Below are 71,845 nucleotides of genomic sequence, written 5' to 3'. Positions count from 1 at the left end.
AATCTTGATACACAGGACAGAGTTTCTTGATTGGACTTGAGGGGCAGGCTTTGGACAACCCACAGATTCCTTGAAATTGTACACACCATCCGCAGTGTGTGAGCACATGTACATTTTTCTAGAATTTTAAGATCTCACAACGTCTCTTGGACTAGGACCTGCCTGAGGGCAGAGAATGTGTGTCTGATACAGAAACCTGAGCATGTTGTCTGTACCCATAGAGTTTTGCCAAATAAAGTGTTTTAAAGTAACTTTTTTCATCCAACAGATCACTATATGTCAGCTCTTCTTTCCACATTTACCTCATTCTTGTAAGGTCTTAACATTTCTGCTTTCCTTAAATGTCCCTTGTCACCTTCCTCCCCCATCAGGCTACGCTCTGAAATAGGAACGGCGAAGAAGACCTCCCAACACAGTTGAAGTTCAGAACAGAGAGAACAGAGCGTCAGAGCGTCTGCTGGGGAGGCGGTAAAGAGCGATGCTGACAAGTGAGGATAGTTCTGGAGGCTGGTCAGAGGTTGCTGGGTCAGTAGCAGGAGATATTGTTTACCCTTGACCTCCAGGGGAAGTGCACACATGGAAACCACATGTGTGGCAGTTACGTACATATTTGAATCTTTTAACTCGTTGTCTGGTTGGAATGGCCGATGACATCAGAGGCTTCCAACCTCCCTGACTGGAAGGATCAAACTCAGTGGTGCTTGGCAGTGGAGGGGGACGATAGCCTTTTTTAGAGGTTTTCTCCATCCTACCTTCATCTAAGCTTGGAGAAGGGATAATGGTCAGCGTTCGCCCAGAATTCAGAAAGAAACTTTAAAAGATCAGAGTCTAGGTTTCCTGAAAGGAAAGCATTTGGAAGATTCTTGGCCATTGGTGAACCAAGTTTCCAGCCTGAGAATCTGAGTCCCCAGTCTAGCTCCTCAGGGTATCCCTTGGAGGTGAGAGTGGTTGAAGTCAACCGAGGACCATCAGGTGAGGAATGTGGGGTCAAAAGTGATTTCAGAAGGTTTACCATTAAGCAGAAAGAAGGACCTGAGTGTGTGTGAAAGAACAGAAGAGATTCCGAAGGCCGGGGACTGGAGATTAGAGAGATGGGCACAAGGATATCCCCATGGGAAGCAAGGAAGGAAGGTTAGCAAGTAAGATCAAAGACTGAGGGAACGGAAGGGAGACAACAGTGGAGTGTCCCCTTTTTTCTCTTGAAGGTCAGTAGTCTGTGAGGCTGGAGAGAATGGAGGGGTTGGTTTTAGGAGAATAAGTGGGCTGGAGTGGGGATGGGGTTTAGGTAACCACTAGCTGCATTCCAAAGGCAAAAGCTTTATATTGTAGCCAGGGTTCTATGCTCAGCCCCCAAGCGTACATTCCTGCTGCCTCCCTCTGTCCAATGGCCAGAAGAGGAAGAGGGATTGGTCAACAACAGAGGAGGAGACCTCCCCTGGGGCTAAGGACATCTGGGTGGTGGGCACACTGTTTTTACTCAAGATGAAGCTCAAGAAGAAGCGTGTGTCCACGGTGCTACCTGAGTACCATGAGGCCTTTGCCAGGCTGATGGGTAAGAAAAGACCCTCACTGGCACCTCCAATACCATTATTTTTTAGGAGAAAACTTCCAAGGACTACTCTTTCCCAATAGGAAGCAACTCCCTGCTAGTGGGTGAGCCCTCTATCCTAGGAGGACTCTGTATTGACTGCCCATCGGGGACACTTAGAAGTGACACAGGATTAGGCTAGACTTGAAACAAGTCTGTACTCGGGCTCAGAAAGCTTGGTATCAACTGTACCCTCTGAGTCACCTTGGCTGTCTGGCTTTCTGAATCTAAATACCTTCATCTGTGAAAGGGGGAATAACCAGGCCATCTTCGCACCCTTCATGTGACTGTCAATTGCAAAATGCCATAATAGCTATGGCATCAAGGGATACATTCCTGCATTAGGAGGAAGCATCACTAATTTTTTAAGATGTGAATCATGCAGATGTGCTCTGACACTGTGTCATTCACCCCAGACTGGGTGGGTGAGTGTGGTGTCACCCCCGCTTCCTTGCTCAGGGAACAATCTCCCCTATCCCGCTTCCTTTCAGTCTCACCCTCGGCCATAAGCCTGAAACGTCCTCCCAAAAAGACATGGTTCTCGTCCTTGCCCCAGAATGTTCCCCTGGCAATCCTGTTCCTGCCGTCAAGCCAGCAAATGCCCTCTTTACACAGAGGAGCCTCTCATTAAGGATTCCTTGACTGGGACAAAAGTCTGAGGGTCTCAGACAAGGTAAGAGGTATTCCTGCTCCACCATCCATCCTGGGGCAGGGGGGAGCTTTCTGAGCCCACTGTTCTCTCTCCAAACTGAAGCCTTGTCACCACATCCCTTCAGTGACCCAGGCGTTTCTTGCAGCGTGGTCGGCAGCCCTGCCTCTGCCCTGGCCCCTCTGGGATCTGAGCCCAAAACTTGTGCCTACGTTGTTGGCACATCAAGTCCCCTCTTCTCTTAGTAGGTCTTGGAGATTCCCCTTCGCTCCAGCTTATCAGACCCCCGTGATGCCGGCTGTCCTAAACCCAGGCCCTGAAACTCTCAGCGCTTGCCATCCTGAGACCATCAGTCGTTCTCGTATTCCACTGTTCTTCCTCTTTCACAAGGTGAGTCCTCTTGCAAGTTTTTTCCGCCGTTTCCACCAGTATCTCCTAGTGATGTTGATCGGTTATTTCAGCCACACAGGTCTCTTCTCCTGTCAGTAGCAGCACATTCATTTCTTCCTTGCCCTGTGAGTGTTGTGCTGAATCCCATCCGCCAATGTTCATACCCTGGAAGGGGGAGGGAGAGGAGTTAGTCTCTGACTTTTCATCTCTTTTAAACTCTTTGTGCTGTTTACTCTGTTTATAAAAATGATAAGGTTGTAGTACAGTATTTTTATACTGTTGTTTGTAAGAAGGAAACAACCCTAGCGCCAGTTACAAGATTGAACAGTGAAAAAGAAAAGTAAAAGCCTCGTGAACAATTGACACCACTCTGACCCCAAGCAGATAAGCTTGAGACTATTTCTAATTCCTTCCTCTCCTTCCCTCGCTCCCTTTCTCCTTCCTCCCTCCCCCCCTCCATCCCCCTATAGCAGTATCAAATGTAATGGTCTTCCTCTTCCCTTCAGGCCCTCACTGAATAACAGAGGTCGATTGCAAAATGCTGCCTACGGCTCCGGTTGGGGTGCTCAGTTGGTTGGAGCATCATCCCATACACCAAAAGGTGGCGGGTTCAACCCTTGGTCAAGGCGCATACCTAGGTTGAGGGTTGGATCCCCAGTTGGGGCGCATGTGTTAGGCAACTGATCCATGTTTCTGCCTCACATCAATGTTTCTCCTCCCTCCCTTTCTTTCCTTTTTTTACTGTACTTAATAATTTTTATATTTTTTCCTTTTTCATGGTTTATTGTATTAGTTTTCCCCAATTTCTTATTTTACACTTTCCCCTCTCCACCCCCCCAACCCCTCTCGCCTACAGTCTAGGCCCTCTCCATTGTCCATATCCCTGAGTCATTCATGCATGTTCCTTGACTAGTCGCTTCCCCCTCCTTCCACCATTCCCCACTCTGTCTCCTACAGCTATCAGTCTGTTCCCTGTTTCCATGTCTCTCGTTCTATTTTTCTCATTAGTTTATTTTGTTCATTAGATTCCAGTTTTAAGTGAGGTGGTATGGTATTTGTCTTTTGCCGCCTGGCTTATTTCACTTAGCATAATAGTCTCCAGTTCCATCCATGCTGGCGCAAAAGGTAGGACTGCCTTCTTTCTTTCTGCTGCGTAGTATTCCATTGGGTACATGTGCCACAGTTTTTTAACCCGCTCATCTACTGAGGGGCACAGGGCTGTTTCCAACACTTAGCTATTGTAAATAGCTCTGCTGTGAACATGGGGGTGGATAGGTTCTTCTGAATTGGTGTTTCAGGATTCTTAGGGTATAAGCCCAGCAGTGGAATCACAGGGCCATAGGCAGCTCCATTTTTAATTTTTTGAGGAAATCCCATACGGTTTTCCACGGTGGCTGCACCAGTCTGCATTCCCACCAACAGGGCACCAGGGTTCCCTTTTCTCCACATCCTTGCCAGCACTTGTTTGTTGATTCATTAATCATGGCCATCATGACAGGTGTGAGGTGATATATCATTGTGGTTTTAACTGGCATCTCTCTGATGGGTAGTGATGCTGAGCAACCTTACATATGTCTCTGGGCCCTCTGTGTGTCCTCCTTGGAGAAGTGTCTGGTCAAGTCCTTTGCTGGTTTTTTTATTAGGTTGTTTGCATTCCTGGTGTTGAGTTGCATGGATCCTTTAAATATTTGAGATTAAACCCTTGTCTGATGCATCATTGGCAACTGTGCTCCCCCATACCGTTGGTTCCCTTTCCATTTTGATGATGGTTTCTTAAGCCATGAAGAAGAGTTTAAATTTGACGTAGTTCCATTTGTTTATTTTTTCCTTTATTTCCCTTGCACTAGGAGATATATCAGCAAAAATATTGCTACGTGGGATGTCAGAAATTTTACTGCCTATGTTTTCATCTAGGACTTTCATGGTATCATGACATATACTCAAGTCCTTTATCCATTTTGAGTTTATTCTGGCATATCGTGTCAGCTGGTGGTCAAGTTCCATTTTTTTGCATGTAACAGTCCAGTTCTCCCAGTACCATTTATTGAAGAGACCGTTGGTACTCGATCATATGCTCATGACCATTTTGTCCAATTTAATTGACCACAGACACATGGGTTTATTTCTAGGCTCTCTATCCTGTTCCTTTGATCTATGTGTTTGTTCTTTTGCCAGTACCAGGCTGTCTTCACTACAGTAGCCTTGTAGTATAGTTTGGTATCAGGTATTGTGATCCCTCCAAGTTTGTTCTTCTTTCTCAGCATTGCTGAGGCTATTCAGGGTCCTTTTGGGTTCCATGTAAATTTTCAGAATATTTGCTCTAGAGCTGTGAATATGCCATTGGTATTTTAAGAGGAATTATGTTGAATCTGTAGATCGCTTTGGGTAGCATGCACGTTTTAAGGATGTCAATTCTTCCAATCTGTGAATGCGGTATATGCTTCTATTTATTCGTATCTTCCTCAATTTCCTTCTTCAGTGTTCTACAGTTTTCCGCATACAGGTCTTTTACATCCTTGGTTAAATTTATTCCTAGGTACTCTTTTTCTCTTTGCTATAGTAACTGCGATCTTTTTCTTCATTTCTCTTTCTGATGCTTCATTGTTGCTATTCAAGAATGCCATTGATTTCTGAATATTGACTTTGTATCCTGCTACTTTGCCAAATTCACGTATTAGGTCGAGGAGCTTTTTGGTAGAGACTATAGGGTCTTCTGTGTGCACTATCATGCCATTTGTGAATAATGACAGTTAGACTTCCTTCTTTGCAACTTAAATGCCTTTTCTTTCTTTTTCTAGTCTAGTCGCTGTAGCTAGAAATTCCAGTACTATGTTGCATAAGAGTGGTTAAAGTGGGCACCATTGTTTGCTTCCATCTGAAGAGAAATGCTTTTAGTTTTTGCCCACTGAGTATGATGTTGGGAGTAGGTTTCTCATATTACTGGCCTTTATTATGTTGAGGTATTCTCCCTCTTTTCCTACTTTGCTGAGTGTTTTTATCATAAATGGGTGCTGGATTTGTCAAAAGCTTTTTCAGCATCTATTGATATGACCATGCGATTTTTGTGTTTCATTTTCTTCATGTGATGTATTACATTTATTTTTTGCTATTGTTCAGTTACACTTGTCCCCATTTCCCCCTCCCCATTAACCTCCCACACCCTACCCACCCCCACCTCTCACATTCAGTCCTCCCCACACCTGCTGTCTTTGTCCATGGGTCCTTTCTACATGTTCCTTGACTTCGCCCTTCCCCTTCTTCCTCCTATATCCCACTCCCCTGCCCTTCTGGTTACCGTCAGTTTGTTCACTTCCATGTCTCTGGTTATATTTTGCTTGCTTGCTTGCTTGTTTTGTTGACTAGGTTCCCTTATAGGTGAGATTATATGGTATTGTCTTTCACCGCCTGGCTTATTTCACTGAGCAAGTGATGTATTACATTGGTTGATTTGCGAATGTTATGCCATCCCTGCAGCCCTGGGATAAATCCCTCTTTATCGTGGTGTATAATCTGTTTAATGTGTCGGTATATCTGCACTGCCATAATTTCTTTGAGCATTTTAGTATCTATATTCACCAGAGATATTGGTCCATAATTTTCTTTCTTTGTTGCATCTTTAGCTGCTTTGGGAATTAGGACAATACTGGCCTCATAGGAAAAGTTTTAGAGTCTTCCCTCTTCTTGAATTTTTTGTAATGGTTTGCAAAGGAGAGGTGTAAGTTCTTCTTTGAATGTTTGGTAAAATTCACCTCTGAAGCCATCCGGTCCAGGGCTTTTGTGTGCCAGGAGGTTTTTGATCACTGCTTCAATTTTGCTGGTTGTTATCAGTCTGTTCTGGCTTTCTGCTTCCTCTTGACTCAGTTTTGGGAGATTGTATGCTCCCAGAAATTTTTCCATTTCACCTAGGTTGTCCAGTTTCTTGACATATAGCCGTTTGTTCATAGTAATTTCTTGCCATCCTTTATATTTCTGTGGAATCGGTTGTTAGTTCTCCTCTTTCGTTTCTTAGTTCAAATATTTGAATCCTCTCTCCTTTTTCCTTGATGAGTCTGGTTAAAGGTTTGTCGATTTTGTTTCTCTTTTCAAAGAACCACCTCCTGGATTCAGCGATTCTTTGGATTGTTTTTTTAAGCCTCTATGTCCCTTAATTCTGCTTTGATCTTGATTATTCCCTTTCTTCTAATTGCTCTGGGCTTTGTTTGCTGTTGTTCTTCTACTTCTTCTAGATGCAGAGTTATGCTGTTCATTTGAGGTTTTTCTGTCTTCTTTAGGTAGTCCTGTATTGCTCTGTTCATGTTCATTTGTTTCCAGATACTTTTTGACTTTTTCCTTGATCTCACTGGTAACTCATTCATTATTTAATAACATGTTATTCAGTCTCCATGCATTCAAATGTTTCTGATGGTTGTGTTGTGTTTGGGTTTTTGTTTCTGTTGTTGTTGTTGTTGTTGTTGTTGTTGTTGAGGTTGGTTTCTAGTTTCAAGCTACTGTGATCCAAGAAGATACTTGATATGATTTCAATGTTCTTGAATCTGTTAAGGCTTGTTTTCTGTCCTACCACATGGTCTACCTTTGAAAATGACCCATGTGAGTGTGTAAAGAATGTCTGCCTTGCTGCTTTGGCATGAAATGTTCTGTAAATATCAATTAAGTCCATTGGATCTGGAGTGTTGTTCAATACTGCAACATCCTTGTTGATTCTTTGCTTGGGAGATCTATCCATTGTGGACAGTGGGGTGTTAAAATCCTCTATGCTGAGTGTGTTGCTGTCGATATCCTGCTGCCACCACTATGGGAAACAGTATGGAATGTCCTCAAAAAATTAAAAATGGAACTGCCTTTTGATCCACCAATTCGACTGCTGGGATTATACCCCAAGAATCCTGGAACACCAATTCAAAACAGCCTATGCACTCCTATGTTCATAACAGTGCTATGTACAATATCTAAGTGCTGGAAATAGCTGAAGAGCCCACCTGCAAATGAGTGGATCAAAAAACTGAAGTACACTTACACAATGCAATGCTACGCAGCAGAAAAAAAGAGGGCAGTCCTGCCTTTTGCGCCACCATGGATGGAACTGGTGACTATTAGGCTAAGTGAAATAAGCCAGGCACCAAAAGACAAATACCATATGATCCCACCTATAAGAGGAACATGATGAGCAAAAGAAGCAAATCAGCAAAATAGAACCGGAGGTATAGAAACAAGAACAGAGTGACAGTGACCAGAGGGGAATGTGGAGGGGGATAAGGGTGGAAAAAAGGGGAAAATACTACTCAGTGTAGATGTGTGAGTGACCCATGGACATGGACAATAGGGTGGGGATTTACAGTGAGAGCGGGAGGGTGGGGTGACAGGGTGGGACCGTGGAGAGAAACGGGGGAGTGGTTGGGACAGCTGTAACAGAACAACAATAAAATACTCAATTTTTTTGAAATATTAAATACGAATGTTATTTTTTAAAATACATTTGTCTCTGCCTCCCCCCCGCCACTTTCCCTTGCCCCCTCCCTCCTTCCCTCCCTCAGCTCCTCCCCTTTGGTTTTGTCCATGAGTCCTTGCTATATGTTCCTTGACTTTCCCCTTCCCTTCCCTTTCCCTGCCCGCCCCCTTCCCTCTTGTCTCTGTTGATTTCTTTTCCTTTCAGTGTTGCTGGTCATATTTTCCTTGCATCTTTGTATTGTTGGTTAGGTTCCGCTTATACGTGAGATCATATGGTATTGGTCTTTCAATTTTTTAAACCTCCCCAATTTTGGTAGGAGAGGGAATGAAACAGCACGTAGGGATTTCAAATAAGTCAGTCCGAAAAGATCGAATAAATGTTAGGTTGATTTCGAGCTGCTCTGGGCACTTAGGTTTGCTTACAACGAGGAGTTATCCGACTCTGAACATGCTGTACGTGGCAATGAGGGGTCGTCTTGGCAGAAGAAGCAAAACCATAGGCAGTCTTCCGCAGCCAACATAAAAACAGACAGGAACAGTACAGGGAATACGGAGAGGAGTTGGGGTTTAACTTTTCTTACAAAAGAAAAAAAATAACTCCTCATAGTCTTAAAAAGAAAAGGAATATTGCACTCAACAGATACCAGGATACAAAATTACAGGTGTTAGACCACTGTCCTGTCCTCTCTCCTCTAACAGCAGAGATGGGAAGGAGAGAGTAGAATCAAACAAGCTATTCTGTAAGGCAAGACTTCAAACCCCTACAAATAGGATTAAAATCTATACCTGTTTTGCTTTAAATAAATGAAAAATTTTAATATATCACAAGGCCTGCTCTAGCAGCATGCTAGTCCCCCAGAAAATAACCCAACACCCCATTGTCGGTAATGTACATGCTGAAGTCAACCAGCCAACTCCTATTTCTAAACCCCTGGGCATACATGTGTCATTAAACCAAAGCCTGGGGTCCGGGTGACTGCTGCTGCTGCTACAGCATGCTTGTTCCTGTTACCTGACCGGTGTCCACTCCCTCCAGAAGGGTAAAGAGGCCAAGAATCCCTTAAATGGTAATGAGGGTTTAATAGCCTCTAACAGCCAGCTTTTCAAACATCTCTGCCCTCACCCCCACACACGAGAGGACCCCTATAATTAATTCTTCATCCCCTTCCCGTTCTCGCCCCCTTCTCAACAGTCATAATAGCTGTAACACAAAGGGCAGAATATCAAGGTCTTTTCTTATTCCTCAGGCCCGGTTAACATCTTCTACTTTCTTTCGCCAGGTGACAGGTGTCAAGTTCTTAACCTCTTCACACACACATCCTATCTTTTCCCCCCCTACTACTGAAGCTTTCTAGTGAGTTAGTGGGGAGGGGGGCAGGGAAGCATAACCACTGCTTCACTTAATCAGATGTTTGACCAACAGGCATAGCTATCCGGATAGGGAGCATAGTATTTGTGAAGGGAGGAGAAGGACCTTTCCCTTCTTTGAGGTAGCTGAAGGGAGAGGGGGAGCTGAGCTTACCGTGTGTTTAGGTTAGATTATCCCTGTCGGTGGGGAGTTCTTAAAAGGTTATACTCAGAGTTCTAATGACAGTGAGAATTGGGAGAGAGGGAAGTGTCGGCGTCAGGCAGGAAGATGCCCTCTTAACCCGCTGTGCTTCCGTGGCCTTCACTTGAAGACGAGTTTGGCGTAAAGGGATGGGCTGGATATCCCTAGCTTAACAGGAAATGTTCTCATTGCTTGGTCCTCCATTTTTAACACAAACCAGAGCAGTATTTTATATTTAAATGTGAAAACAAAAAAATTATATATACGGGTATGCGGATATGTGTGATTTTTCTAAAGGAGAAAAACCATTCTAGCCACCAGGAGCCAAATTTCAGATGAGTAGTCTGCTTGCATTTCCAAGGGAGGTGTTTGTGGATTTATCTATTACATTTATATAATATCAATTATCTTAGAGCTGGTGGGTAGTCCTCCATATTCTTGTCAATATAAATTTTCTATTTTTGTCTTTATTATTGAATTGCAAGAATTTAGTTTTAAATTTTTAACCTGTCTAGATGACATGTGCACACCTTATTTTAGATCACTAAAGAACACAGTGCAATGCGTCTCTTGAGGAAGAACAATAAAGGTGGAAATTTCACCTTCACAACGTGTGTGGTCATAAAGCTTGATTAGCTGTTCACTGCCCAATGATACTGTAGATGAATGGGGTTGTGGTCATTCAACCAAATGTTTTAACTCTGAAACATAATCCTGGATTACTTTCCGTACTGGTAGAGAAGAACAATAGAGGTTGAGGTAGATATTTAGCAAGAGTCTGAACGCAGGAAAGAAAGGAATGATATTGAGGTAAAGAATGGGAAGAGTAGAAAGAAGGAAGCAAGCAACACGGGCACCTACTCAATAATCTGAAATTCAAAACAAAGCACAGGTGACACAAGACCTGCTTTCCTGGAAATGGGCTTTGACGAGCGGACCCATGAGCATGAGAGAACACAGTGTTCACTGCCTTAACACTAATGGTGGTCCTTTTCACAGCCTCCAATTCCAGCTTCAGGTAACATAAGGACAATCTAGAGCCTGTGGTGAGTAGGAACCAAGGAAAAGAAGTGAGGGTATTGGAGAAATTTCTACGGGATAAAAAAAGAAGAGTGTTAGAGCTAGAGCTCTTCAATGGGATGAAGGTGGAGAAGGAGGAGCTGATAATGTGAACAGAGGATCACACTGGAAAGCGAAGCATCCGGGGAGGTGGGAGTTTCTGAGAACACTGGGGAAGTCCCAGATATGAAGTTCCCGTGTTTTCAGTTTGGGCTTCCCTCACAGCACACAGATGTGTTTCACCCACCACACAAGCTCACCTGAGATTTATTAAGCTGGTGTTTCCTTGGGCTTGCAATATGCAGGCACAATCTTTTCAATAACTGGACACGAGGTTGAATTCCATCTCCACCCCACTCTCCTCCTGACAGATTGGGTTCTATCCCCTGACTTCTAATCACAGGGTTGGTCTTTCTGGCCTGACTGGCCTCCACCCTCAGTCACCGCCTCAGCACCAACCCAGGTGTGCTCCAAGGCGCCCAGCACAGTTTGCAGACACTCTTATCTCAGGAAATTCCAAGGATTTGGGAGCTTCCTCAGAGGATAGAGGGTCAAGGGCCAGCCACAGTGTTCATTACACAACACAGCGAGCATGGTCGGGGGCTCTGTCAGAACTCAGGTGGTCGGGCGCGGTGAACAGGCGTGGGTGCGGGAATGTTTTAGGCCAGAGCTGTGGCAGGGAGACAGGAGAAGCCAAAGAAGTGGGCAGTGAAATAATGGGGTGCTCATGGGCCATTGGAATAGCACAGGAGGTGCATGAATTTAGGACAGGGGGACAGCTAATGACACGTGAGTAACTGAGTGAGGGGAGGCCAAAGAGAAAACATGGCTGTGTGCCAGGTGTGGGGTTCTTTTTCACAGTGACCTGGAAGGAAAGTATCCTGGGATAATTTTCTACATTATCCCAGAACTCTATTCATTAGCATTTCAATTAAACATTCAACTATAAGTAAGCATGATACAGCCCTTTCTCTTTTTTATCAGAGTCACCTGTGGTCATTGATTCTAAGACCAACGCCTTGAAGAAAGAAAAGAACCAGGGATAGGGGACATCTTGTGCAGTGTTGACATTGGAGACATTCCCTTAAATTAAGGGGAAGCTGGAGTCCAGGTCTCAAGGCGAGTCTTCTCCACACACTGTCTGGGCAAAAGGAATATAAAAGTTCTTTGTTCAATCCTTTAAACTGTTCTGTAAATTTAAAGGTGTTTTTTTTTTGAAATAAAATGTTAGCTAAAGTAGAATCCTATTAGGTATATAGGGAATGTTTCAAAGGGACTCAGGAGATAATGTGAAGTGATTAAAAGGTGGACCTGCTTAATCACCAAAAACAGTATAATGTCTATGTACCAAAATACTTAAAATTCTTTTAAACCCATGAGCTAATAACAACAACAAAATGAAGCAAACATAAAATTCTGTTGCTTAGGAGCCTGTTCAGTACCTTAGAAGTTGTCCTTGTATGAACTGTAGAATCCGCGAGCGAGGAGATGGTTTCTTTGGAGAAGTATTCCAGCTAGTAAAGGAGGAAGAGATGGTAAAGAAGCATATTGCCATTTCACCTCTCCTGACAAATTACTGGGTAATAGCAAGGAACATCAATCAACAGATGCTAACATCACACAACAAAGACAGGAAGATCACACGGGCTTCCAGAAGGAAGAAGACAAATGACACGGGCAACAGTCTTCCCTAAAGAACTGAACCTAAATCTGAAAATTTCTACTCTAATGACCAACTTTACGAGGCATAGGGGCAATTAAAAAAAAAAAGTACATTTGAGACACACAACAATGCAACGGACACAATCCAGACTGTGGGAGACTGAAAGATAAAGGACCCAATTTCTTCAAAACAGAAATTGCATATAACACAAGAGGCATAAAGGGGGGAGTTACCATTAAAAGATTTAAAACACTTATCTCCAAACTGAACTGTATGGACTGTATTTGTGTCCTGTCTGAAAAGACAAACCAAAAAACCCTTTAGAAAAAAGATTTTGAACAGTGGATATTATATAAGAAAGAATGGTGTTTTGTGGTACCGCCACCACTTTTTTTGAAGACCCCTTATTGTTCAAAGATATGTACAGAAATACTTACAGGTAAAAAGTTTTAAAAACAAGTAAAGAGAGAAAACATCAGTTTGGAAGAAACACATGTCAAAGTCAGATGCATGGGTGCATAAGGAAAAGGACTGAAAAAGGCACATTGCATTGCAATATCCCTAGGCCACGGCTAATCTTTACGTACAGACGCAGGGAAGTGGTAAGGACATAGCCAAAATATTGAGAACTTAGGCGGGAATGGGAAGTGAGGACATCTTTACTGGAGGATACTTATCACTGGACTAAACAGTAAAGATGGAAATGGGTCTATCTGGATCACAGTGTTTCGGTACCTAGAAAAATCCTAAGCACCAAGTTCTCCTTGCGCAGGAGGACCACTGCTACCAAATGCGAGTATAAACCACATGCATTGCAATGATTTACTGGCTGTTCTGACAAAAACTATCTATATTATATCAGCTTTATTAAAGAAAATATTCCAAGTTCTAGGGAATCTCTATAACCCACAAGTAATAAATACAACTCTTCTTCTTGTATTCTATACAAAGGCCATAATGGATGATATTTTCCTTTGTCTATGACTGTAAGGACATCGGTCATATTTCCAGCTCAACTTCAATAGCCCTGAAGTATCACACTAACTATATATGGGAATTTGACAAAGATTCTTGGTGCTGACCCGACCCACTAATAACCGCATTTTGCCTAATGCCATTTATCTGTTTCTGTGTTCCAGTGTTCAAGTATGGATCCTTCTAAACCTCCCAAAATGCATTGCAAAGCAAAGTGGGAAACCTCACCTGGGACCCATGCATTTTCTGCTGCTCTTGGGAAAACTGTACAGGTTGTTAACAGTGCCCCTAGGGGAGAAGGAACAAGTAATGGAGTTTTGAGTAACCTGGCCTGCCGGGGCAGGAACCGCTTGCATGAGAACCAGCAAGGAAAGCTTGATAAATTGACACGCTGTGAGCACTCAGAAGGGCCTAAAATGCTGATAGAAGAGAAACACACACCTGAGCCATTGTAACGCAGAAAGGATCAGAGGCAATTACATGCGTTACTCTCATTGGTGAATGTAAACCCTGACTCCTTTTCCAAACAGTGGGCCACCGCTAAATAAAAGGTGAAACAAATGCCCGTTACCCTCTTGACATTTTCTTACTGTTTCATTCAATTGCTAAAACTCAAAGAATCCACAGGAACAGAATCTGAGCTCTCCAAAGTGGCAGAACTGTGCATCAAGGCATGCTTTTGTTTAACTGACTAAACTTGGTTACCACTGAACTTAATCCCTTATTAAGAAAACAGTAGCCCTGGCTGGCGTGGCTCAGTGGATTGAGTGCCTGCCTGTGAACCACAGGGTCGCAGGTTCGATTCCCAGTCAGGGCACATGCCTGGCTTGCGGGCCAGATCCCCGGTTGGGGGGCAGGTGAGAGGCAGCCACACACTGATGTTTCTTTCCTGCTCTTTCTCCCTCCCTTCCCCACTGTCTGAAAGTAAATAAATGAAAATAAAAACAAACAAATAAATATGTATCTTTTTAAAAAGAAAGAAAGAAAACTGTAATACAGGGGACAGCACATTTGGCCTGAGAGTCTGAGTCCTGTCAGCAATCCCACCTACAGGGGACTGACTAGTCACCGTCCTTCTCAGCCCCAGTCCCTTCCTCTGTCACCGAGGCAGCAGGCGTGTCCCTTGTACAAAGACCCTGCGCTGCGCTGTGGGATGCCCAGGGCAGAACCAAGGGGAATCCGCATACTTTTAACAGAATGAAAGTCCTCACCGAGGTTTACACTCACGTTTGGAACTTGGGGAGGGCGAGAGCAGGTGGAAGGGGTGTTGGGGTGTACAGAGAGGAGGGGACACAACTCCACAGCCGACGCTGTGATCCCTCACCCTGGTCGCCAGGGGGCCGAAAAGTCACAAGTCTCGGGGCAGCGGCCACGCCAGAGCAGCCTGCGCCCGATCTCCGGCCCAGACACGCGCAACTCCGGGAAGGGGTCAAACGTTCCCGGTCACACACACATTCTCGCGTCCTCCGCCTGGGGCGAGTACCCCAGCCCTCCTCGCCGTGGGTGGAATGGTCCAGAACTGACCCAACGCCACAAACGCACGACCTACCCTTCAGGTGTTACCGACCTGCCCCCAAGGAACCAGAGGCTCGGCGGGCTTGCTCTTCAGGCGCTTCGCTCCAGGGGTCCGCGCCTTCGTGCCTCCCCGAGAAGCCCGATCTGGGACTACAGGACAAACTCAGGAGACCGTCCCCCGGGGGGGTTCTCACACTTCCGTGAGCCTTGGCCAGGCCCCGGCGACGCAGACCGGCTGCGCCTGCATCCGCCGCCGCCCTGCCCCAACGGATCTGCCCGCAGGCTGCGAGATCGCGTCGGAGGAGCGTCCCGCCTCGAGACTGTCCCGACAGACCCTTGCCGGCACAGCCGCGCGCCTGCAAGGTGGCGCCCCCACCGGTCAACGTCCAGCCCCGCAGGCCCCGGTCTCCCCGCCCGAAGGAGGCCAAAACCTGCGCACCAGGGCCGGTGGTAACCTGGGCACGCAGGCCAGCGGCGCGCGCGTGCGCGAACTCGCCTGAGGGCGAGGTGCACATGCGCAGGAAGCCAGGGAAGTTGGCCTGCCAGGACCCGCCAGGGGTAGCGCGAGAGTACCAAGGCTCTGTTTCCCATGAGGGTACACGCCCTCAAGTAGGGCACGTTTTCACAGCATCTCTCGGGAGAGGGCTGGCCGCCGTAACCCCAGGCGGCGTTTTCCCATTTGTCTTCACCGCTCTCAGGGATGGAGGGAAGGTGTCGTCTGTGTGATTGCAATCCTGGTCCTTTCCTTGCTCTGAGGCCTCTCCTGTGAGCACCGAGATTCGTCCACAACAAGGCCAGGTGTAAAGAGTGGTGTGTCGTGTCCACTTACCTGACATACTAGAGGTTTCACTAAAATACTAGGAATCAGTAAATGCCCGGCCATGACGTGAGATAGTACTATCCGTGTGCATATGGTTTCTACAAGGAAGGAAAAGGACACAGAAATGTATAAAGTTTTCTAGATTATGCAACTACTGCATAAATAGTGTAAAAAGATCAGAAAATACTAACAAACTGAAAAAAGAAAACAGATACCTGGGACCTCATCTCTCGCGAAGGGTCTTGATTCTGTTGGGTAAAAGTGTCACCTTTAAAAATGAGCTCATAAGGACAATAGGGTCATAGAAATGGATCATAAGGACACCTCTTTGTGGTGAAATAATACAAAAACGTTTCTGGCCAATTGTTCTTAAAAGCTGGGGGAGGGGGCGGGAATAAAAATAAAATCACCTGCCAACCCAGAACAATGTTTCGCTTGTTGTTGAATAACCATTACAGCAGGCTGTGTGGTGCAGCACGAAGGAGGCTGCAAAGAAAGAAGCGAACCTCATCTTTTCCTACAGCTTGGCAGGTACGATCGTTACAGACACACTCTCAGGTTAAATGGTAACTTGTCTCCTGTGAAAGGACAGCACTATTTGTTCTACATTCTTTCACAGTCCGCTATAAATTCACCTGGTAATGTGGGTGGCCATCGCCTTCATTTATTGCCTTTACCCCAAGGAAAAAGGAAACCTCTCCTAGCTCTGTGGCAAGTGGGTAGTTACATCTCAAAGCACGGTGCCTAGTGCTTAGCCTAAAGTCCCTTGGTCACACTCATAGGGACATTATCTTCTTGAGTGCAACCTGCAGCATTAAAATACTCCCAGAAAAGCCTGTGCTTCTCCAAAGCTGCCCTTGGAAGTGGCTGCGTAGCCAGGAGCAATCTTGGTTTCTACCTCTTGCTGCTATTGAGCGTGGCCTTTGCCAGAATTCTCACCACTAGAAAGCTGGAATGTGAGAGACAGTGTCCACATCTCTGGGCCTGAGCCACGAAAACTACAGGGTGCATTTCTCTACGTTTGTTCTCATTTTCACCAGGTAAAGGATGAAGAGCTGTGCAGAGCACCTTAGAAGTCTCACTGTGAGCATGAGCAGAGCGCCCATCAGCCTGGGTTCCCAGACTCCCATTCTCATCTCCCCACGTGCACGGAATGGAGTGCTCTCTGCACCTTGCTCCTGTCTTGTTCTCTGTCCAGTGAACCCCAGCCACCATGTCCCCTTGACACCCAGCTATGTTTCTTCAGGTCAGATACATGCTAGGCTCCCCCCAGAACCTCCTCCCTCTACCATGACCTGGACTCTCTCTGGGCAGTGAGCTGGACACTTTTAGGGATCACTGCTCTCTTCAAATGGCTAACAGCTTTGTTTTATGTATTTCACCCTTTTAAAATACTTGTTGAAGCTGGGAGCTTAATCTGGATCCCAGGATTCCGCCCTGGCCAGGAGCAGCAGAGGTCCACCTTTTACTGTGGTTCATGAAGGTATTTGCAATATGCAGCTCTCTCTTTCTGTATTAGGAGAAAATGAAAAGATTTCCCCCAAGTTGTCATCTATCTTGCTAACTGAATTGTATAATTTTTACTTCCTGTCATCTAGACACTTTTTAGTGTTTTGTGTTCAAACCTTTCACTTGCTCTTCATACTTTTCATCTGTTTTGGGTTTATCACCGAAGAAGCCTTTCCCACCCTGGATTGTGTCATTAGTTTCCTGTGTTTTCTCCTGTTTATTTTTCCTCTTTAATGCATCAGTCCTATGAAGATAACTGGCACCCATCTTCAAGGTGTGTAAATCAGTCTCCTCAAACTCAACGTGCTTTAACGGTTGACTTTGTACCGCGATGGGACACGTGTTCCTGTGTCCGTGCCCTCCACATCGGCAGGGTCCCCTGGGACAGCCTGGCCCTGGAAGCTGTGGAAGAGCCCCGGGCTGTGCATCTGGTCCCTGAGACCTCGCACAACTCAGAAAGTCCACGACTTCAGACAAAGGAGGCCTGCAGTCCCTGCACCTCTGATGAACAGGTATTTAAATTTCAGCTTTATTGAGGTATACTTAGCACATAAAATTATAAGGTGTTTCAAGTGTGCAGCATGGAGGGTTTTTGTTTTGTTTTATATTTTTGTATCCTCAGCCAAGGACATTTTTTTCATTGTGTTTAGAGAGAGAAACATCCATCGATTTCCTCCCATTGCACCCACAATAAAGTAAGTGCCCCAACGGGGAATTGAACCCACAACCTTCCTGCTATGTTGACAGAACAACACTCCAACCAACTGAGCCACACCTGCGAGACCACACTGTGGTGATTTGATATATGTATATATTGTGAAAGGATTCTGCCCATCCAGTCAACATATCCATAATCTCATATTTTAAACACACACACACACACACACACACACCCTTAGAAAGTTCCACCTGGGCACACACTTTGAATCTGCCCCCAAGACCCCTGTCCCCAAGACCACCGGAAGTTCCTCCCCGGCAGACCCCTTGAACCTGTCCCCAAGACCCTTTTTCTCTGACTTCTGGTAGCTAAAGCAGCCCCTCCAAGGCTCACTTCTTACCCATGAATGTTCCCAGAGAGACAAGGCAGCCCCACTTAGGCCCTGCTTCTATTTCTTCTGTGTTTCGCTTTTCCTTGTTTTACTGTCCCAGCTTTAATAAATGCACCCTCAAGGTCACCTGGACTCATGTTGTGAAATCTTTCCTACACAAAGTCAAGAACACGCACACTACCAGCCAGGCCTAGGCAGACCAGCTAAGGGCCAGGGCCCCCTTCTGGTAACAACTCCCACATATTGTGACTTCTAAAATCCCCAAATTTCCCAGCTTGGCCTCAGACTTCTCCCTGCAGCTCACCAGCCTTGTTTCTTAAATTAAGCCGCACAGGAGCTTTCTCCCATTCTTGATGCCTTGCTCAACCTTTCCTGCCTTTCACCTCACCTCCTACAGGCAGCATTGCATGACTTCCCCATGACTGGCAGCTGTTCTATAACTCCTGGGTACTGCTTCACCTTCCGACAGGAGAAAAAAGTGAGGCCCAGGGGCCTGCCGTTGACCCTCTAGACACCCTTAGGAAAAGGTTTGCTTTTCTTTTTCATAGGCGTTGCTATACACAAGATGCAACATTCATGAACATCGGGCCCACATACCGTCTACTGTGTGTCCCACAGCGCACTCAAATTGTCAGCTTGACCACCTGATTCAATAGCTCCAAAGACCTAATGCTGCTCTGATCCTCCTCAAATTTCCTAAAGTAAGACTGGCAGCCAGGAAGGGGAGCCACTGTGGGACAACAGACCACCGCAGGGTACACTGGTCCGTTCAGTCCCCAGACATCTGGTGACATGCTGCCCGTGCACACACACTACTCTCACTCACACAGACACAGCCCCTCACAAGAGATACACTCACACAGATATACCCCTACACTCACACAGAGACGCTCGCCCTTTGAACACCTTTGTGGACACACTATACTCCCATCCCCCTTCTAGTGGGAATGGTGGCTAAAACTCAAAGAATCCACAGGAACAGAATCTGAGCTCTCCAAAGTGGCAGAACTGTGCATCAAGGCATGGTTTTGTTTAACTGACTAAACTTGGTTACCACTGAACTTAATCCCTTATTAAGAAAAACAGTAGCCCTGGCTGGCGTGGCTCAGTGGATTGAGTGCCTGCCTTGAACCACAGGGCTCGGAGGTTCGATTCCCAGTCAGGGCACACATGCCTGGCTTGCGGGCCAGATCCCCGGTTGGGGGGCAGGTGAGAGGCAGCCACACACTGATGTTTCTTCTGCTCTTTCTCTCCTCCCTCCCACTGTCTGAAAGTAAATAAATGAAAATAAAACAAACAAATAAATATGTATCTTTTAAAAGGAAAACTGTAATACAGGGGACAGCACATTTGGCCTGAGAGTCTGAGTCCTGTCAGCAAATCCCACCTACAGGGGACTGACTAGTCATGCGTCCTTCTCAGCCCCAGTCCCTTCCTCTGTCACCGAGGCAGCAGGCGTGTCCCTTGTACAAAGACCCTGCGCTGCGCTTTCTGGGATGCCCAGGGCAGAACCAAGGGGAATCCGCATACTTTTAACAGAATGAAAGTCCTCACGAGGTTTACACTCACGTTTGGAACTTGGGGAGGGCGAGAGCAGGTTGGAAGGGGTGTTGGGGTGTACAGAGAGGAGGGGACACAACTCCACAGCCGACGCTGTGATCCCTCACCCTGGTCGCCAGGGGGGCCGAAAAAGTCACAAGTCTCGGGGCAGCGGCCACGCCAGAGCAGCCTGCGCCCGATCTCCGGCCCAGACACGCGCAACTCCGGGAAGGGGTCAAACGTTCCCGGTCACACACACATTCTCGCGTCCTCCGCCTGGGGCGAGTACCCCAGCCCTCCTCGCCGTGGGTGGAATGATCCAGAACTGACCCAACGCCACAAACGCCGACCTACCCTTCAGGTGTTACCGACCTGCCCCCAAGGAACCAGAGGCTCCGCGGGCTTGCTCTTCAGGCGCTTCGCTCCAGGGGTCCGCGCCTTCGTGCCTCCCCGAGAAGCCCGATCTGGGACTACAGGACAAACTCAGGAGACCGTCCCCCGGGGGTTCTCACACTTCCGTGAGCCTTGGCCAGGCCCCGGCGACGCAGACCGGCTGCGCCTGCATCCGCCGCCGCCCTGCCCCAACGGATCTGCCCGCAGGCTGCGAGATCGCGTCGGAGGAGCGTCCCGCCTCGAGACTGTCCCGACAGACCCTTGCCGGCACAGCCGCGCGCCTGCAAGGTGGCGCCCCCACCGGTCAACGTCCAGCCCCGCAGGCCCCGGTCTCCCCGCCCGAAGGAGGCCAAAACCTGCGCACCAGGGCCGGTGGTAACCTGGGCACGCAGGCCAGCGGCGCGCGCGTGCGCGAACTCGCCTGAGGGCGAGGTGCACATGCGCAGGAAGCCAGGGAAGTTGGCCTGCCAGGACCCGCCAGGGGTAGCGCGACAGTACCAAGGCTCTGTTTCCCATGAGGGTACACGCCCTCAAGTAGGGCACGTTTTCACAGCATCTCTCGGGAGAGGGCTGGCCGCCGTAACCCCAGGCGGCGTTTTCCCATTTGTCTTCACCGCTCTCAGGGATGGAGGGAAGGTGTCGTCTGTGTGATTGCAATCCTGGTCCTTTCCTTGCTCTGAGGCCTCTCCTGTGAGCACCGAGATTCGTCCACAACAAGGCCAGGTGTAAAGAGTGGTGTGTCGTGTCCACTTACCTGACATACTAGAGGTTTCACTAAAATACTAGGAATCAGTAAATGCCCGGCCATGACGTGAGATAGTACTATCCGTGTGCATATGGTTTCTACAAGGAAGGAAAAGGACACAGAAATGTAAAAGTTTTCTAGATTATGCAACTACTGCATAAATAGTGTAAAAAGATCAGAAAATACTAACAAACTGAAAAAAGAAAACAGATACCTGGGACCTCATCTCTCGCGAAGGGTCTTGATTCTGTTGGGTAAAAGTGTCACCTTTAAAAATGAGCTCATAAGGACAATAGGGTCATAGAAATGGATCATAAGGACACCTCTTTGTGGTGAAATAATACAAAAACGTTTCTGGCCAATTGTTCTTAAAAGCTGGGGGAGGGGGCGGGAATAAAAATAAAATCACCTGCCAACCCAGAACAATGTTTCGCTTGTTGTTGAATAACCATTACAGCAGGCTGTGTGGTGCAGCACGAAGGAGGCTGCAAAGAAAGAAGCGAACCTCATCTTTTCCTACAGCTTGGCAGGTACGATCGTTACAGACACACTCTCAGGTTAAATGGTAACTTGTCTCCTGTGAAAGGACAGCACTATTTGTTCTACATTCTTTCACAGTCCGCTATAAATTCACCTGGTAATGTGGGTGGCCATCGCCTTCATTTATTGCCTTTACCCCAAGGAAAAAGGAAACCTCTCCTAGCTCTGTGGCAAGTGGGTAGTTACATCTCAAAGCACGGTGCCTAGTGCTTAGCCTAAAGTCCCTTGGTCACACTCATAGGGACATTATTTTCTTGAGTGCAACCTGCAGCATTAAAATACTCCCAGAAAAACCTGTGCTTCTCCAAAGCTGCCCTTGGAAGTGGCTGCGTAGCCAGGAGCAATCTTGGTTTCTACCTCTTGCTGCTATTGAGCGTGGCCTTTGCCAGAATTCTCACCACTAGAAAGCTGGAATGTGAGAGACAGTGTCCACATCTCTGGGCCTGAGCCACGAAAACTACAGGGTGCATTTCTCTCACGTTTGTTCTCATTTTCACCAGGTAAAGGATGAAGAGCTGTGCAGAGCACCTTAGAAGTCTCACTGTGAGCATGAGCAGAGCGCCCATCAACCTGGGTTCCCAGACTCCCATTCTCATCTCCCCACGTGCACGGAATGGAGTGCTCTCTGCACCTTGCTCCTGTCTTGTTCTCTGTCCAGTGAACCCCAGCCACCATGTCCCCTTGACACCCAGCTATGTTTCTTCAGGTCAGATACATGCTAGGCTCCCCCAGAACCTCCTCCCTCTACCATGACCTGGACTCTCTCTGGGCAGTGAGCTGGACACTTTTAGGGATCACCGCTCTCTTCAAATGGCTAACAGCTTTGTTTTATGTATTTCACCCTTTTAAAATACTTGTTGAAGCTGGGAGCTTAATCTGGATCCCAGGATTCCGCCCTGGCCAGGAGCAGCAGAGGTCTACCTTTTACTGTGGTTCATGAAGGTATTCGCAATATGCAGCTCTCTCTTTCTGTATTAGGAGAAAATGAAAAGATTTCCCCCAAGTTGTCATCTATCTTGCTAACTGAATTGTATAATTTTTACTTCCTGTCATCTAGACACTTTTTAGTGTTTTGTGTTCAAACCTTTCACTTGCTCTTCATACTTTTCATCTGTTTTGGGTTTATCACCAAAGAAGCCTTTCCCACCCTGGATTGTGTCATTAGTTTCCTGTGTTTTCTCCTGTTTATTTTTCCTCTTTAATGCATCAGTCCTATGAAGATAACTGGCACCCATCTTCAAGGTGTGTAAATCAGTCTCCTCAAACTCAACGTGCTTTAACGGTTGACTTTGTACCGCGATGGGACACGTGTTCCTGTGTCCGTGCCCTCCACATCGGCAGGGTCCCCTGGGACAGCCTGGCCCTGGAAGCTGTGGAAGAGCCCCGGGCTGTGCATCTGGTCCCTGAGACCTCGCACAACTCAGAAAGTCCACGACTTCAGACAAAGGAGGCCTGCAGTCCCTGCACCTCTGATGAACAGGTATTTAAATTTCAGCTTTATTGAGGTATACTTAGCACATAAAATTATAAGGTGTTTCAAGTGTGCAGCATGGAGGGTTTTTGTTTTGTTTTATTTTTTTTGTATCCTCAGCCAAGGACATTTTTTTTCATTGTGTTTAGAGAGAGAAACATCCATCGATTTCCTCCCATTGCACCCACAATAAAGTAAGTGCCCCAACGGGGAATTGAACCCACAACCTTCCTGCTATGTTGACAGAACAACACTCCAACCAACTGAGCCACACCTGCGAGACCACACTGTGGTGATTTGATATATGTATATATTGTGAAAGGATTCTGCCCATCCAGTCAACATATCCATAATCTCATATTTTAAACACACACACACACACACACACACACACACCCCCTTAGAAAGTTCCACCTGGGCACACACTTTGAATCTGCCCCCAAGACCCCTGTCCCCAAGACCACCGGAAGTTCCTCCCCTGCAGACCCCTTGAACCTATCCCCAAGACCCTTTTTCTCTGACTTCTGGTAGCTAAAGCAGCCTCTCCAAGACTCACTTCTTACCCATGAATGTTCCCAGAGAGACAAGGCAGCCCCGCTTAGGCCCTGCTTCTATTTCTTCTGTGTTTAGCTTTTCCTTGTTTTACTGTACCAGCTTTAATAAACGCACCCTCAAGGTCACCTGGACTCATGTTGTGAAATCTTTCCTACACAAAGTCAAGAATACACACATTACCAGCCAGGCCTAGGCAGACCAGCTAAGGGCCAGGGCCCCCTTCTGGTAACAACTCCCACATATTGTGACTTCTAAAATCCCCAAATTTCCCAGCTTGGCCTCAGACTTCTCCCTGCAGCTCACCAGCCTTGTTTCTTAAATTAAGCCACACAGAAGCTTTCTCCCATTCTTAATGCCTTGCTCAATCTTTCCTGCCTTTCACCTCAACTCCTACAGGCAGCATTGCATGACTTCCCCATGACCGGCAGCTGTTCACAACCCCTGGGCACTGCTTCAACTTCCAACAGGAGAATAGTGAGGCCCCAGGGCCTGCCGTTGACCCTCTAGACACCCTTAGGAAAAGGTTTGCTTTTCTTTATCATAGGCGTTGCTATACATGAGATGCAACATTCATGGACATCGGGCCCACATACCGTCTACTGTGTGTCCCACAGCCCACTCAAATTGTCAGCTTGACCACCTGATTCAATAGCTCCAAAGACCTAATGCTGCTCTGATCCTCCTCAAATTTCCTAAAGTAAGACTGGCAGCCAGGAAGGGGAGCCACTGTGGGACAACAGACCACCGCAGGGTACACTGGTCCGTTCAGTCCCCAGACATCTGGTGACATGCTGCCCGTGCACACACACTACTCTCACTCACACAGACACACCTCCTCACAAGAGATACACCCACACAGATATTCCCCTGACACAACAGAGGCACCCGCCCTTCAGACACCTTTGTGGACACACGACAGTCCCATCCCCTTCTAGTGGGAATGGTGTTTAGAGACCAAGACATGGATGCTGGGTGTCTCACTGTTGCCATTCAGTGCACAGAGCCAGGATACAGCTGCCGTGTGTACAGGTGTCTGACTCTGCAGACGTGTGTATGCGTATTTCTCTATCTGTCTACATGTGCGTACACTGAGCCCTGATCCACACGGATGTCCCCAGTCCTCGCCTCACACTGGGGCTGCCCTGGACGCCCCCATCTGACCTGTGAAGCCTCTCTCTGGAGGTAGAGATCCAGCTCTCACCGCCCACACCTCCCTCACTCGTTTGTGCAGAGCTGGTGCACACAGGGTTTCAGAGCTGCTGACCCTAACTCGCGTGAGAAACGGACTGACTGGCCAGATGACGGGACTCATGCTGTTCCGCTGGTCTCTCCTCGCAGTGTCTTTCCCAGAGTGACCTGACCAGCGTTCTCCCCTCACAAACATCCCCCACCTCCGCCTGGCTCACCGGCCAGGTCTGTGTTCCACTATGAGCCACCCGCATCCTGACCGATCTCAACATATGAAGTTGTACTGAGGTTCTAAGCGCCAGCCTTGTTTGCTGCTGAGGCTCCAGCACCCAGGTTCTCGGTACACCTCAGCTAAACTAGCAAACGCCTGTTGAGTCCTACTGCCTTTGCCCTGAGGCGCCACAGTACTTCACTCTAGTCATGTTTGTGAACCAGCCATTCGTACCAGCCTGGCTCCTTACCTGGAGGAAGTTCAGGCAGAGGCTGATGAGGCTGATGTTTTCGACGCCTTCGTGCACAGCTGGGGGAGACCGAACCCCAGGGTTCTTCTTCGGAGGCTTGGACAAGCATCAGCAGCCCTTCCACTCATCTGCTCACTTCACCTGTGGCCCAGCAGAGGCTGCCTCCTTCTTTGGTGGCTCAGCTTGATGGCTAAAAACACAAAAGTGTTAACAATTCTTGAGCCAGCTTCCATTTGACAGTATTGTTATTCTGTGAAAGGAACTGAGAAGTGAGATTTTTGAGGAATGCCTGAAAAATAAAGGGTCGTCTACAAGAAGTAGCAGATATTCCACTCACAGGAATACTTATCCTGAACAAGACAAGCATAGCTCTCTCCATAAAAGGTTCCTGCTCACACGTGTATTTTTCAGGGGAACATCCGTCTTTCTCCTTCACCGTACCTGCCCATACTGGTGTTTCCTTTTGTGAGAATAATTACTTATTGAATTCCTATCTTCCCCACTATACTGTAACATCTGGGGAAGGATGAGGAGGGAGATGGCCTTATCTGACACATCTTCTGTAGAGATGCCACACAGTGGGCACAAAAGAAATACTGACAATATTAAAGGGTAATACAGTATTTCCATTTTCAAATGCATTAGAAATTTTGTGAATTATCAAACCCAAGTCTATAAAAGACTCACTTAATTCACCCAGAGAACAACCAGACGGAAACCCCAGAGAAAGTCACAAGTGCGCCTATACAATGGCCACTGACTGCAAGTGTCCACACTGAGGGCCGGTGCCTTAGCGGGAGGGCAATCTGCTGGGCAGTTCCCCCCAAATCCTGGCAGGACTGTGTACATGCTGATTACAGTTGGGCAGATAAGACCACCTGGAATGGAATCAAGACCTAAACAGGAAGGCCACGCTCTGCACTGGAGAATCTGGGAGTCCTGGCTGAGGGAGCCCACCCACCGCTGCCCAGGAGCTCAGGGTGGGGAGAAAGAGGGAGCGGGAAGCTCAGCAGCCCTTGGGAGGAGGCTCAGCGCCAAACCAGATACACCCACAGAAACAGAAATATCTACACACCTAAACCTCCCCACTTAAACATGAGCCGACCTGCGGGGTCCCAGAATCACCAAGAGAAACATAACATGAAGGTATCTGCTGGCCCGTGATTGTTTTATTACTTTAAAAATTATAGCCTTGGTTTGTGTGGCTCAGTTTCTTGGAGTGTTGTCCCATAGACCAAAAGGTTGCAGGTCTCATTCCTGGTCAGGGCACATACCCAGGTTGCAGGTTCAATCCCCAGTCGATTCCCGATTGCGATTTGAGTGGGGAGCAAGCACTCGGTGTTTCTCTTTCACATAGGTCTCTGTCTCTCTGTCTTTCTCTCTAAAAGCAATAAGAAAATGTCCTTCGGTGAGGATAAATGAATAAATTATGAATACGTTTCAAATTTTTAGAAAATATGAGAATAAAGACAAGGAAATAAAAACCCTGCCTCTTAATCTCCCGGGACAGCCGGCAGTCAGCATCTCTGCCTTTTCTTTCCACGCCCTCCATTCTTCATGTTGCACCCTCGCACGTGTGCTCACACTCCGTCGAAACACAGCTGGGACCTGCCTGTGACTACTTGGGCAGCAGTGGGAGCATCTCTTCCATGGCACCCATTGGTGGAGACCTGCTCTTTCCTGGCTGTGTGGTTAGTCACTGCCAGGTGTCATGTAACCTGAACATTTCCACTGTTAGCTGTTTCTAACTTTAAAAAACACAAATAACATTGAAATGACCCATTAGATACAAATCTTTTGGACATCTTTTTTTTTTTTTTTTTTGAAGCAGATTCCTAAGATGTGAAAACACTGGGTCACGTTGAAAAATGCTCATCTTGCATTTTACACTTTCGTGGTAAATTGTCAAACATTTTCCCCTAAAGTGAGAGTGACGAGGGGCCCATTTCACCGCTCTCTCAACAAGGCCAGCCTCCTGTGATGCCAGGGAAACACCATAAGCACCACCAGATAAAAATAACCCCCAACTCCTGGCAACTGTGTAAGATGGGGCATGGGCCTCAGGGTCTGGGTGGTTCATACTAAATGCCATTCTCACTATTGTTAACATGCTGCACAGTTCTTTGCAGACACAGCTGTAACCTGATGAGCTTGATGGAACCCAACAGCTGCACACCCCGAAATGGGCTCCCGTTGGCACCTCCAGTGGCTGGAGGGCTCTGTCTTCTGCGCTTCCTGGCACCTGCGAGTTCTGCTCGTCTGCCTTGTTCTTGACCAGTTTTCTAGTGAGCTCTTCATTTATAAAGAACTGAATCCTTTCCCCTTTTGCTTCCTAAGGTGCTGGTGGTGGCAGAAAGAGCATAGCATTTCAACTGACAAAGCCATTTCTTTCCCTTCTCTCAGGTAGCTGCTTTTAGGCTTACCGAATCCTCCATAGCAAGTCGATTCACTTGCACTTTTCTTCTAGTTGACCTGGACTTTCTTTCAACCATTCCTGGAGCACTGGCTAACCAGCGCCTCTTTTCCAAATGGCCGGTGACATGACGCCACCTTGGATGAATGTAAGTTCTTATTTTGACGGGGGAGTGCTCATGGGCTTAGCTCTCCCCTTAATCTATGTGCTCTCATTCTGGAAACATATCTGCAGGTAGGTCCCCAATACACAGACGGTCCCCAAATTACATTGGTTCAACTCGCAATTTTTCAACTTCACAGTGGTGTGAAATACTCATTCTGAAGAAACTGTACTCAAATTTTGACCTTTGCCGAGGTTACTGATATTTGGCATGAAATTCTCCTAATGCTGGGCAGGTGTAGGTCTTAGTCAGCCATGAAATGGTCAGGATCAACAACCGATGCTCTACAATGTATTCATTGTGTCCAATGACTTTGCCAAATGGTAGGCTAATGCGAGTGTCCTGAGCACAGTTAAGGCAGGCTGGGCTCAGCTCTAATGTTTGTCAGGTTAGGTATATTAAATGCAATTTTGACTTATGGTATTTTCACTTTATGATGTGTTTATTGGGATGTGTCCCCATTGGAAGTCAAGGAGCACATGTAGTTAAAATTCCCAATGCTCCTACTTTTCAAAGATGTCTTGGTATGCCCTGCCTATTGTTATCTACAGAAGATCTTCACTAACACAATCAGATCCTGCTCCCCCAATCCCCTTGGGCTTTGGATTAGGATGGTATTAAACTCATTAACATATCTTGATATATTCATGTCTTCTTTTAGGAGTATCAGCATAGGATAATAGTTTTCTTCATAAAGGTCCTGCCTTTTGGGGGTAGATTTTTACTTATTACTGTGAATTCCCCACCCACAGCAACTCCTCATCTTGGGTTATACTTGGCCTTGCTGTGACCATCACCTAGTTATATTATACCATAACATACAAAAACCATTGTCTGTTGATATTTTCAGAACTGTTGAATCACTCGATCCACCAACTAGCAAGTTTCATGCCTACTATTCGCCAAGAGTCCCAAACCAGGAGCAACAGCCATCATTTTTTAAACTTTATATATAATACTATTACAGCTGTCCTATTGTTTTCTTCCCTTTATTCCCTTCCATTCTGCACCTTCCCTCCCACCAGCACTCCCTCCACCTTAATTCATGTCCATGGGTTGGACATACAAGTTCTTTGGCTTCTCCATTTTCTATACCAATTTCAACTTCCCCCCTGTCTATTTTGCACCTACTATTTATGCTTCTTATTCCCTGTACCTTCTCGCCCATTCTCCCCCTCCCCTCGATATCCATTCATGTAATTCTGTTCCTGTTCTAGTTGTTTGCTTAGTTTGTTTTTGCTTTTGTTTTTGTTCCTTAGGTTCAGTTGTTGATAGTTGTGAGTTTGTTGTCCTTTTACTGTTCATAGATTTGAACTTTTTTTTATAAGTCCCTTTAACATTTCATATAATAAGGCCATGATGATGATGAACTCCTTTAACTTGACCTCATCTGGGAAGCACTTTGTCTCCCCTTCCATTCTAAATGATAGCTTTTCTGGACAGAGTAATCTTGGATGCAGTTCTTTGTCTTTCATGACTTTGGATACTTCTTGCCAGCCCCTTCTTGCCTGCAAAGTTTCTTTTGAGAAATCAGCTGATAGTCTTCTGGGCACCCTTTTGTAGGTAACTGTCTCCTTTTCTCTTGCTGCTTTCAAGATTCTCTCTTTATCTTTAATCTTGGGTAATGTAATTATGATGTGCCTTGGTGTGTGTTGCCTTGGGTCCAGCTTCTTTGGGACTCTCTGAGGTTCCTGGACTTTCTGGAAGTCTATTTCCTTTGCTACCTTGGGAAGTTCTCCTTCATTATTTTTTGAAATAAGTTTTCAATTTCTTGCTCTTACTCTTCTGCTTCTGGCGCCCCTATGACTCAGATGTTGGAACATTTAAAGTTGTCCCAGAGGTTCCTAAGCCTCTCCTCATTTTTTCCAATTCTTGGTTTCTCATTCTGTTTTGATTCAATGTTTATCTCTTCCTTCTGCTCCAAATCATTGATAGGAGTCCCAGTTTCCTTCCCTTTACTGTTGGTTCCCTGTATATTTTTCCATATTTCACTTTGCATAGCCTTCACTTTTTCCTCCATTTTGCTACCATACTCAACCATTTCTGTGAGCATCCTCATTTCCAGTGTTTGGAACTGTGCATCTGATGGGTTGGCTATCTCTTCATTGCTTAATTCTTTTGGGGGGCAGAGCCTTAGGTATTCACCAGGGCAGGGCAACCCCCTTTGCTGCGTTGTGGCACCGTATGTGAGGCAGAGGTCTGAGAAGGAACAATGCCACTTGCCCCACTCTCAGATGGCTTTCAGTCACTTCCCCTGCCGCCCAGAAGCAAATTGGGCGCTTCTGCTGCTGATTCCTAGGTGGGTGTGTTTGTACATTCTAGAACCCTGTGGGTCTCTCCAACGAACTCTCCTGTGATGCTGGGAGTTTCTCCTGCTGCTGTATCTCCCACAGGGTTTTACAGCCAGGGGTTTTGAGGATTTCTTTTCCCTCACCGGAACCCTGAATTGCGCTCTCTGTCTCTCTCCCCAGCATTTCCTCCCAGTTTATCCGCACGCAACTGTGGGACCGTCATGTCTTCCACCCTCTGCCTTGCCACACATCCTCTCCACCCCGGCTGCCCATCTCCGCCCCTCCTACCAGTCTGGATGAATGTTTCTTGTTTAACCCCCTGGTTGTTGGACTTCCATACAGTTCGGTTTTCTGGCAGTTCTGGTTATTTTTTGTTTCTAAATTTGTTGTTATCCATCTTTTGGTTGTGTGAGGAGGCAAAGTGAATCTACCTACTCCTCCATCTTGGCCGGAAGTAACACCCATCATTTAAAAACAGCCCACACACACCCTAAACTGAGGCATAAAATCCCTGTTACCCTGGCCCGAACCCCAAGAGCTATTACCACATAAGATCACAAGTGTGTCCTCCTGGGACAGTAATCCAGGAAGGAGGCCAAGACTGGCTGATGAATTCAGCCTGTCACAGGCCTTCCGGGAGCTTCTTTCACCAGTATACTTCCTGTGTTATTCTGGTTCTAAAAATGTGACACTACATGGAACACCTGGTCGCTAGGTTTTTCATTAGTCATCAGAGTGGCCCACCTCTGTCAGCTTGCAGCCCTTCTCACACAGGGAGAGACGAACAGATGGAAACCAAGGGAATAATTCATGACGCATCCATGACTCTACCAAAAGTTCTTGCTGTAGTGACGAGGAAGGAGAAAGAATGCCAAACCCTGATGACATCGCAGCATGGAGAGGAACCCACTTGGAGCCCTGGCAGGGAGGCTCAGTTGGTATTGAAAGATTGCAGATTTGATCCCCAGTCAGAGCACACACCTAGGTTGTGGTTTTGATACCCAGTTGCGTTGCATATGGGAGGCAACTACTCACTGTCTCTCTCATCAATGTTTTTCTCTTCCTCACACCCTCTTTCTTGGCACCCCACTCTCCCTCCCTCCCCCCCTCCCCCCTTCTCCCTCCCTCCAAAAACCGATAGACATATCTTCTGGTGAGGATTAAAGAAAAGGAAACCCATTCGAGACCACAGAGAGGTGCCCAACATAGGCCTCCACACTGTTTTAGTGGCAATATTTCCTCCCGCATTCAGACTGGAGCCCTAGCCACCTATTGCATGGGCTTACCAGCAGCCCTGAGTATGGTCACTTGGTATCATGCCACTGCCCCCGGAACCATTTTCTTCAATGACCAACTACCTTGTGGAATTTAACAGATTACTAAAAATTTGTTTATGTCTTTAAAATGTTTGTAGCAGTTCATATTGGGTGGGATAGTTTTAGTACATTTGAAGAGTTCTGCAAAGCTTAAGGTAACTGATTTGTGTTTTGTCTTCATAAGAGCATTTTAAAACATAGGCCGGCTCCCTGCGGTGCGGCTGCAGCTCCCCAGCCAAGGGGAAAAGGTGCAGAGGAGCTCAGCACACAGCGGCCTGGACTGCTGATCCGATGGGCAGCGAGGAGACAAAGCGAGGAGGTGTGGGGAGGAGCTTGCCCCAAACCCTGCAGTCCTGGCCCCACCTTCCTCTTCAGCCCTAATGATCCTTGCAGGTGGGGAGGCTGGGTTCTGGGTGCTGCTGGGTTTGAGTACCAGCAACAATACCCGGTGGCTTTGAGGCCCCGGGCAAATAATTTTAATTTCCATAACCTCTATAAAAAGGGATAAAACACTCCACCCAGAGAGTTACAGTGAGGGTGAAGTAAGATGGTGCCTGTTCAGCATGCAGCGCGGCAAGAACGCAGTAAATGTGGGAAGTTTTTAATAATTGCTATGGCCCCAGATACTGCCTGGAACTCCTGCAATTCTGAAGAAGCAGGTGGAAGATATAAGACTCCTCCCAGATAGAGGCCTGCTCATCTTTTTAAAAACTTCCTACCCCACTCTGACCCATGTGGCTCAGTTGGTTGGGCAAATCGAAAGGTCACTGGTTCAATTCCCAGTCAGGGCACATGCCTAGGTGTTGGGTTCATCCTGGTCAGGGAGTGTACAGAGCGAACTGATCGACGTTTCTCTCACACATTTGTTCCTCTCCCTCTGTCCCTCCTTTCCTCTCTCTCTCTCTAAAAATAAATAAATAATATCTTTAAAAAATTCAAACGAACTTCCCTGGCCAGTGTGGCTCAGTGGGATGGAAGGTCATCCCATAAACCAAGAGGCTGTAGTTTTGATTCCTGGTCATGGCATATTCCCAGGTTGCAGGTTCAGTCCCTGGTTGGGGTGTGTACAAGAAGGCAACCAATAGATGTTTCTCTTTCACATCGATGTTTCTCTCCCTCTCTCCCTCCCTTCCTCTCTCTCTCTAAAAGCAATGAAAAAACATCTTCAGGTGAGGATTTTTTTTAAAAAAAGAACCTTCCTGCCCCACCTCTACCCCAAGTGGTAAGCTAAGCACCGAGAACATAAAGACACATTGCCACCTTCCAAAGACTTCCAGGCTGAAGGCAGGTACAGGAAAGGATGAAACGGGACCCAAAGAGCAGCTTTGAGAAGAAAAGGGACCCAGAGAGGGAGAAACGGAGGTAGGAAGCCTCTCCTGGCAAAGGAAGGAGGATGGAAATGAAAACCAGTGGACCGGTCTAGTGGGGGTAAGGGGCCGGGAAAGGACTCAGGGCAAAGGATTTCACAGGTCAGACAGACTCAGATGACTAAAGACTTTACCTAAAAACATATTCTTGCAATTGGCAAAGGTGTCCTTTAAGGGGATGGCAATTTTTCCTTTGAAACAAAGTTTTACCTTGCACCACTGGCACAGATAAACGTTACCCATTGAAGGACAGCTTCTGAACCGAATCCAGCAGAAATTCCCTGGGCCTGCAGATGCGGGGCCCTCCCTACCCGTCTCCTCTGGGAAGCTGCACTCAGTCCTGCTCTTGCTCCAACCCCTGTGAAGAGGTCCCACAGACGCCTGGGTGGCCCGTGCTCACCACGGATTACTCCCCAGGTGACGAGGAGCACAGTCGGAGAAGGAGGGCGTGGCACCGGGCGGAGGCGGAGAACGCCTGAGCAGCTAGGGCTGGCAAACCTGCCTTCCCCGGGAACAGCGGCTCCTCTGCAAGGAAACTTCCAGCTGTGGGAACTAGGAAAAGTCCCTTAACTTACCGGTGTTAAGTTTTGTCATCTGTAAAATGGGAATGACAACGGCACCCTGCCTCACAGGGCTGTGATAAGGAGGAAGTGCAGAGCTCATGGCACACGGTTCATACAGTGCCTGGAACCTACGAAGCACTGCACAGACGGTACCTAGTTGTTTTTATGTCGTCGTCATCGTCGCTGCCACCTACCACCCTATGGCCGTGTGGGGCTATGATGATGGAATCACCCCATTTCATATCCACACTCAAATACAGGTTCTCCTCCTGGACATGGGGTCAGAAACCTCAGTGTGGAACATTCTGGTGCCAGACAGCAGCTACTCAGCACACATCACATTTCTCTACTCCCGCGGCTGGGACAGACATTGCTAGTTGATCACAGAGCTCAGGTGTGGTCTTGTTCTTGTTCTGACACACAGCTCCAGGCAGGCCAGTGAATAGATCAGGGCTAGCCCAGGGGATAACATGTGTCAACCCACCGAGACCTCCACACCCCTGGAGGAAATAGGCTTAAACTGCGAGAAGTAATTGGGTCGTGCGGACTGGGCTCCTGACTAGCCGGCACTACTTCACCTCTGGAGTCCAAGACTTGAAAACAAATTCAGGTTCACTCATAAGAGCGTGGGAAATACAGTGTGGTGTCCTCAACTGCACCCCATAACAGAGAAGGTCATAAGTGGAAAACTAGTGAAATCCAAATGCAATCGGGAATTTAATTAATAGCAATGTTGTTTTCTTAGTTTTGGCAAAAGCCATGATTACATAAGATACATTAGGGGAAGTTTGAGTGCCAGGTATCTGGGAAAACCACTACCACGATTGCAACTTTTCAATAAATATAAAGTTATACGAAATAAAACTTTTTACCAAAGTCCAACAAGTGCTGGCAAGGATGAGGAGAAAAAGGAACACTTGTGCCCTGTTGGTAGGAATGCAGACTGGTGCAGCCAGGATGGAAAATAATATGGAGGTTTTTCAAAAAATTAAAAATAGAACTTGCTCATGACCCAGAGAGTCCACTCCTGGATACATATCCAATGAAACCAAAAACACCAATTCAAGAAAATATGTGCAAATATACATTGCAGCATTATTTACGATAGCGCAGATTTGGAAGCAATCCTAGTGCCCATCAGCAGAGAAGAGGATAAAACAGCTGTGGTACATATATGCAGTGGAATACATATTCCTTGGCCATAAAAAAAAGAATGAACTCTTACCATTTGCAACAGTATGGATGAACCTAGGAGGTTTTATGCTCAGTTCAATAAGTCATACAGAAAAAGACAAATATCATATGACTTCACTTACATGTGGAACCTAAGGAAGAAAATGAACAAACATGCAAAGGCGAAACAGTTGCACAGATAGAAAGAACAGACTGATAGGTGCCAGAGGAGAGGGGAGTTGTGGGACTGAGCAGAAAAGGTGAAGGGATTAAGAAGTACAAAGAGTCAGAGGACTGTAACGTGCTGTATTTTGCCATGTATAACGCACACTATTTTGTCCAAATTTTTGAGGGAAAAATAGGATATGCATTATACGTGGGTAGTACTAATACTATATCTATACATTTTAAAACAGATTTTATGTATTTATTTTTAGAGAGAGGGAAAAGGAGGGAGAAAGAGAGGGAGAGAAACATTGATGGAGAGAGATACGGTAATTGATTGCCCCTCACATACCACCAACTGGGAACCTGGCCCGCAACCCAAGCATGTACCCTGACTGGGAAACGAACACCTTTCAGTTCATAGGCCGGCACTCAATCCATTGAGCCACACCAGCCAGGTCATAGGTTTTTAGCTCTTTTATGTATGCTTATGCATTAAAAGTGTAACTCTAGAAAGCAATCACAGCATCTGTATGCAAAATAATACTCTGGAATACGATAATCAGTTTTGTTTCTAAATATAAATAAATAAAACATTTTATTAAAATGCTAAATGAAAGATTATTTTTCCTGAAAGTTTGGGCCAAAACCATGGGTGTTCATTACACATGGGAGTGCATTATGCACAGCAAAATATGGTACAACATAGGGTAACTAGCCAATAGTATTGTAATAATTACAAAGAGGCCCAGGTGGGGTCTGGAAATAGTGGAGGGAACACTTTGTAAAGTATATGGTTGTCTAACCACTATGCTGTACACCTGCAACAAGTACAAAATAATATGGACTGTGAACTGTAATTGACATAAATGCTTGCTTACTCTAGGCCTGGCTTTGGGCTTAGTGTCTCACCCACATGGTCTCATTTGACAGGTAAAGAAACGGAAGCTCAGAAAGGTGAAGTCACTGGCCATTCCCAGATGGTTGGACACACACATTAACCCCAGGGCTGGCAAAAAAGAGTGTGCCTCAGCCTGTAATTGGATGGGTAGATGGATAGATGGATGGATGGGTGGATGAAACAAAGAATGAATAAATGAGGGGAGGAAGGAGTACAAGGGTAAGTGGTTAGTTGGATGGCGAGATGAAGGATAATTGGATGAATGGGTGAGTAGATGGATGGATGGATGAAAGGATAGACAAATGGATGGAAGGACGAACAGATGGGGTGGTGGGTAGTGGATGGAAGGAGGGATGGAGTGATGAATGGGTAGGTGGGTAGATGTATAGATGAATGGAAGGATGAATGAATGGGATGTGGGTAAGTGAATGGATAGAAGACTTGATGGATGGGAGATTGGACCGATGAAAGGAAGAATAAATGGTGAGTTGGTGGGTCGGTGGATTGATGAATGAATTAGAAAAAAGGAGGAATAGGATAATTGTTCTGCTTTTAACAAGCCCAGCTCCTTCCTTTCAAAGAACTATTAGAAATTTCCACATATTTGCTTGCCACAATCCTTGTCAAATAATCCTCAGTAGAAAGAAGTTTGGCTGTGAAATATCTCTTCTTTTCCTGAGGAAAACAGAATCTCTTTTTGCCTTCTTGCAAGAGACACAAAACATTTCACATGGACCCAAACAGATCTGGCACCTTCGGGTTGGGAGCTGGGGAACTGCACCAAACACATACCTCTTTAACACTCCCCTGGAGCCAATGGCCCCGCTGATTTGTGCCCATGAATAAAGCATTACCAATATCGAGAGTGAGACAGCTCATCACCCAGGATTGTTAAGTGCCTCAGGAAGATTGCAGCTATTTATGAAGTGAAATAAGAGGCCTCACACTGGATGCTAGAAGCATATCAGGGGCTGGGATGTCCTCTAGTCCATAGTGGGCACCTCATAAAACATGTAGAACAAGGCAACAGAATCTTTGTTGCCTCTCTCCCAAAGATTGGCCGACTCCACCAACGTGCTGTCTTGGACACCACCCCTCAGGTCCCCTTGGCCTCAGGAGACAGACAGCAAACACTCCCTGCTGAGGACAACCGTGAGCGCAGAGCACAAATGGTCCCCACCTACGACTCAGTTATTTGATTTTGTGTTTTTAATTGGGGTAAAGTACACAAATTTACCATGTTAACCATGTGAAGTGTACAGTTCAGAGGCGGTAAATAAAGGCATGGTGTGCTGCTCTCACCCCCATCTGCCTCCAGGGCTTTCTCCTCGTCCCCAGCTGAAGCTCTGTCCCCCTTAAACATGAATTTAACAATCCTCGCCCTCCCCCGGCCGCTGGCCACCATCATTCTAACACTCTGTCTCTATACATTTGACTACTTTAGAAGCCTCATGTAAGTGGAATCACACAGTATCTGTCTTCCTGGGTCTGGTTTATTTCACTTGTGTATGTCCTCAAGGCTCCTCCATGTTGTAGCAGAGTTTCCTTCCTTTCCAAGACTGAATAGTAATCCACTGGATGTCTAGACCACATTTTCTCTATTCATTCATCTGTCAACGGAAACTTGGGTTTCTTCAACACTGTAGCTATTGTGAATAGTGCTGCCATGAACATGGCTATACAAATATGTCTCTGAAGGTTTGCTTTCAATTCTTTTGAGTATATACCTGGAAGTGGAATTGCTGGGTCATGGGGTAATTCTGTTTTTTAATTTTTTGAGGAACTGCCAAACTATTTTCCACGGGGGCTGCACCATTTTACATTCCATCAACAGTGTACAAGTGTTCCAGTTTCTCCACATCTGTTACTGTGTGTGTGTATGTATATGTATGTACACATATACAAAAATGGAATTTACTTATTGAAAACTGTGTATTTATTCTTACATGTTTAAACTTCAGTCACCTTCCAAGGATTCTCCATTTGATGCAATACACCTACTGAGGCTTTTTTCCCACTGCTCAAAACAGTTTTTGAACTTGTAGAATTTGATGCTGTTTAGTGCTTCTGTTATTTTTTTTTGTTTGTTTCACCTCTTCCACATTGACAAAACATTTCCCTTCAAGGACCTTTTTCAGATAGCGGTGCGCGTAGTGGGAGTGAGGAAGTCACTCAGAGCAAGATCCGTTGAATTGGGAGGGTGGGGTAAGGTGGTCATGCCATTTTTGGTCAAAAACTGCTGATCATTCTGTGTGATGGGGCAGGTGCACTCGTAAACCACCGACCATGAAATGAGCAAATGCACTGAGTCTTCAAAAAAAAAAATTCACTGAAGTTGCGCCAGCATCTCACACCAATGCCAGCTGGTGCACTGATACAGAAGGGCTCCTAGAACACTCGCCTAGCGAGGGCACGGCTTCCAGCAGGGGATTCCAGGGATTTTGGTTCTGCCCCTCATGTGTATACACGTGCCACCAACAGAATGGGGGAGGTGGTATCTCATTGTGGATTTGTTTTGCATTTTCATTATGTTCAGTATTATGTGTGTGCTTACTGGCCATCTGTTATTTTTTATCTTCTTTGGAGAAATGTCTATTCAAGTCCTTCACCCATTTTTGAATCTGTTCGTTCATTTTTGTTGTTGTTGAGCTTCAGCGGTTCTCTATATTTCCGGATATTAATCTCTTATCAGATACATGATTTACAAATATTTTCTCCCACTATATGGACTGCCTTTTTACTCTGTTGAGCGTTCTTTAGATAAAGAAAATTTTTTAATTTTCATGAAGTCCAGTTTATCTATGTTTTTGTTGCCTGTCTTTAATGTCATTATCAAGAAATTTTTGCCAAATGCAATGTCATGAAGCTTTTCCCCCAGGTTTTCTTATAAGAGTTTTATAGTCTTAGCTGTAACATTTAGATCTTTGATTCATTTTCGGGTAATTTTTCCCTGGCCAGGTGGCTCACTTGGTTGGAGTGTCATCCTGATTCACCAAGGTTGCAGGTTCGATTCCCATTCAGGGCACATACACGAATCATTTTGAATTGATTTTTGTTTATGGTGTTAGGTAAGAGTCCAGCTTCATTTTTTTTGCCTGTGAATATCCAGTTTCTCCAGCATCATTTTTTGAAAAATCTACCCTTTCCTCATTAAATGATCTTGAAAAAGTGTTTAAGCAGGTATGCAAGGGTTTTTTTTTTCTGGGCTGTCTCTTCTATTCCATTGGTCTTTATGCCAATACCACACTGTCTTGATTGCTATAGCTTTGTAATAAGTTTTGAAATCAAGAAGCATGGCTCCATCAACTTCATTCTTTTGAAGATTGTTTTAGCTATTCAGCATGCCCTGAAATTCCATGTAAATTTTAAGATGGGTATTTCTCTTTCTGCAAAAGGTATCATTGGGATTATGATAGGGATAATGTTGAATCTGTAGGTTCCTTTGGGGAGTAAGATTGTTAACATCTTAACAATATTAAGTCCTTCAATCCATAAACATAGGGAATCTTTCTGTTTCTGTTCATCTTCTTTCATTTCTTTCAGCAATGATTTGTAGTTTCTGGCATACATGCTTTTCACTTCCCTGTTTAAATTTATTCCTAAGTATTTCATTTTGTGACGCTATTATAAATGGAGTTGCTTCCTCAATTTCCTTTTGTGGGTTGTTCACTGTTATGAACAGAAGTGCATCTGATTTTCCTGTGCTGACTTTTGATCCTCCTACTTTGCTGAATTCACTTATTAGTTCTAACATATTTTTGTGAAATCTTTAGGGTTTTTTACATATAAGAACATGCCATCTGTAAATAGAGATCACTTTACTTCTTCCTTTCCAATTTGGATGCTTTAATTTCTCTTTCTGGAGCACTTGCTCTGGCCAGTACTCCCAGTACTCTGTAGAACAGAACTGCTGAATGGGGCCTCTTTGTCGCATTCTTGACCTTGGAGGAAAAGCTTTCAATCTTTCACCATCGAGTGAGATGTTCACTGTGGGTTTTCCATGTATGATCTTTATTATGTTGTGTTTTCTTCTATTCCTAGTTTGCTTGTGTTTTTGTCATGAAAGTTACCTGTTTTTATTTAACAAATATTTCTTTAGCACTTGCCTGCAGGCACTGTTGAAACTGCTTTATAATTATTAGCTCCTTTAATCACCACAGCAACCTTATGAGGCAGGAGCTACTACCTCATTTTACAGATGAGGAAACAGGTGCAGATTGGACACAGCAATTCAAACCAGACCATCTGCTCAGAAGCCACGTTTGAAATGACCAGGGAGCAGAAGAGGAGCCAGCAGGTTGACAATCTCTTACACCACAGACACTTTATACCTATCACGTTAGTGAGGCCTTCCCCAAACAGTGTGATGTGGATATTTGTAGGTCCAGGCTACCACTGGGCAAAGAGATGCAAAGACACTTAGGAAACTAGCCCAGGGCCACACTGTTTGTGAGAGATTAAGCCGGGGCTCAATCAGGGTGTTCATGGAGATCCAGGATGGCGGAGGAGTCAGTGGAAGCTACACTAACCTCCTCCCAGGACCAGCCTTGAATTACAACAAAGTCGGAGAGAATCTAGGGCAATCAGACTGTCCAGTCACTGAGCATCCCTAACGCCCCCATGAGGGGCAGCTTCCAGAGCTGCACTGTCCAATAAGGCAGCCACTGTGGCCAGTGAGCCCTTGGAATGCAGCCAAGGTCACACGCTGAAATTTGTTTTACACAAATTAAATTAAATGCAATGTATTAATACAATTAATTTCACATGTTATTTTTTTCTGTGCCACTGGGAAACTTCAGGTCACACTTGTGGTCCACATTCCATTTCCGTTAGATATCCAAGGATGAAGGAGGGATTGCAAGAGCCAAGGTCAGGTCCAAAGGAGGAGCTGTTCAGACACAAGGTGCCTCCCTTGTCTCCCCCCAGCACTCTCCCCTCTGACTATTGTCCCTGGTCCTAGGTGCCTTGGGAGGTGGTTGACAGCTGGCGTCTAACTCCTTAGCAATTCAGGTGGGCCCCACCCACAAGAGCAGCGGGCTCCCCTCAACAAGGAGGTGTCCTGGGAAGGCAGCTCGGGACAGTGGGAGGCCAACTACAGAATGTTCTCTCCACTCACACCCGGTGCCCTCAAATCTTAATAAAACAACACCCCTTCCCAGACCCCAACAGGAGAAGCAGCTCCCACTGTCAGCAGTGCAAGCACCCCAGCCCCTCAGCACAGGGACGGTCCTCCTGGTCCACGCCCAGAGCACTCAGACTGCGGGATCCCAAAGCTGGGCCCCCTGGACCGTGGAGAGCGCCTCCAGTGCATGGTCACTGAGGACCAAAGATGACCAGGGCACGAGACTGGGAGAAGAGGAGGGAGAAGATAAAGGAGGACAAAGCGGCAAGAGGTGGGCAGGAGGTGGGAGGGGAGGAAGTAGGAGAGGAGAAGGGAGAAGGGGGTGGAGTGGGGGGAGGAGAAAAGGGAAGTGGGGGAGGGTGAAGGGGGCTCCTGGCCCCCAGGCCTTGCAAGGTGCTTGATTTGGATTATCTCATTGAATCCTCAAGAAACCCAATGACCCATTTCTCAGATGTAAAGAGCAAGGCTCAGGGAGGTAATATAACCAACCGAAGAGCACACCACTCTCAGGTCAGGAGCTAAATGCCACCAGGCCTGCGACATCAGACCTTATTGCCATAGCACATATTCAGTCGTGTAGGAACTCAAGAGTGTCGTTTAGTGACCAGTCACCACCTTTCAGTTCTAGCCAAATGGGTCTTTGTGCACAGCTTCTGCTCGCTCTCGCGCGCGCTCTCTCTCTCTCTCTGACATCCTGAACTGCTGGTGGGAGAGAAGGTCATCTTTGCTGGTGTCCTGGATGCCCCGGAGCATGCAGGTGGCAGCGCCCACAGAAACCGCCCCCCTCCAGTCTCTGTCTTCTCCCCACACACGCTCCCCAGGTGGTCGCACCAGCCCCTGGGCTCTAAGACACGCCAGCCGGTAACACCTCCAGCGCTGACCTCTCGCTTCCACGGAGACTGAAGGCACTAGCAGCCAGGGGCTCCTCAGCACCGCCCAGCACAGGACCCGCTCCTCCTCCTTCCCCAGCTTAGTAAATGAAACCTCAGGTTCCGGGGTCTCTCCTGTCCCGCTCCCACCCCCAGCCAATTACACATTAGAAATCCTACCACCTCCAGCCACAAAATACACCAGGATCAACGGTTCATACCCTCGCTCCCAGGTTGCCAGGCAGCCCCTCCAAGGCCGTCCGCAGCCGATTCTCAGCATGGCCACCAGAGGGCGCATTTTAGAATCCAATCCTGGCACCGCCCAGTCACACCTGGAGCCGCAAGGACTTCCCCAAGTCAGGAGGAACCTCAACTCCGTTCCATGACAAGGCGGCCTCATGGCCAGGCCTGAGCTGGTCCCTCTAGGCCTCCATTCCTGACCACCGTCAACCACTCTCCCCTCTCCAGCCACAACGGGCTCCTGGCATTCCTCACTTCACACCACCGGTCGTCCCTGCGGCCTTTGCACCCGCCGCGCCTCTCCCGGGCATCTCCCCCAGAATCGTGCCCCTCCCCTTTCAATGCTCTGCCCACGGCCCACCCGGCCCCTCCGCCACCACCCCATTCCTCTGCTTCCTTCACTTTTCGTCCTGGGGCAACACCACCAGGTAGAGCATTTGTCTCCGTATTTGTATAGCCTTTCACTGGGCTGTAGTGGGACCCTCAGGAGAGGAAACCAGCGTCTATGAAAGGTCACGGCTCAGTCCCCAGTTTTGTCGATTGATGAAAATCAGAGGCACACGATGCTTTGGTCATCGCTTTCCCAGCTCCTGACCCTCGATGCTCACAGCCCACGGGGTCCAGGGTGCCGTGTGTCTTTGGCCCTGCTGACTGTGCATGCCTCACACATGCGCATGCCCATGAGCTCAGCCACCGTCATAACCCACCGTAAAGCAGAAACACCCTCTTATAACACACTGGGCTCCAGGGGGATCCCTGTTAAAGATTTAATATGTTGACTGGCAGTCTCAGTCGTCCTCAGCTGGAGCCACGAGAGCTGGCCGAGGGGATGGGCAAAGGCTATGGACAGGCCGTTTGCAGCAGAGGCAGCGCAAATGCCAGTAAACATGCGAACAGCTGCTCTCGGCTTCCTTAAGTAACGCTAATCACAGTGGTACTGAGATGGCATTTCTTATCTCTCAGGCTGGCCAGGCTTCCCAAGAGAGCAGGGTCCAGGGCAGGCGTGGGAAGAGGGCGTGGAGGCTGTTGTGCTCACACGCACAGTGGCCCTCTTACAAACGTGTTGCACCTGTGTCAGTACAGAGCGTGTTACACACAGCACCGGGCAGAGGACACATTCCTTCACTGAAAGAGCAGCCACGATTCACAAGCGCATCTGCCAGGTGTGGGAACCCCTTGTGTGTGGAGGTCTATTCGGATACGTGTATACAACGCATAGTCCCAAACCCATTTGACACCGGAACCCTCCATGAGCGGCTTACGCAATGAGTGTCCCACGGAACCCTAGTGAGGGCAAGTGGGGACATAGGCTGGGAAGGGTCGGATCCTGGGTCCTCCGTGGTCCCATGTAGCCCTGTGTGGTCCCAGGTAACCCTATGTCACCCTGTGTGGTCCTGTGTGGTCTGATGTGGACCCTTAAGGTCCTCCCTGGTCCCATGTGGCCCGGTGTGGTCCTGTGTGTCCCTGGGCAAAAGACCATTTCTAAGCACCATCTTCTTTGTCTGCAAAAGTATGATAATCTCAGTTTCCAGTTGTTGTAAAAATTATATGAGTTCTCAGGATGAATACAGTTTAAATCCATATATCACAGGTCCCCTTGAAATAACAAATCTAAGCCCTGATTGTCCAGGGACGCTAAGTCATTAGGTGAGGCTTCCCTGGAGTCAGACTGACCCCCCGGATTTAATGATCATGCAGTGTTTGAAGAGTGCTACCTGGTCACCAGGGACCACCAGGATCAGGAACCTCCTGCCGCAATGCCGCAGGGAATACACGGTACAGCCCAGGAGGCAGTCTTGCAAAAATCTGAGTCACACGGGTATCTTTCGGGTACCTGCAGAATATACGGGGATGTGACCTAGACACGCGCATTCAGAAACAATTACCTGTAAATTATTTCTGAATGGATGGACAAAAAAGTTCTGCCACCCACCTGGCTCTACAGATAGTCAAGAAATAAATGTGTTCCATCAGTTACAAAATACAGTGAGGAAGAACATGCTCTTTTCCTTATAGGATTACAATCCAGGGAATAAATGGGTTTTGGACCAAAATATATACTGTCAAATAATAGACTCCTTGGTCAGAGAGACCTCACAGTTTTTGCAGTATCACCATGAGACGGAGTCAAAGTTGAGAGAAGGGAGAGACTGGAGCAACGATAAGAGTTGGGAGAAAAAACTTCAAGGAGGGGAGGGCTTGAAAATTTGGGCTCAGATTTAGAATGTGTTATCTGGCCAAAGGAAGCCCGCCCCACTGAAACGAGAAGCTGTGGGGACAATAGTCACATGAACAGAACGCATTTAGGAATATGGACTAAACGAAGCTTAGCAGCATTTTGGGAAGCAACAGAAAATTAATTTTTTCAGGCAATACAGGACTACTAGTGTGATTCCTAGAGGAGGAGAAATTTCGGCTTCCTTCAGGAATTAACAGGGGATCGCTGTAGGCTTGTCCAGCGAGACCAGTGATACCATCTACTGCTGTCACAGGAAACCTTGGACCAGACGGCTGGGAAGACAAAGCAGCATAAAACAGGCAAACAGAAACCCCAGAGGCCTGACCAGGAAGAGCCCTTTAAAGAAAAAAGCACCGAGTAAGCGCAGGTCCTTTAGACACATTTGTGGAGGGGGCAGGAGGATGAGTGAGTCACGAGTCCTCTGTGTACATCGTGCCTACGGAGCCCCCGCTGCGACAGGACATTGTCAAGGTGCTGGGAACAGAGCAGTAAAGAAGAGAGACGAGACGAAGATGAACCAGGGTCTGGGGGAAGAGAGAGCCCCAGCTCCTGCCGCCACCGGCACAGGTGCACCCACAACGCCGGTGTGCTGAGCTCACTGGCTGAGGCACGCGATGGGGGTTTGCACCCTGACTTACAGACAGGGAAGTGGAAAGAGAAACTGGGGACAGAAACATGTCCGAGGCATTTCACAGTAAAGAAAAATGAAGGCAATAAGAGCATAAGTTATTTGTTAATACTAAAATTATGAATGCCTAAAACCAAAACAAATCTTTGACAATGGGTTGCTGAAAATGTCATAAGAGCAAGTGAAACCCAGGGTTTAAATTTTTTAAATCTCTTTATTGATTTAAGAGAGAGAGAGAAACACCAATGTGAGAGAGAAACACACATCGGCTGCTTTCCATACACACCCTGAGCGGGGATCAAAGCCCCAACCCTTTGGTGTAATGGACGACATTCCAACCAACTGAGCCAACCAACACAGGCCAGGCAAGAGGCCCAGGGTTAAAGGGAAGGAAAGGCGTGATTGGATTTGGGTTCTGGGAAGTAAGCGTGGAAAAGCTCTAGAAACATAAGATTTTGGGGGGAAGGAAGACGTCTTGGAAATGAGAGTCAAGCAGCCAAAGCGCACAAGTGACTATCTCTAGTCACTTCTAAAGGGGTAGGACCATTAACGATTCCTGGGAAAAACACTGCCTAGTTACCCATAACCTCCTCACTGCCTCCCGGGTAAGTCTGGGGCAGGAATTCTCCTTCTGCTACCCGTGGCTCTTCTCCATGCTGCACCTCAACAGCAGCTTCCGCTTTGATAGCGTGGCACCCTGCTAATAGAATCAAAAGGGCCCCTGGGCCTGCCTGCTGGGCTTGCAGGTCGCTGCCACCTGAGGGAAGTGCTGCCTCAGGAACTACAGAGCCGAAGTGCCCCTCTGAGCTGTGCCAACATTAGGACCATTCACAGGAAAGGTAAAGACCAAAATGCCCTGCCAGGGGCCCAAACACAGTAGTCACGTTTGTCGCATCCAAGTTAGAGTCGGAAAATCTGAGGAGAATGCCCCCCATCACAGCAGCTCGGAGAGCAGGCTCTCCTCACCCAGGGAGACGAGGCGGCTGCCGTTCCCCAGCAGCCCATCCCTGTCGGTTGTCTTCTCAGCAGGGTCCAGTGCTGCCTCTGCTCCTGGGTGAAGGCCACGGTCCCATCCTTGAATGACTCTGGGCCCTGGAATGGCAGCGTGGTGGGAACTGGGTGACATGGAGAAGGCGTTCGAGGACAAGAGCTCACCGAGCTCACACGGGTACAGTCAACCATGATCATGGTATATACCGCTTTGCTACAGACTGTGAAGGGAACTAAAGCTATCAGACAGACAGTAAAGAGTGCGCTCAGAATACATCAAAAGAAAATGCTGTCTGGCACGGTGAACCAGGAACAGTACTGACTGTCGGGGACACTAAGACCGGCAGACACAGCGCCTGCCCCCGAGGAGCACAGGCCTGAGGGGCCTTGTGGAAACGCGGAGCGCCGCGCTCCTGCACGTTCTTCCAGACGTGAACAGTGTTGGTTCTGCTCCTGCTCCCTGGCCGCTCCCACTCAGGCGCCTGTGCCGGCTCCTCCTCTCCCCGACGCCACCCTGGGACAGAGGGCCCCGGGGCTCAGTTCTCGGTCCTTTGATCCGCTGCCTGCACTCACTGCTTTCATGGTGGTCCCAGCTGGCCTCCTGGCATTCGTGACCATCTAAATAGCGACATTGCCCAAATTTGCCTCACCAGCCCAAACTCCTCTCCTAAATTCCAGGCTCGTAGTTTCCAGGCCTCAGATTCAATAGGCCTGAAATTCAGCTGCTGTTCCCGTCCAAACCTCTTCCTCCTACAGCTCACAGAGGGAGCCAGTCTGCAGTGTTTGCCGCAATCACCAGAGCAACAAGCAAGCCAGGCAACGTCTGTCCTCGTTTTGGATTTTACTGCACGGGGAAAGCCTGCAAGCAGGTGTGTAATACGCTGTTGCTGCTTGAAAACAGCATTACCAGGAATTTCCAAACTGGTTTCTAATCCGTGACAGGTTTAGATTGCTTGCCCAAGTTCGCTTTTATGCATAAGGAAAAGGGGGATATTGCACTGCTCTTCCTCTGCCTTTGAACAGAAGCTTTATGAGCACTTTTAACTTTAAGACGGTGGGCGTCAGGAAACCTGGATATCAAATTAAGAAACCAGTCAGATATTTAGGGATTTTCGGTTAGTTACAAAGACAAAGGAATAAGCCATGATGGTGCGTCTTCAAAGGCCCCTCAGTCCAGTAACACTCCAGAGCCAGGTTTGTGATCACAAAATAAGAACTGCTCGCACGGTCTTCACGCAAGGCAGAACATTAGGCGAGACTTTGTGATCCCCCACCTGGGTTTCCCACCAGACAGTGCCGGTTCACTCCCCGCAGTGGGGGAGGGGGCCACAGCTCCTTCCCTTTATGAGAGGCCTTTCATGACTGGTAGAAAAAGAAGCACCGAAATTCCATTAGTGAAGACTGAGAAAAAAACAGGATCCCCTAGCCCTGACCAGTATGGCTCAGTCGGTTGGCCATGTTCCCACAAAGTGAACGGTTGCTGGTTCGCTTCCCAGTCAGGACACATGCCTCAGTTTTGGGTTCGGTCGCCAGTCAGGGCGCGTACAAGAGGCAACAACCAATGGATGTTTTGATCTCACATCCATGTTTCTCTCCCTCTCTTCCTCCTTCTCTTCCCCTCTCTCTAAAAATAAGTAAATAAAAAATTGTTTTTTTAAAAACAGTATCCCCCAGAGGATTGTAAATGGCAAAGACTCAAGAGGACATTAACAAACATGCATCACTGGCAACCAAGTGACAAAGAACAGCGAAAGCCAGCTGGGGCCAAAGAGCAGAGTCCAAAGATCTTCAACCGAGCAACAGAGTCCTCCTGAACATCAGAGAAAAAGAAGGGCATTCTCAGGCACGCAAAGCCTCCAAGTCAGGAGTTAGTAACACCACCTACGTGGTCTGAGCAAAGAAAGCGCCTGGCGTGCACCTCCAGAGCCAGGAAGGGAAAGGCTAAGAACTGACAGAAGTGCAAGAACCACCAGACCAACAGACTCCACCCGCCTGCAGAGCAGTTCCACCCCGGGACTCACTGAAGACGCTGCCTTTGAACTAGGAATCCCATCCATGCAAACTTGCTCATCTTGAAAATACAAAGTATTCATTTTCTGAAAGTGAAAATACTACAGAATTATATGATAATCCTGGAAAATGAACTAAAAAGACAAATAAACTTGGAATGAAATGTTTACTAACTTGAACTAAACTGGAAAAACTTACAAACATTTAAGACTACTGTATACGTCAGCGAGAAAAGCCAAAGAAAACCAAACAGCATCATGATAGAAAGGCCAGCGGTGGACAGGCACAGCCCCTTCCCATGAAAAGAGAAACAGGCCCAAGTGAAAAGGCTACACAGTGCACGTTCCAACTACACAGCATTCTGGAAAGGGCAGAACACAGACAGTAAAAACACTGACAGTTGTCGGGGTTCTAGGGAGGGAGGGGTGAACAGGCGGCACCCAGGGGACTTTCGGGTCCTGAAACTATTCTCTGTGGCACAGTTATTGTAGAAACATGTCATCATACATTTATGATGACCATCATATGGTCACCTTAAACCATAGACACAGAGTGAACCCTAATGTAAACTGTGGACTTTAGATGGTAATGTGTCAATACTGACCCTTCAATTGCAGCAACGGGCCCAGTAAGACAGTAGCAATTGGGGAAAGCGAGAGGGAGGGGTACATGAGAGACCTCTGTGCCATCTGCTCAACTTTGCTTTAAACATAAAACGGCTGAAAAAATAGTCTATTCCTGGGGGAAAGGCTTCTAACTATGTAAAACTATTCAATATAAACCTCACTCGTGATCAAGAAAAAATCCCAAGCCTCCCAACATACTCCTGGGGCCTGGGCGCAGCCGACGCCCCAAGGCACAGTCCTCGTCCGGCACGTCGCTAGAACCCTGAGCCCCCTCGACTCCCCGCCCCCGCCACTGCATGTCATGCCATTCACGTGAGCGGTTTCGAGAGGTGACGTCTTTTCATCAGATGACTCACTTTCCCAATGAAAACGCTTCAGATTCCCCGCAGAAGAAAACCCAAACCCAGGACCGCGCTGCTGGCCCCTCGGTCCACCTCCCGGGCGCCTCCGTTCACACCCCGCACTGCCCCTCAGCAGCAGGCCCGCGTTCCACGGAAGCAAGGACTCTCCCCGGCTCTCCAGCGGCCACGCTCAGCCCGCCCCGCGCCGCCCTCTGTCGGAGCACCGCGCCAGCCTCCGCAGCTCCTCAGGTCCGGCTCAGTTCAGGGCCGCCACACGCTGCCTGGCCGGACCTACACCTCCCTCCTTTGCCCAGGGACGGAGCCACACACCCTGACGGGACAGTGACAACCAGACTGTGATTCGCCATCACTTCAGAGACTCCCATGTGTTGACCGCGAGGGTTCCGTCATCGCCCACAATCATTTCTGTGAATTCCCTCCTCCAAGGAGAATCGAAGCTTCTTCAGGAAGACGAAACTGCCTCTTAAAATCCCGTCCTAGGAAACATCCGTCGCAGCAACCAACAGAGGAGACTGCAGATGGGCAAGGTGGTGCTGGCCCATCTCCACGGGTCTGTGTGTGAGATCACAGGGGACCTTCCCCAGCCCTGATTTGGGTGAGGGGCAGGGACAGGACCAAGACTCGGGGCTGTAGGATAAAACATGAGCGGGAGTTAGGAGTCTATGCCAGAGTCGTTACCACACAGGCTGCCGTGCAACCCCAGGAGGTGATCAGAGATACTGGAGGACACTTACTGGAATAATGAGAAGGCCATTCCTCCAACTGGTCCCCACCTCACCCCTGGATCAAGCGGTAAGGACAAGATATCTACGGGCAACAAGAGATATGCACTGAGTTCTATGCACTGAGTGCTCCCTGGGCAGTATGCCCTTGGCTTGCAAGAGGCCCAAGACACCGGTGGCAATTCCTTAGGAATTGTCATTTAGGGGGGCTAGTCACAGCTACAGTCAATGAAATCCTTAAAACCCACAAGAAAACAAAAGTGTATCTGCTGGTCAGTGTAAGTCAAGTAATGGATGGTATTTGTCATTCTTTTTTATGACGAATGCCAAGAACAGGAGGTGCACTTGGACTTTGACTTGAAGAGCTCTCAAGGATCATGCCATCCCCCCTACCACCAAAAAACAACAGAAGTATCTGGGGCTGACCTGCTACTCTAAGTTTTCTTTAGGCATAAATTTTATCTGGCTCTACTTTCCCATTTTGACGATTGAACTACACACTGCCTAAGGCATATCATAAAACAAACTAGGGAATAGCTACATAACCAGAAAAATGTACAGACATTGATTCATTTTCTGCTGTTCTTGGACAGATGTGGAGGGCCACACAAGTGGAGGTGCACCTGGAGAAGGAAAAGGAAGGCAATGGAGTTATGAGAGGTCTGGAATGCCAAAGAATGCTCATCCTACATCAGAACTCACTAGAAAGTACTGTGACACGATCAAGTGGGATTCATCCCAGGGATGCAGGGATGGTTCAATATACGCAAATCAGTAAACGTGATACATCACATAAATAAAAGAAAATACAAAAACCACATGATCATCTCGATAGATGCAGAAAAAGCATTCGATAAGGTACAGCACCCATTTATGATCAAAACACTCAGCAAAATGGGAATAAATGGGGGCATTCCTCAATGTAATAAAGGTCATATATGAAAAACCTACAGCCAATATCATACTCAATGGGCAAAAACTGAAAGCTTTACCACTAAGACCGGGAACACACCAAGGATGTCCGCTCTCACCGCTTCTTTTCAACATCGTATTGGAAGTCCTAGCCACAGCGGTCAGACAAGAGAAAGAGATAAAGGGCATCCAAATAGGAAAGGAGGAAGTAAAGCTATCCTTGTTTGCAGATGACATGATAGTGTACATAGAGAACCCTGTAGACTCTACCAAAAAACTCCTCAACCTAATAAGTGAATTTGGCAAAACAGCAGGATACAAAGTCAACATTCAGAAATCAAAGGCATTTTTGTACACCAGCAATGCAATAGAAGAAGAAGAAATCAGAGAAAAAATACCATTCGATATAGCAAGAAGGAAAATAAAGTACCTAGGCATAAATTTAACCAAAGATGTAAAAGACCTGTACGCAGAAAACTATACAACATTGAAGAAAGAAATTAAGGAAGACACAAATAAATGGAAGCGTACACCGTGCTCATGGGTTGGAAGAATTAATATCATCAAAATGTCCATACTACCCAAAGCAATTTATAGATTCAACGCAATCCCTATTAAGATACCAATGACATATTCACAGAAATAGAACAGACATTTCAAAAATGTATATGGAACCATAAACAACCCCGAATAGCCTCAGCAATTTTGAGAAAGAAACACAAAGTAGGAGGGATCACAATACCGGACATCAAACTATACTACAAAGCCACTATACTCAAAACAATCTGGTACTGACACAAGAACAGACCCAACGACCAGTGGAACAGAATAGAAAGCCCAGAAATACGCCCAGGCTTATATGGGCAACTAATATTTGACAAAGGGGACAGAAGCATAAAATGGAGCAATAATAGCCTCTTCAACAAATGGTGTTGGGAGAGCTGGACGGCTACATACAAAAAATTGAAATTGGATCATCAGCTGACACCATACACAAAAATAAACTCAAGACGCATAAAAGACTTAAATATAAGTGGCAACACCATAAAAGTCCTAGAGGAGAACATTGGCAGGAAACTCTCAGATATCCCACGCAGCAGTATTTTCACTGATATGTCTCCTAAAGCAAGGGACATAAAGGAAAGAATAAACAAGTGGGACCTCATCAAAATAAGAAGCTTCTGTATGGCAAAAGAAAACATCAGCAAAATGAAAAGGAAGCCAACCCTATGGGAAAATATATTCGCTAATGATACATCAGATAGAGGTTTGATCTCCAAGATATATAAAGAACTCACTCGACTCCACTCCAAGAAGACAAATGATCCAATCAAAAAATGGGCAAAGGACCTGGGCAGACGCTTTTCCAAGGAGGAGATACAGAGGGCCCAGAGGCATTTGAAAGGATGCTCAGCATCACTAGCCATCAGAGAAATGCAGATCAAAACCACCATGAGGTACCACCTCACACCGGTCAGAATGGCCATCATAAACAGATCCACAAACAACAGGTGCTGGTGAGGCTGTGGAGAAAAGGGAACCCTAGTACACTGTTGGTGGGAATGCAGACTGGTGCAGCCACTATGGAAAGTAGTGTGGAATTTCCTCAAAAAGCTACAAATGGAACTGCCTTTTGATCCAGTGATTCCCCTGCTGGGACTATACCCTAAGAACACCAAAACACCTATACAAAAGAACCTATGCACCCCAATGTTCATAGCAGCACAATTTACAATAGCCAAGTTTGGAAGCAACCTAAATGCCCATCAGTAGATGATTGGATCAAAAAGTAATGGTACATATACTCAATGGAATACTACGCAGCAGAAATAAAAAAAGAACTACTAAACTTCGCGACAGCATGGATGGAACTGGAGAGCATTATGCTAAGCAAAATAAGCCAGGGGGCGAAAGACAAATACCATATGATCTCACCCATAAGTGGAACCTAACTAACAATACAAAGATGCAAGGAAAATAAGACCAGCAACACTGAAAGGAAAAGAAATCAACAGAGACAAGAGGGAAGGCGGGGGCAGGGAAAGGGAAGAGAAGGGGAAAGTCAAGGAACATATAGCAAGGACTCATGGACAAAACCAAAGGGGAAGAGCTGAGGGAGGGAAGGAGGGAGGGGGCAAGGGAAAGTGGTGGGGGGAGGCAGAGACAAATGTATTTAAAAAAGAGAGAAAGAAAGAGAGAAAGAAAGAAAGAAAGAAAGAAAGAAAGAAAGAAAGAAAGAAAGAAAGAAAGAAAGAAAGAAAGAAAAAGAGAGAGAGAAAGAAAAAGAAAGAAAGAACTGTGACAGACACCCATGGGAGACTGTCTCTTGAAACCTTCAGAAGTGACTGGAAGGATGATGAGGGAGCACCCACCCATATGTCTATACCTCCCACGTGGTTCTGTGGTGACTGAGTGGACACATTTCTCATGAGTGAGTAAATAGCAAAGCCTATTGAAATAGTCCTCCATAATCGAACATAGGATGAAAAAAAGGAATTTTGTTATAGTCATCAGTTTTCTTACTCTTTCAACAGTTTATGATCAGAAAGTGCCCAGGATGCTCTGAGTAAAAGGATACACCTAAGCATGGCTAAGTAAATTATTTGTACAAACTTGTGTGTTTGGCTCAAAGGGCCTCTTCCTAAGAAACCTACCTTGCGTTAACTGCATTGCAGCGGGCACAACGCGTGGCCTGGGAACAGGAGCCCTCTTACAATCCCACCTACTGACCGGACACCTCGGACAGGTCATCACCTTCTCAGATAGACTCTTCCCATGTCACAGAGGCAGAACATAACCCTCGCAGGTGGCCTTTCCAACCTGGCCACGCGTGTAATTTCCCGTGCCTGGCAGCGTTCACGGACTAGCTCCCGTGGCTATCACCCCTCTTTCCCGTACAATTCTTTGGTGCCTGCCAAGTGGCCGGAGATCCATGTCATCTTGCAGCTGCCCCAGACACGCCTCATATATAAGTTTCCCCTAATGAACTTTGTTGATTGCTAGACGGGAGTGGCCAGCCTCTCTCTTGAGTCTGTTCTCTGCCCTCGCTTTCAGACGTACATTTTTCCATCTTGGGGCTTTTCCCTGGGTCTGCGTGTATAGCCACCACCTGCCTGCCCGCCTGTGGCCAGACGTCCCCTCCACAGGACAGCCTCCAGCAGGGCCCTGCCACCCCGTCCACCCAGAGCCGAAACGCACTCCATGCGGCCTTAGCTGCCACGTGTGCTGTGCTCTGGGTGTCCCAGCCTGTAATGCCCGGGACATGTGCACACCTGCCCGCCTCCAGAGCGCTATTCTGAGAGCTCCCAACCCCTAAAGAGAGAATAGTCTTCTTCATGCTCCTTTCAGAGAATAATATCAAATGGCCTAAGAAATCTCAAACAAGCAGTGATCAAAGATAAGAACCGCTCATATGAGATACCCAGAAAAGCCGCCTGGCCGTCCACAAGAGCCACGGAACCTTCCTGGAGGACATGCACTCAGAGGCTGTGGCAGCGAGGGCTTGGTTCTGACTCTGACACCAAAGGCGATGGCTAGGCTGAATTCCCCCCCAGGCTATGTTCTGATGAGATGTGAGACACTGGGCTCCAGGTGAACAACAGAGGAACAGAGGGTGGGGCCAGGACCCGGTGGGCTCCCACAGAACAAAGCGTGGGATGGGCGCGGGAGCATGCGGCTTCCTGCCTGTGGAACTCTGGGCTTGGCCAGACTCAGAGAGGCATCGTTCTCGCAGGTGAGACGAGAGGACGGGAAGGGTTACATTTCCATGAGACAGGACCGCTCGGGCCTCCCCGACTCACTTCCTCTGGAGACACACAGCTTCCTGGGTGGGTGGGATGTGAAGCAGAGGCAAGAGAAGAAAGCAAGGTCTGAACATGCAGGGGAAGGAGCAGCGGGCGGTCCGGAGCACATCAGCCTTGCCGTGGGGCCCAGGGCCGGGGGCAGCAAGGCAGGAGGCAGGAGCTGGGGTGAAAACCGTGGCTGAGGGCAGGGGGGAAGCCCGAGGCCCACAGGAGAGGGGGAGGGGTGCCAGGAGTCGGCAGAACTGGGATGAAATGCGGCAGGGCAGACGGGTCCGACAGCAGCCTCTCAGAAGCTCGCTGAGGCAGGCGCGGGTGGGGGCAAGAGCTGGGAGGACAGGGCTGAGCCACCCAGAATCATCGTGCAGAAAGGGGACGGCCCTTGACGATCTTAGAGCATTTGCCAGGAAATGCCCCAAAGGTGGGCAAATGCTAACCCAGAAACACTAGCCAATCCGGCCATCCCAAACGGCCACGGGGTCATAGTGTGCAGAGTCCCGGCTGGGACGAAGGAATGACGAGACGATGAGAGCGGCCCAGACACAGGGGCTGAGGCTGCCCCACGCCTCCCCGCAGAGTCAGCCGCTCTGCAGAAGTGCTGCCCTCTGCCAGGGCTGGTGGCCCAGCCACGTGAGGAGGGGCACCTCATAAGGGCACCCTGAGGGGAACAGACTCATGGAAGAGACAGGATACAGAAAGGGACACCAACTAGCACCAGACCTGGAAGAAAGCTTGTGGCACTTGAGTGCACAGACAGCCGCCTGGCCCACAGCAAAGCCCGCTCCACTGCCTGCCTGTTTCTCGGTCCCAAATCACAGATGTTTCCATGCAGAAGCGTGGCCCTCACTTCCTGGGTGAGGTACTTGGTGAGAACACGTCCCCTGGTCTGCGTTCAGTGGGGAACTGGGTGAAAAGTGCTAAAGAATGTGGAAACCAACATCTTCTAAGATGGATTTAGGACAAACACGTAAGATCCTTTTCAGAGAGGTCAACAGGTCCACTTTCAGCCAAAGTGAAGGGGGTCACCATGTCTCCCTTACTCTGTTCTTGACCCCAGTCCTGGGTGCTAAGAACACCCCCCACACCCCAACTGTGGGGAATGAGCAGGCTGCTCCTGGGGACCTCAGCGTTAACAGGAGCCTGTGCAGCCTCCCGCCCTGGGGCACTGAGGAAGGCCAGCTGGGAAGGTCCTTGGGTTGGGGAAACTGGGCGCGCTCAGGGAGTGTTGGGTGGAAACAACCTAGGTGTCCACGGGCAGAGGGGTGAAAACACGGAATACGGTTTACCTAATGGACACTATTCACGCAAGCAAAAGAAGGAAGTTCTGACACAGGCTACAGCATGGATTGACCTTGAGCACGTTATGTTCAGCCCGGAAGAAACGTGCAAACAGTATATGATGCCACTGACATGGGGTCCCTACAGTAGTCAAGTCCACAGGGACAGGAAGCAGAATGGTGGATACCACAACCTAGGAGAGATGGATGAGGCGTTCGTATTTATTGGGTGCAGAGTCTCAGTTTGGGAAGATGGAAAAGCTCTGGAGATGGTTGGTGGTGGCTATAGCCCAGCAATGTGCATGTGTTCATTGCCACTGAATTTAACCTTTAATATGTTTAAAATGGTAAATTTGTTATGTTACTTCACCACCATAGGAAAGAAAGGAAGGCCCTGGCTGGCATGGTTCACTGGTGGGGTGCTGGCGTGGGACCCAAAGGGGGTTGCCAGTTTGATTCCCAGTCAGGGCACACGCCCAGGTTGTGAGCGGGGTCCTCAGATGGGGGCATGCAAGGGGCACCAGATGTGTGTATCTCTTACACATTGGTGTTTAAGAAAGAAAGAAAGAAAAGAAGGAAAGGAAGGGGAGAAAGGAAGAAGGGAGGGAGGAGGGAGGGAGGTTGGGGGTGGGAGGAAGGATGAAAAGAAGGAAGGAAACATTTCAATGCCCAGGTGAATAGCAGAGGGAAGAGGAGGCAGGCAGTCCAGAAAAATCGTCCCTCATCCTGCAGGACACTGAGCTGGTGAGCCGTTTTTCTGCATCTGCACTGCCCACCTTCACAGAGAACACCCTGTTCTGTCTTGAATTGGAGATCGTTCCTCTTAGCCTTTCTGTGCGTGCGACATTTTCTGCACAGGACACGCGAGTGGTAGTGAAATCTGTGGCCCAAGAGATGCACAGGCTGAAAATGTTGATGTGTGGACTGGCATTTCTCAGCTGTACTTGAGGGGCAGGCTTTGGGTGATTCCTAGACTCCCTGAAATTGTAGGCACCATCAGATGCATGTGAGCACATGTACAGTTTTCTAGGGTTGTAGGTTCTCACCTACAATAAAAGCTGCCTGAGGGTAGAAGATGTGTGTCCCTGCTACAGAATCCAGCCATAGTGCCTGCACACATCAAACTTTGCCAAATTCTATGTTTGTTGTTGTCAATGTTTTCTGAAGTGGTGGTACCACTCTAAATTGACTGTTCTTAAGGATTTCCATTTATGTATTTTTGGAGAGAGGGGAAGGGAGGGAGAGAAACATTGATGTGTGAGAGAAAACAACATTCGGTTGCACAGGTCCTCAGGCAGGGACCGGTCAGCAACCCAGTAATGGCCCTGACCGGGGATCGAACCTGCAAAATTTCACTTTGAGGGTCGTGGCTCAACCAACTTTACCTCGCCACAGTCAGCGCACCATTCAGTGTTTTACAGTAACTTGTTAACCTGACAAGTCCATGGACCCTGGAACTTTTTTACACCATTATCCCACTCCTCTCCCACCAGGCTACACTCTGTGTTGGGAACGGCAAAGAAGACATCCCAACACAGTTGAAGTTCGCAATGGAGAGAACAGAGCGTCTGCTGGGGAGGAGGTAAAGAGCGATGCCGACACGTGAGGATAGTTCTGGGGGCTGGTCTGAGGCTGTTGGGTCGGTAGCAGGAGATATTCTTTACCCCTCATCTCCAGGAGCGGTGCACAAATGACAGTGACATGTATGTACGGCAGTTATGCATTTGGCAGTTACATGTATATGTTTGAATCTTTCAAACTGGTTGCCAGGTTGGAATGACTGATGACATCAGAGGATTCCGGCCGTCCCGATTGGAAGGATCACACTCCCTGGCACCCGGCAGCGAAGGCGGACAACAGTCTCTTCTCTCCAGTCCGGTGATCGCTCAGATTTCCTGGAAGAGAAGACTTTGAAAGAAATCATGGCTGACTATGATCCGAGTCTCGAGTCAGACAACATGAGCCCCAAGCCTAGGACTTCGGGGCCCCCCTTCGAGGAGAGAGTAATGCAGGGCAACCAAGGAAGATCAGGTGAGGAAACACAGGGCATAGGGAGTAGACAAGGGTGACCATTAAGGAGACAAGGGGACCTGAGTAAGGTGTGTGGGAAAGAAAGGAGAGATTCATAAAGCCAGGGACTAGAGGAGACAGCAGGAGCTGGGGAGGAAAACCTGGGAGGAAGGGAGGGGAGTTAGGAGATGAGAGTCAAACAGGAGAGAAGGGGAGGGAGGACACGATGAGGGTTGCTTTTGTTCTCTTTCCATGGGGGAAATGTCCTCAAACAAAGAAGAGTTTCGAGGACAGAGACATAGAACAACAGCAAGGTGAATGGGGGTGGGGCGTGGACATCACCAAAGGAGCAAGATGAAAAGATGGCGGGGAGAAGGCCACTAGTCTATGAGAGGGGAGAGAACGGAGGGGTATGTTCTGAGGAAAGGATAGGTGGGGTGAGTGGGGGTGGGGTTTAGGGGAGCAGTAGCTAAATCCAGAGGAAAAAAGCCTTATATTGTACCTTGGGTATATTTCGCAGCCCCCTGTGTGGATTCCAGCCCCCTGCCTCCATCCACAGGCCGTAAGAGGAAGAGGGGGCAGTTCACGGAAGAGGAGGAAGAGGCGCAAGAGGAGACTGCCCCTGGCCCTGAAAACATCTGCGTCACAGAGACACCGCATGGCCTGAAAATGACGCTGAAGAAGCAGCGCCTATCCTCCATGCTGCCAGAACACCATGAAGCCTTCGCCAGGCTGCTCAGTAAGCAGATACCCCGGAGACTACCCTCCAAACCTTAAAAAAATCTTTTAATAACTATACTTTCCCAACACGAGAGAACTCCCTGCAGGTTGGTGCGCTCTCTGTCCCAGGGGGACTCCTGGGTCCCCCTTGGTCGCTCATCAAGGACACTTAGAAGTGACACAGGATTAGGGTCAACTTGAAAAGGGTTCGCACTTGGAATTACAAGGCCTGGTTTCAAAAAGACCCTCTGAAACTTCTCAGATCTGACTGGCCCTCTCACCTAAATGCCTGCATCAGTGTAATGGGGGATACTGAGGCCACCATCGCCCTCTGACATGACTGTCCATCGAGAAAATGATGGAATGGTGATGGCGTCGGCAGGGTCACATTTCTGGGTGACGAGGGGACAGCACAAATTATTTAAGATATGAGTCGTGCAGATGGGCTAGTGCCCTGCTAGGTGTGGCTTGGTCTCCCCGCCTGGCTGGGTGGGGGTGGCGTTGCCCCTGCTTCCTTGCCCAGGGACCAGTCTCCTCTGTCACTCTTCCTATCAGCCTCTGTCTTGGCCACAATCCGGAACCTTCCCCGCTTTGCCCCAGAACGCTCCCACCGCAACCCTCTTCCCGCCGTAAGGCTAACGCCTGCCCTCTCTTCACAGAGGATCCAGTCGTGAAGGGGTTCCTTGAGTGGGACAGAAGCCTGAGGCTGTCAGATAAGGTAAGAGGTGTCCCTGCTCCCCCTACGACCCTGGGGCAGGGGCAGCTTCCTGAGCCCACAGGTCCCAGTCCACCCAGGGGCCGTGTCACCACGTCCCTTCGGGGACCAAGGCCTTTCCTGCCGAGGGGACAGCAGCACTGCCTCTGGCCTGGCTCCTCTGGGATCTGAGCCCAAGGCTGTCCCTGTGGCTGTGGGCACATCGAAGTCCCTTCTTCTCTCAGATCCTGGGGCTCCCCCTTGCTCCAGCTTATCACACACCCCCACGATGCCGGCCTCCTGCACTCACGCCCTGAAACCCCCAGCGCTGGCCATCCCGGGGGCGTCAGCCCTTCCCTCCTCCCTCCGTTCCTCCTCTTTCGCAATGTGAGCCCTTTGCAATGTTCTGCCCCTCTTTCCACCAGTACCTGCTGGCGATGGTCATCGCTTACTTCAGCCGAGCCGGCCTCTTCTCCTGGCAGTTCCAGCGAGTTCACTTCTTCCTGGCCCTGTGAGTATTGTGCTGAATCTCCTCGGTCACCGCTCATCCTCTGGGGACTGCAGGGAGAGGAGTGGGCCTCCGACCTTTCATCTGTTTTTTAAAACACTTCTACTGTGTACTCTGTGTTTACACATGATAGGATTGTAGTACAGTGTTTGTTCTAGTCTTCTTTGTAAAAGCCAACAACCCTAATGTCCGTTAAAAGACGGGACAAAGCAGAAGAAAACATAAAAGCCTCATAAAGTGTTGACTCCACTCTTCCCCCAAATGAATAGGTGTGAGACTGACCATTTCTAAATTATCCCTCCCCCTGCCCCTACCTTGTAACACTGCCAATGTAATGGTGTTTCTCCGCAATTCAGGCCCTCGTTAAGTAATACTGGTCTATTGTGCAAGGCTCCCCAAGGCTCTGGTCAGATCGCTCAGTTGTTGGAGGGTCATCCGGTGCAACACAATGTTGTGGGTTCGATCCCGGTCGGGACTCCAGCAGGGAGCAACCCATCCACGTTTCTCTCTCACATCCATGTTTCTCTCTCTCTCTCCCTCCCCCCTCTCTAAAATCACTCGACATATCATCGGGTGAGGAGAAAAAACAACGATCCCCAGGGATGTCTCTTACAAGTCTCTCTGAATACACTTCTAAAACACAGGACTGGCCTCTGCACGAGCCCCTCCCAACAATTTCATTCGCCAGTTTTGTTCTAAACCACGGTAGGAATTCCCAGTTTGAAGTCAGCTCTCTCTACCATCTCCATCAAACTCACTCACCACTCTGATGTATCATTCCTTGTTTCGCTGCCCTGCCCAACACCCTTCCCTGATTTCATATTGTGTTTTCCATCATGGTATTTTTAATGCATGTGTAGCTAAAAGAAATGATTTCCTCTTAAAACGAACTCAAACACCAAAGTCTTCGGACCCCGTGATTCCTTCACCCCAGTAGCAAGGACTTTAATTAAAAATGCTACTGCAATGTGACATTTTGGACTACAGTTATTCCTTATGTCCACCTTTCTCCTCCTTTAATCCCATTCCACGAGACGACAGTCAAGGGCAGCCTTGTCAGGACATCAATGGCTTCCTAAAACACTCAGCACACTTCTTTTCATGTTGCAAAGTTTCAGTTATATGGGGTCTCTGAGGTCATCGGTTTTGCACTTGACTATGAGACACAGTACTTTGTCCTTCATTCTATGAAACCTTATAAAGGGCACCTCAGGTGCCCGGAAATGTGAGTCTGGGAAGATTATTCTAGAGGGGCTGCTGAGTGCGCCAAGGAACCAAGGGCTCTATCGGTCATGTGATGGGAAAGCGATGAGCACTGAAATGGACCGGCTGGTCCCTGCCCCCAGGAGCGCCCTAGGGACTCACACCACAGGGGGGCAGGCATGCGCGCGCACAGCAGGTTACAGGAAGGGGGGGCTTCCCACTGAACCTGATCTGCATCATAGAGGGACAAGAGGGCCCTGCAGCTCCCAGCTCGACAGGGGCTCCTTGATGACGGGGTGGCGCTCTGTGACACCCGATAGGGCTCCTGTGGGTCCTGCGTGAGGATGATCCAGTCTGTGTCCTTCCTGGGAGGCTGACCTCAGCAGGGGTCCTTCCTGTGTTGCTCCCGACTGACAGCCCGATGGCTTTCCCCAGCTACGTGGCCCTTGACATGGAAGAGAACTACCACACCCCTAAACAGGCCATCTTTTCCTTCCTCTATGGGGACAACAACTGGGCCCGGCGTCCCTTGTTCCACAAACTGCGATTTCAGTTCCTTCGTTGCATGGGCTACAGGGCGTGGGTCTCCAAGGAAGAGTGCGAAGAGGTAGGTGGGCTGTGGGGATCTGGCAGAGGGGTCCAGATGCGAGAGAGAAAGGATCGTGGGGGATCACAGTTTGGATCAGGGGATGGGAGAGATTTGGGGGCTGGACAAGAGGAGGGAGGGGGTCCACCCCCAGGGTCATCGTCTGCTCAGGGGCTGTCTGTCTTTCCAGATCCAGGCCTTCGACCCCGAGCTGTGGGTGTGGGGACGAGATCGCACTCTCCTTTCTGAGATCATGGAGCCTCAGGTAGGTGCGCAGAAAGGTAGGTCTGTGTCTGCCCAGGTACATACAGATGGAATAATTGGCTGTCCCTTTAGGAAATCCAAGACCTTGAACTGCCAGACCCACGCTCATCGACCCCAGCCCTCCCCATCACCCTTCCACACACTGTGAAGTACACCTGCCAGGCACGTAGCCAGGCACCGAGTCGGCTCCCAGCCACAAGCTGACGACTGCTCCCAGGAACCTCGGTGGCTGTGGGCGTGCCAGGCCTCATGATTTGGCTGAAATCATTTTTGAAGCAACTGGGTCCAAAAAACAGCTTTGTTGAAATGTTGAGTTTTAGGAAAAGTGAATACGATTCCAAATTTTCCATATATTGTGTGTTGACTTCCTGTTGTTACTTCAATGGGCCTGTCGCCCCTGGGGAGTACCAGCTCTAGGGACCTGCCTACAGCAAAGCAAATGTGTGACAGCAGTAGGATATGAGATGGAACCGTCTCTATATCCAAAAATGACAGATAAATCATGACCAGCACCGCTTTCATCTAAATTTACTCTCAAACAAATTCCTTATGGCCATATCACAGGCATGTTCTTCATCTCCCCTGTCTCACCCTTCTCCCCTGCTGAACAAGTACACGTTCCCCCTCAAGCTCAGGCTCCAGGAAGTGTGTCAGCAGGAGAGAAGGTTGAGAAATACGAGCTCCGACATGGTTCACTGTGACAGACACGCCAGATTTACAGCTTTGGGCAGAGCATTAAGCAAAGGTTTGGTTTCAACCTTGCCAACCATTCTGGCAGCTGCAACAAAAGATCACAGACTGGCGGCTTTTAAAGAGCAGACCTTTTATTCCTCTCAGATCTGGAGACCGGAGGTGTGAGGTCAGGTGCCGGCACGGACGGGTTCTGGTGAAGACGGACCCTCGCCTGTGCTGCGGTCGGACACCTCCCCGCGGGGCACTTCCATGGTGCAAGGGGCGTGGCGTTGCCCTGGGGTCTTTTAGGCAGGCAATAATCGCATCCATAAGCGCTCTACCCAATGACCGAATCACCTCCCGAAGGCCCCCACTTATTCTTTTTCTAAATCCTCTCCCCAGGAAATGTTTATTGATTTTAGAGAGGAAGGGAGAGAAAAATAAATGTGAGAAGGGATCCAACCCAAAACCTAGGTACGTGCCCTGACTGGGGATCGAACCCCAAACCCTTCAGTGTATGGGATGACGCTACAACCAGCTGAACCTCCATTGCCCGAGGGGTCGTGAATCTGGGGGCACATGAGCACCGTCACTGCAGCATTAGCCAAGTTTAGAGTAGGTGTTATGGTTAAACATTAGAATCCAGGGTTAGAGTTAGGGAGCAGGCTTCCAGCACCATGGTGTGTGATGGTGACGTGTCAGGGATCTTTGTAGTGTGGTGCAAGTTCAGATTTTCGTTCGTACAGAGGGACGAGGTGTGAGTAAGGCAAAGCAGGACTCTCCCTAAGTCTGCTTGGTGCTCTCTGAACAGAATCATGTCAAGTCCTTGACAGGAAGGAGATAGCTGGGTATATGAAGTAATTTTGGACTCAGGGTCATCAAACTTCCACAACCATTCTTGAAAAACAGCAGTGTGAGATGGGGGTTGAGAATGGAGGATCAGAGATAAATTTGGATTTGTAGGTTAGTCTAAATTCTGGTTAGAATTGACTGAGCATTTAGACAATCTTTCTACCTGGAGAGTTCCCTTCTTGAAATGTGACATCCTGCCTGCCTCCATTCCTTCTAGGTCGCTGAGCCCAGGGGAGATTCCAGTCCTCAGCAGGAAGTCAACGCAGGCGCTAATGACAGGCGTGAAGAAGGGAAAGAGGAGTCTCCCGTGCAGATCATCTAGCAGAGCCCAGAATATCCCCGAATGAGCTGGAGAGTCACCATGTCCAGCTCGTCGCAACACTTCTCAGACTCCGTTAAAGGAAAATAGGAAACCGAGTTTTTTTTCAGGTTTTGTCCCTTTCTAAGGCGACACCCATAATTTCAGACCGTTTAATTCACATCCCCCGTGAAGCAGCAGCTGGAGGTCCTCGTTCTCATACACTTGGTTCCAACAGTCTACGGCCATTGGAAGATGGAGTTGCGGGGCCCCCAGAAGAAGGAAATATTTAGGAGCATAAAATTTGTGCCTTAAGATTGTGATAGGAGAATGTATGCAATAATTTTTATTGATTTATTTTGGAAATATTCCTGTAAGATTAGTATATTTATTCTCATATTTAATATTTATATATTTATTATTTAAAAATTATATATTTATGTTAAATAATTTTGCAGTAGTCGTAGTCTAGAAAATACGCTGTTCCTACTGAGGGTTTTGGGTGACTATGATAGCTGTCCTACAGATGTAAGTGTAGTTTTGGTTACATTATCAGGAGGGTTTTTGGGGGGTTTATCTGTTATAGAGTATCAATTATAGCGAAGTGGGCAGGTCCCTCATATTCCTGTCAATATAAGGTTCTTTTTTCTGTTTGGTCTCTCTTATTGAATTGTGAGAATTCAGTTGTAATTGTTAATAACTTGCCTGGCTGACAGGTTTGTCTGTTACCTTAGATCATTAAAGAGCGCAGTGCAATGCATGTCTTGAGCAAATATAATAAAGAGGAAATTCTCACCTTCGTGCTGTGTGTGGTTGTCCCAGATTGAGCAGCTGCTCACTGTCGAGTGGCTGTGTAGCTTAATGGGGTCATGGTTAGGCAACCAGAGAATTTCTTACCTCTGAAAAGTAATCCTGAGTTGTTTCCCACGCCGGGAGGAAAAGCAAGAGGCTGAGGCAGACCCGCAGCTAGAGTCTGAGCGCAGGAAGGAAGGGCACGACATGGAGGCAGGAGAACGGGAAGGGCAGAGAGAAGGAGAAAGCGCCGCGGGCACCTAGGCAATAATCTGACATTCAGAACAAAGCACAGGTGACTCAACAAGGTGCGCTTTGCTGGAAACGGCTGTGACGAGCGGACGCACGGGCACCAGGGAACACACACAGTGCACACTACCTTAACCCCAACGGGAGTTCTTTTCACAGCCTCCAGTTCCAGCTTCATGAGGTCGAAGGACAATCTAGAGCCTGTGCGGGGTGGGGGGGGAACCATGGGAAAGAGATGCGAGTACTGGAGAAATTCTGAGAAAAATGAAAAAGAGAAGAGAGGACGCGCTCAGGCTGTGAAATGGGATGGGCGGGGAGGAGGGGGAGCCGAGCCGTGAACAGAGGACGCGGAGGAACGCAAAGCGTCCTGGGAGATGACGTGGCCCGAGGACGCTGCGACGGTCCCAGGTATCGAGCTCCCGTGTCCTCAGGTCGTGCCTCCCTCGCAGCACACAGATGCGTTTCACCCACGGTAGACGCTCAACCGAGACTTGGTGACTCGGGTTCTCCTTGGGGGCGCGACATCAAGATGCGATTTTTTTCTCTCCCTGGCCACGCGGTTGAACTCCATCTCCAGCCCCCTCTGCTCCCCAGAGACGGGGCTCTAACCCCCGACCTCTCATCACAGGGTTGGTCTTTCTCGCCTGACTGGCCCCCACCCTCGGTCACCCCCTCAGCACCAACCCAGGGGTGCTCCGAGCGGCCCGGCGCTGTACGCACACCCTCCTGTCTCTCAGGAAGTTCCGGGGATGTAGGAGCTTCCTCCGAGGAAACAGAGTCAAGGGCCAGCCACAGTGTTCGGTACACAGCACAGCGAGCGTGGCCGGGGGCTCTGTCGGGGCTCAGGCAGCGGGGGCGGTGAACAGGTGTGGGGGCAGGAACGTTTTAGGCCAGAGCTGTGGCGGGGGACCCCGAGGAAGCCCAGGAAGTGGGCGGTGACATATTGGGGTGCTCACGGGCCATTGGAATAGCACAGGAGGTGCACCAGTTCCGGACACGCGGGCAGCATTTCACACGTGAGTAACTGCGGGAAGCCAAAGAGAGAACATGGCTGTGTGGTTTGCTTCCCCAGACCCCACCCCGACAAGGAGCAGGAAGGAAGGTCCCAGGCTAATCTCTGTTATCACAGAACTCTGTGCACTATCATTTGAACTAAAGGTGTCACTTGTAAGTGAGCATGACACAGCTCTTTCTCTTATTTATCAGAGTCATTGGTATTTTAATAGGGATTGCGTTGAATCTATAAGTTGCTTTGGGTAGTATGGACATTTTGATGATATTAATTCTTCCAATCCATGAACGTGGTATATGCTTCCATTTATTTGTGTCTTCCTTAACTTCTTCCTTCAATGTTGTATAGTTTTCTACCTACAGGTCTTTTACCTCTTGGTTAAACTGATTCCTAAGTACTTTATTTTTCTTGATGCTATAGTGAATGGTATGGCTTTTTCTGATTTCTTCTTCTGTTTCATTGCTGGTGTACAAAAATGCCTTTGATTTCTGAATATTGACTTTCTAGCCCACTGTTTTGCCAAATTCACTTATTAGGTTGAGTAGCTTTTTGATGGAGACTACAGGGTTTTCTATCTACACTATCATGTCATCGGCAAACGATAGTTTTCCTCCCTCCTTTCCAATTTGGATGCTTTTTATTTCTCTTACTTGTCTGATCACTGTGGCTAGGACTTCCAATACTATGTTGAATAGAAGTGGTGAAGGCAGACATCCTTGTCGTGTTCCCAATCTTAGTGGGAAAGCTTTTAGTTTTTGCCCGTTGAGTATGATATTGGCTGTAGGTTGTTCATATATGGCCTTTATTACGTTGAGATATATCCCGTTTATTCCCATTTTCCTGAGTGTTTTGATCCTAAATGGGTGCTGTACTTTATCGAATGCTTTTTCTGCACCTATCAAGATGATTATATGGTTTCTGTCTTCCTTTTGTTTATGTGATGTATTACGTTTATTGATTTGCGTATATTGAAACTTCCCTGCAACCCTGGGATGAATCCCACTTGATCACGGTGGACAATCTTTCTAATGTGCTGCTGGATGAGGTTTGTCAATATTTTGTCGAGGATTTTAGCGTCTGTGTTCTTCAGCGATATTGGCCTGTAGCTTTCGTTCTTTGTAGGGCCTTTATCTGGTTTTGGGATTAGGGTGATGCTGGCCTCATAAAAAGAGTCTGGGAGTCTTCCCTCCTCTTGGATTTTTTGGAATAGTCTGAGAAGGACAGGGGTTAGCTCTTCCTTAAATGTTTTGTAAAATTCCCCTGTGAAACTGTCCAGCCCAGGGCTTTTGTGTGCCGGCCGTTTCTCGCTTTCTGCTTCTTCTTCATTCAGTGTTGGAAGATTATACTTTTCTAGAAATTTGTCCATTTCATTGAGGTTTTCAAATTTCGTGGCATACTATTATTCATAGTAGTTTCTTACACTCCTTTGTATTTCTCTGGTATGAGTTGTTATGTCTCCTCTTTCATCTCTGATATTATTTATTTGGGTCCTCTCCCTTTTTGTCTTCATGAGTCCGCTTAAAGGCTTGTTGATTTTATTTATCTTTTCAAAGAACCAGCTCCTGGATTGGTTGATCCTTTGAATTGTTCTTTTCGTCTGTATGTCATTCAGTTCTTCTCTGATCTTGACTATTTCCTTCATTCTACTTGCTCTGTGATTTATTTGTTGTTGTTTCTCCTGTTCTTGACCTTGTAGTGTTAGGCCTTTTTTTTTTTTTTAATGTTTCCATCTTTTTTAGGTAAGCCTGTATTGCTATGAACATCCCTCTCAGGACTGCTTTTGCTGTGTCCCATAGGTTTTGGACTGTTGCATGTTCATTTTCATTTGTTTCCAGAAACTTTTTGATTTCTTCTCTCCTCTCATTATTGACCCATTCATTATTTAATATTGTACTGTTAAGGCTCCATGAGTTTTCTAGTTTTTGAGGTTTCTCTTTGAGATTGATTTAAAGTTTCAAACCCTTGGGGTCTGAGAAAATGCTTGGTATTATTTCAATTTTCCTGAATTTGCTGAGGCTTGCTTTGTGTCCTTCATGTGGCCTGTCTTTGAAAAACTTCCATGATCTATTGTAAAGACTGTGTATTTTGCTTCTTTTGCATGTAAGCTTCTATATATGTCAGTTAAGTCCATTTGATTTAATGTGTCATTCAGCTCCACAATATCCTTGTTGATGTTTTGTTTGGAAGATCTGTCCATTTTTGACAGTGGGGTGTTAACATTCCCTACTATCAGTGTGTTGCTATCTATATCTTTTCTGAAGTCCTCCAAGATTTTCCTTACATATTGGGTGCTCCTATGTTGGGTGCATATAAGTTTACAATGTTAATGTGTTCTTTATGGATTCTTCCTTTTAAGTATTATAAAGTGTCCCTCTGGGTCTCTTTCTATGGCCTTTCTTTTGAAATCTAATTTGTCTTATATAAGTATTGCTACCGCTGCTTTCTTTTCTTGCCCATTTGCTTGGAATATATTTTTCCATCCCTTTGCTTTCAATCTGTGTAGCTCCTTTGTTCTGAGGTAGGTCTCCTGTAGGCAGCATATGTGTGGGTCATGTTTTCTTATCCATTCCACTATCCTGTGTCTTTTGATTGGGGCATTTAGTCCGTTTACACTGAGTGTTATTATTGATAGAAACTTATTCATTTCTTCTCTTTGTACCTGTGTTTTTCTTTCTCTCACTCTTTTTCTTCATCTTCTTAAACCAGTCCCTTTAGCATATCTTGTAGTGCTGGTTTGGTAGAGACATATTCTTTCAGCCTGCTTTTGTCTGGGAAACTCCTTATTTCCCCTTCTATTTTAATTGAGAGCCTTGCTGGGTAGAGCAGCCTTGGTTGTAGGCCCTCGCTTTTCATCACTTGGAAAATTTCTTGCCATTCCCTTCTGGCTTGTACTGTTTCAGTTGAGAAGTCATCTGCTAGCTGCATCGGGACGCCCTGGTATGTTACTACCTGTTTCTCCCTTGCTGCCTTTAGGATTCTTTGTCTTTGATATTTGCCATTTAATGATGATGTGTCTTGGAGTGGGCCTCATTGGGTTCCTCTTGAATGGCGCCCTCTGTGCTTCCTGGACCCGTGAGACCTTTTCTCTCTTCAAATTGGGGAAATTTCCCATCGTTACTTCTTCAAACAGGTTCTCTATCCCTTGCTCCCCTTCTTCTCCTTCTGGTATCCCTATTATGCGGATGTTATTGCGTTTCAGGTTGTCCTGCATTTCCCTAAGTGCTTCTATGTTCTTTTTGAGTCTTTTCTCCATTTCTTGCTCTTTCTGGGGGCTTTGTTCTACCTTGTCCTCCAGCTCGCTGATTTGATCCTCTGCTTCATGTACTCTGCTTTTGATTCCTTCTACTGTGTTCTTCAATTCAGAAATGGTATTCTTCATTTCCTCTTGTGTCTTCTTGAGAGTTTCTATGTCCTTTTCCAGGTTGATATAGTTTGCCGTAAGATCCTGATAGTTTCCCTACAGTTCCTCATAGTTCTCTTTGAGCTGGCTGAGCTCATTGAGCTTCCTTAGAGCCATTGTTTTTAATTCAATACCTGATACTTCACTTGCTTCTATTCCATTTAGCTCTCTCTGTGGGGATTCCTCCTTTCCCTTCATTTCGGAGGAAATTCTTTTTCCTTCCCATTATTTGTGAGAGCCCTCTTCCTTCCTTCCTTCCTTCCTTCTTTCCTTCTTTCCTTCCTTCCTTTTTTCCTTTCTTTTTTGCTTCTGCTTCAGTTGATCCATCTAGATTTCCTGATTTTGTGGATTAAAATTCTATGATAGTAGGTGGGACTTTTTATTTATTAATTTTTCTTTTCTTTTCTTTCTGGGTCTGCCTCTGATGATGTCAGTTGTTGACCCTGTCTGACCTTGGGCCGTTTGTTTGAGCCTTCCAGGAATCTACTGTCTGTGTCTGTCTCCTGCAGTTGTCAGTGTGGTCACTCTGTCCTCATCTGTCAGGCTCAGGCACCACAGGGCGAAGCAGTGCCTCCTGAGGGCGGGACTGTCTTGTCCTTATAGGCTGTGGTCACTCAGGGGAGTGGCCTGCCTGAGCAAGATGGAGAATGTGGACTGGGGAAGGAGACAGCACCAGGATCCACCCCACCCCCATGCCTGGCTACTCCCTTAGTTCTCTCCCCAACGCTTCTGTCTCCAGTCTCTCCTCAAGGGTCTCAGGGCAGCTCTGTTACCCCTTTGGCCAGGGATCCCCTATTTCTGCGGACCGCACTATACTCACATGCTAGCCCAGTCACACGCGTGTGCCACCACTGGGCGGTTTAAGGTTGTCTATTGTATGCTTTCCCACTTCTGCTTCTTTGAGGGCGTGGCCTGCCTGCACAAAATGGAATCTACGGAGTGGGGAAGGAGTCAGCGCCGGGAATCCCTGGCTGCTCCTCCGGTTCTTTCCCCCACCCCTCCATCTCCAGTCTCTCCTCAGGGGTCTCTATGCAGTTGTGTGTCCCCTTTGGCCAGGGATCCTCTATTTCTTCTGGCCACTCTGCACTCAGCACCCCAGCCCACGCACGCGCAAGCTCTGAGTGGAGCGCGCCAAAGGCAGGTGTATTGATTCCCTTATGCCTGAGCATGATGGTAGCTGCAGAGTGGGAGATGAGTTATCACTGAGGCTCCACTGGCCACCGTCTCAGTTCTCTTCACAAAGTTTTCCTCACCAATCTTTCCTCACGCACCAGCCCACTCTGCTGCCACCTCTACCCAGAGATCAAGGAAGGTGGCAGCCCCTGCAAATTTTTGCATTGGCCCTTTAAATGTCTCTTTGCGTTTCTACACCTGTCTCTGGCAGAGAGCATCCATAAGCTTTTCACCGTTGCATTTTGTCTGTGTGTTTTTCTAGTTTCTGCTGCTGTAGTCTAGGGGTCCTTTTTTATGATTCAGACCCTGTTCTTCTCAGGGGGATCCAACTGGCCATTTCCATGTCCCTCTGGTGCTGGTGCCCGTGGGCGCCCAGCCCATCCTCTTGAGCCTCCACCGCACTTCTCACCCGCTGGGATGTGTGAAAGTTGATTCCACTGTCTGCCTGCGGCTCCAAGGATCCTCTCACTCTATCATTCTGTTGCTTTCCAGGTGATTTCTCCACTCTTTAGTCACAATTCCGGTTTGGTCTTGGGAGGAGGTCAGCGTGACTCCCATTCACTCCTCCACCATCTTCCTCTCCTAAATAAACAAAATTTTTGAAAAAATGAAGGAATAGTATTGTGGGGTATCCCCACCCACTTTTTCAAACACTCCTTATCATTCAAAGATACATACAAAAACACAGGTAAGACTTTTAAAAAGCCTAGTCAAGGGGGAAAAATATCTGTCAAAGGCAGATGAATGGTCACATGAGTAAAAGGACTGGAAAATGCCCACTGGATTTCAATATAATTAGGCCACTGCTGATCTTTACCATCAGATGCAGGAAAATGGTACGGACAAAGCCAAGACACAGAGAATTGAAGTGGGGATGGGATGTGAGGACATATTTACTAGAGAATACATTTTTGCACTGTTGTCTGGGCAACCAAATAAAAAGAGTAATGGAAATATTTGAAGGGTGAGCAGGTCATCGCCCCATGACTTCCAGTTTTATCCCTGGATTGAATAATAAAGATGGAAACGTCTTCATGCTCATTAGTCTTTTTTTTTTTTTTTTTTTTGGCAATGCTCTTACTCTAGTTCAGTGTAATTTTCATCTCAAAAAGATATTCTAGTTCTTATCTGTAGTAGTTCAAATTGAGTCTTAAAATATCTTTTCTGTCTCTACTGAGTTTTTTCATCATATGGAATAGAGTTATAGACAATCTTAGTGTTTCATTAACTCTAACATCTGTATCAGTTCTAGGCCCATCTCAGCTGATTGATTATTTTCTTTATAAGCTGTACCTTCCTACTTATTTCCCCCAATTGCTCAGCTCTTTCTCGACTCTGTCTCACTCAGGTTTCCCTCCCTGTCCCATGGCTGGAAACTCTAAGGCAGTAGTCCACCTTGTGTGTTTCTGGCCTCTCATAGGAATGTCTAGTGTTTTTTCATTAAGTAAATTCTTGACTTTAGATTCCAGAGGGCTGAAGCATAAACATGTGTGCATGCAAGCATGTGTGTATGTGCATAAATTTTAAAAGTGTGTATACATATGAGTGTGTGTGTGTACATATAACATATCTGAATATATATACATGTATATAAAATCACCTACATAGATATATATTTTTTATATATCAGACATACTATCCATATTAGGTTATAAGAGTTCATGTGTATTTTTGCATATAAAATCACCTACATAGGTATATATCAGACATACTATCCATATTAGGTTATAAGAGTTCATGTGTATTTTTGCACATATATTAATGAAGTGTCAGTCAATTCCCAATTTTCTTGAAAGTTTTCTTTTGGAAATTCAATATACTGTTTAAATATTGTCAGAGGCTTTTTCAGCATCTTTGGAGATTTTTCTGCTTAGCTGTATTCTAATGACATATTATATTAATGGACTGCCAAATATTAAACTAGTCTGTATTCTTAGAATAAGTCCCATTTAGCTATTGTAATGAGCATTCCAACCTGGTATTAGATTCTGTTTACTAGTATTATAATTTGGGTATTTGTGCTGCTATAAGTAGTATTGACAGGTAATTTTACTGATTAATTGAGCAGTCTTCTAATCCCCACCACTCCTTGCCTTCTGGACGAATTACAGACCCAGAAGGTTATTACATCCCATCGGCGATTTATAAGTTCCCTTGGCT

The 71,845-nt window shown here is 47.4% G+C and overlaps 1 protein-coding gene across 1 annotated transcript; it reads left to right on the top strand.

Moving 5' to 3' along the window:
• The first annotated feature begins 56,844 nt into the window (after window positions 1–56,844).
• Window positions 56,845–63,083, top strand: LOC129083019 (speedy protein E4-like). The gene is made up of 8 exons (XM_054588802.1): window positions 56,845–56,854; window positions 57,143–57,283; window positions 57,783–58,001; window positions 58,642–58,700; window positions 59,102–59,187; window positions 60,823–60,994; window positions 61,164–61,238; window positions 62,979–63,083. The coding sequence occupies exons 1-8, from the start codon at window positions 56,845–56,847 to the stop codon at window positions 63,081–63,083; spliced, it is 867 nt and encodes a 288-aa protein (XP_054444777.1).
• Window positions 63,084–71,845: the final 8,762 nt, after the last annotated feature.

This window comes from Pteronotus mesoamericanus, unplaced genomic scaffold (assembly GCF_021234165.1).
Source record: "Pteronotus mesoamericanus isolate MK-2021 breed Mesoamerican mustached bat unplaced genomic scaffold, CSHL_Meso_final scaffold_165, whole genome shotgun sequence".
Taxonomy (NCBI): Eukaryota; Metazoa; Chordata; class Mammalia; order Chiroptera; family Mormoopidae; genus Pteronotus; species Pteronotus mesoamericanus.
The sequence above is the reverse complement of the archived record's forward strand: the minus strand, read 5'-3'. Positions and strand labels throughout refer to the sequence as shown.

What these genes read in the sequence shown, in the direction of transcription:
- LOC129083019 (XM_054588802.1), top strand. An exon ending in GGGCAACCAAGGAAGATCAG is followed by an intron (nt 57,284 to 57,782) that starts GTGAGGAAACAC and finishes TATATTTCGCAG; the next exon opens with CCCCCTGTGTGGATTCCAGC. An exon ending in CCAAGGAAGAGTGCGAAGAG is followed by an intron (nt 60,995 to 61,163) that starts GTAGGTGGGCTG and finishes CTGTCTTTCCAG; the next exon opens with ATCCAGGCCTTCGACCCCGA.